This window comes from Nicotiana sylvestris, chromosome 2 (genome assembly GCF_000393655.2).
Source record: "Nicotiana sylvestris chromosome 2, ASM39365v2, whole genome shotgun sequence".
NCBI lineage: Eukaryota > Viridiplantae > Streptophyta > Magnoliopsida > Solanales > Solanaceae > Nicotiana > Nicotiana sylvestris.
The window spans coordinates 56,323,342-56,395,430 of record NC_091058.1 but is presented as its reverse complement, the minus strand read 5'-3'; the positions used below and the strand labels follow the sequence as shown (position 1 = coordinate 56,395,430).

Here is a 72,089-nt window from a genome sequence, read left to right as displayed (position 1 = left end):
TTGTAGCAAAGTGAGTCTCCTTTCTAACCTCGTAAGAGGGAATTGTGCCCATAGGCGAGTTAATTGATTACGTGCTCCTAATTGTGGGAGCTACGTATGCACGAGGTGACGAGAGTCTGTGCGTAGTTACTATTATGTTAATTGTCCGGGTAGTTTAGGACCCGTATCATGCCATATTTGCAAATATTTATATCCTTTCATGCTAATGAGATCACTTAGGCCATGTTAGGGCTTAAAAATAAACATATATGAACGTATGCACTTACTTGAGGACTTGTATTAATTTATTTGACTATGAGTGTGCCTTTATGTGCTTTCTTGATGATAATTGACAAATTGTGGATCAGGCCGATCGCCTCAGTAGAAATAGATGCATCTATGGTTCGTGTCATTCGACCCTCTGGCAGTGCACATTTTCTTTTATGTTGGACTGGGCCGTACGACCTCTACATAATGTGCGCATGATAATTATGTGAAATCTTATTCATGACTTACTCTGTTAAATGCCTTGAAGTGCAATTATTATAAGGCATGGCTGAAACTAATATATTGTTCTTTGTAAACTCTGAGCTTGCTATTATGTCCATGCTATCTATGCTTAGTGAAATCTTTAATCATTATTGGTATTGACCGCAGTAAGTGTCAAGTCGACCCCTCGTCACTACTTCTTCGAGGTTAGACTGGATACTTGCTGGGTAAATGTTGTTTATGTACTCATACTATGCTTATGTACTTAATTGTATAGGATCTGAGGCAGGTACATATGGCTACCAGTCTGGTGTGCATTCTTGATAGTGGGCCGAGATTCCACGGTGAGTTGCTCCCTTCCTATGTTGTTCAACAGCATGATGGAGTCTCTCTTTATTTTTGACTGTCTATTCTATTTCACACAGTAGGATAGAGTTATTCTTTTGTATATTCTACTAGATGGCCATATACTTGTGACATCAGGTCTTGGCACACACAATGGTAGACTATTCTTTTGGGTTGTATAACTATTTTTTTACGTTGTTAATTATCACTTATTTTAAATTTGAACTAAGAAAATGATAGAATTATTTTGGTAAAGTAAAATGAAAACTCACTAATATTTTCGGGTTGTCTTGCCTGACAACGGTGTTGGGAGTCATCACGTCCTGTAATGAAATTGGGTCATGACAACATGGTATCAGGGCACTAGGTTCACGTAGGTCTCAGAAGTAATGAGCAAACCTAATAGAGTCTTGTAGATCGGTACGGAGACGCCTGTATTTATCTTCGGGAGGCTATAGGGTGTTAGGAAACTAATATTTATTCATTTCCTATCGTGCAGTGGTCGACACACTAAATTTCCCTCTTCTATTCTCAAAGATGGTGAGGACGTGTACGACAGATATTCCAGACCTAGGAAGAGCTGCTCCCCTCGTTGCTAGAGATCGAGACAGAGGCCAGGGTAGGACACTGGCCCGATGTAGGGGGCAAAGGCATCTCAGAGCTGTACTAGTAGCACCATCGACAGATCCTTCGGGAGATCCTATCATTGAGGAGCAGGGCGATGTGCCCGCAGCTAAGCCTACCCCGGCGGACTTTATGACAGCCCCGGGTTTCCAGGAGGTCATGGCCATATGTTGCAATTCATGGACACCATGACTTATGCTGGTTTATTTCCAGCGGATCCAGCTACATCCCAAGCAGGAGGGGGAGCACAAACCCTTACTGCTCAGGCTCTTGGTCATGCAACTGCAGTGTATCAGACACCGAGTGCACTACCCGCGAATGAGGCCCAGCCTGTTGCTTTAGTGGCACCCGAGCCCAGACCAGTTGCGGATGGTGATCTGCAGAAGTTATTGGACAGATGGACTAGGCTGCACCATCCTATCTTCGGAGGTGAGCGTCACGAGGATGCCCAGGATTTCATCGATAGGTGCAGGGATAGATTGCGCAACATGAGGATATTGGAGTCTCATGGAGTTGACTTCACTACTTTCCAGTTGGAGGGCAGGGCCCGTAGATGGTGGCAGCCTTATGTTCTTGGCAGGACATCAGGTTCTCCTCCCATCACTTGGGGTCAGTTCACATAGTTATTCCTGGATAGGTATATCCCACCATCTACGAGAGAAGAGCTACAGTATTAGTTTGAGCAGCTTGAGCAGGGTTAGATGTCGGTGACTGACTATGAGGCAAGGATTTTTGAGTTATCCTGCCATACACTGATGATACTTCCTACTGACGCATAGAGGGTGTGGAGGTTCGTTGCAGGGTTGCATTCTGATATTAGGGCCAACATGGCCCGAGAGGTGGAGATGGGGACTTCTTATTAGCTAGTGGTGGAGATTGCTCTGAGGATTGAGGGATACCTTCTGAGAGGTAAGGAGAAGATGCAGCAAGACAAGAGGGATAGATTCTCCGGAGAGTTCAGAGGTGCCTCGGCTAAGGGAAGAGGTCAGTTTGGGAGGGGCCAGCCTAGTAGGACCCCATATTCAGCACCACCACCTCCTCGAGGTGCTCTAGTGCACCACTATTGAAGCACCATACCAGAGAGTTCTTACCGCCCGCCAGCTATTCAGGGTTCCTCCAGTGGGTATTCAGGTCCCCAGGGTTCTTCTGGTTCCTATTTCAGCGCTATGCCGAAGGGTTCATACCGTCCTCTAGCTATCCAGGCTTCTTCCAATGGGTCTACAAGCCATCAAGGTAACAGGTTGCCGCACCGCATGATTGTTTTGAGTGTGGAGACCTTGGTCATATGAAGAGATATTGCCCTAGGCTTTGGGTCAAGGCAGTACAGCAAGGTCAGTAGCCTATTATTACAGCACCGATTGCTCAGCCACCTGGAGGCAGAGGAAAGGCTAGTAGGGGTGGTCTTATTGGTAGAGGCCAGATAGGGAGAGGTCAACTAGCTACTGCTCAAATAGGTGGAGGCCAGCCAGCCGGTGCTCCAACTAGATTCTATGCCATTTTGGCCAGACTAGATGCAATGACCTCGAATGCTGTTATCACATGTATTATTTCTGTCTAAGGTAGGGATGCGTTAGTGTTATTTGATCCAGGGTCTACCTATTCATATGTGTCATCTTTGTTTGGGCATTTCCTGGATATTCCTCGTGAGCCTTTGGGTACTCATGTTCATGTGTCCACTTCTGTAGGCGAATATCTGGTTGTGGATAGGATCTATCGGTCCTATATGCACACATTCTGTGGTTTTGAGACTAGAGCGGATCTCCTGTTGCTTGATATGACCGACTTTGAGGTTATCCTAGGCATGGATTAGTTATCCCCATATCACGCCGTCCTAGATTGTAATGCCAATATAATTACATTAGCAATGCCAGAGTTTTCAAGGTTAGAGTGGAAGGGTTCCTCAGTAAATACACTTAGTCAGGTTATCTCTTTTTTGAAGGCTCGACATATGGTCGAGAAGGGCTGTTTGGCTTATCTAGCTTATGTTCGAGATACCACCGTAGAGTCTTCGACGATTGATTTAGTTCCAGTAGTCTGGGAGTTCGCTGATGAGTTTCCTTCTGACCTTCCTGGCATGCCATCGGATTGTGATATTGATTTCTATATTGATTTGGCTCCAGGTACCCAGCCTATATCTATTCCACCGTACCGTATGGCTCCGAAAGAGTTGAAGGAGTTGAAGTAGCAGCTTGAGGAGTGTTTAGAAAAGAGGTTTGTTAGACCAAATGTGTCATCTTAGGGTGCACCAGTGTTGTTTGTAAAGAAGAAGGATGGGACCATGCAGATGTACATTGATTACCGCCAGTTGAACAAGGCTACCATCAAGAACAAGTACTCGTTGCTGCACATTGATGATTTTTTCGACCAGTTGCAGGGTGCTAGGGTGTTCTCTAATATCAATTTGAGATCAGGGTACCATCAGTAGAAGATTCGGGACTCAGATGTTCTGAAGACTCCCTTCCGTACTAGATATGGTCATTATGCGTTTCTGGTGATGTCATTTGGCTTGACTAATGCCCCAATAGCATTTATAGACTTGACGAATAGGGTGTTTAGACCTTATATTGATTCCTTTGTTATCGTCTTCATTGATGACATCTTGATATACTCATGTAGCTTGGGGGAGCACGAGCAACATTTGAGGGTAGTGCTTTAGACCTTGCGAGAGCAGAAGCTATATGCTAAGTTCACCAAGTGTGAGTTTTGGCTAGAGTCAGTGGTATTCTTGGGGCATATTATGTCAGTAGAGGGTATTAAGGTGGATCCCAAGAAGATTGAGGCAGTTCAAAGTTGGCCACTTCCTACTTCAGTCACCGAGATCAGGAGTTTCTTGGGGTTAGCAGGTTATTATCGTCGATTTGTGCATGACTTTTCATCAATTACATCACCTCTGACTAGATTGACCCAGAATAGTGCTCTTTTCCGTTGGTTTGATGATTGTGAGGCGAGTTTTCAGAAGCTCAAGACGGCCTTGACTACAGCATCAGTCCTAGTGTTACCTTCCGGTTTGAGGATGTATACTGTGTATTGCAACGCTTCACGCGTTGGCTTGGGTTGTGTATTGATGTAAGAGGGGCGAGTTATTGTATATGCTTCATGTCAGCTGAAGATTCATGAGAAGAATTATCATGTGCATGATTTAGAGCTGGCCGCGATTGTTCATGCTCTGAAGATATAGAGGCATTATCAATATGGGGTGTCATGTGAGGTGTATACAGATCATCGCAACTTACAACATTTGTTCAAGCAGAGGGATCTCAATTTGAAGAAGTGTAGATGGCTTAAGTTATTGAAGGATTATGACATCACCATTATTTATCATTTGGGCAAGGCAAATGTGGTCGTGGATGCCTTAAGCAGGAAAGCAGAGGGTATGGGTAGCTTGGCATTCATTCCAGCGGATGAGAGGCCACTAGCTTTGGACATTTAGTCCTTAGCTAACAAACTTGTGAGGTTGGATATTTCAAAGCCCAGTCGAGTCCTTGCATGTGTTGTTGCTCAGTCTTCATTATTAGGGCAGAACAAGGCCCGACAATTCGATGATCCATATTTGGCAGTTCTAAGAGAGACGGTGCTACAGGGTAGTGCCAAGGAGGTTTCTATTGGCGAGGATGGTGTTCTGCGACTCCAGGATCACCTATATGTTCCTAATGTTGATGGCCTGAGGGAGAGGATTCTAGAAGAGGCACACAGTACACGGTATTCCATTCATCCGGGTGCTACGAAGATGTATCGTGACTTGAGGCAGCATTACTGGTGGCGGCGGATGAAGAAAGACATAGTGGAGTATGTGGCTAGGTGTTTGAATTGCTAGCAGGTTAAGTATGAACACCAGAGGCCAGATGGCCTACTTCAGCAGATGCCTATCCCTGAGTGGAAGTGGGAGTGCATTACTATGGACTTCCTAGTTTGGTTGCCCCGAACCTTGCGGAAGTTTGATGCAGTGTGGGTCATTGTTGACAGGTTGACCAAGTCGGTGTTGATACCCAATTTTTTCCTATATATTTGCAATATGCAAAATACTTTCAAAATAGCATATAAATGCATACATAATCATGTTCAAATGTTTTATTATTTTTCCATAATTTTTTAAAAGGTTTTTAAATCAATTTATTTACATTTTCATCCATAAAATACCAATAATTATGTCCAAAATTATTATTTTTGATGATTCATTTATTGGATTTTTATACTTATGCCAAAATATGGCTAAGGTAATTTTTACAATTTTATTTAGTATTTTTTAAAGCTAATTGCATATAATTGCAATATTAGCCTTTTTAAGATTTAATTATGTTTTATATTCATAAAATTAAGCTCTATATTTTTAAATTGTTATTTACATGTTGTGAATCATTTTAGCACTTTCAATTTATTTTTACAAATTTATTTACTATTTTTTATAATTTAAAAGAGTGAAAATTGGCTATTTAAATAATAGCCCATTTGTATTTCAATTCTAGCCTAAATTGAACCCCAATTCCCCAGCTCAATTTTGAATTAAACCCGACCCTAACCAAATTTTTAACTGACCCAAACTCGGATCCCCACCTACCCTATTTAATCTGGACCGTTGATCATTCAGATCAACGGTCCGTATTCACCCTTCCTAAAATAAAGCTAAACGACCCCTTACCCTAACTTATTTCTCACAACCCTCCACCCTTGAATCCCTCTCCTCTCAATTTTCTTTGCAGCCTCACATAAACCCTAGCCGTCGCCACCCAATTCCACCCTAATCCCTTGCAATCCCTACCTAATCCATGGGCTCCCATAGCGATTTGAGGCGTGTACTCGTCCCCTATGTCTGCTGGCTACCTATTTTCGTGGTTCCATGGAAAGATCTCAAAGGGATCTAGTCCAGTCTTGGTTCAACTTCTATATATGGCCTTCTTACGTCCATCCATGGTTGTTCAAGTTAGATCCTTGACTTTTCCGGCTAGATCGGTAACTTTTCAAAGTCTTTCTCACTTTCTCTGGGTTTTTTGAAACCCTAGCTCTAAGATTTTTTCGATTTTCTTTCAGATCTATCTTAAATCTGTGCTTATCATGAACTTCTTAAGTGTTTTTTCGAAGGTTCTTCGATTTTCTTTCAAAAATGACTCTTCATTTTTCAACGATTAGGGGTTTTCTCTTAACCTCTTTTAAAAGATCTCTTTTCTGATTTTTTTTTGTGTTGGTTCATGATTTTTACTATGTTCAAATGACTCGGTTATGCTTTCCTTCTATTTGATTCATCATGTTGAAAACCCTAGGTCATTTTTGGTCTTATCCGAGTTCTGAAACTGTTTATTTGAATGTATACTTGTTCGATTAAGTTCTTTGTTTCTGACTCTTTTTCTTTGTTTGACTTATCTGATTCTGAGTTCTTATCATCTCTTAAACTCGACTATCGTTAAAACCCTAATTTCTTAAAAGGATTTCCTCACTTGTTACTGTGAGACCTTTACTTGTTTCTGACTCTCTTTACCTTTTGGACTGGTTTCTTTATTTTTATCTCTACGTGTGAGCCCTGACTATTTGAATTTGTTGACTACTGAGCCTTAGATTACTCTTGTCATTGCTGCATGTTTGTATGTATCAAGTTATTTCTTTTGCCAATGCGTTTGGCCTTGCATGTCTGATATTTCTGTTCGTTCTATTTATATGTCAAGGTGCATAATTATGTTTCTTTCTTGATTGATCTTGATTTCCTCAATATTACGATTGATTGCAAAAGGTTCCCTTATAAACCCTAATTTTTACTCATTTGTTTAAAAAATTGATTCCCCTCCTTTAATTACTGTGATGTTTTACCTTGCTGAATCCCTTCCCAAAACTAAGCGTATTTTGTACTTAGACTCAATTATTTACTTCATACTTTTACTGCCCCCTTATATGGCAATAATCAATCTATCTCAAACTGATTTCTTTCCTTAATTAATCATGTTAATATCCGTTTGAGCAGTAATCCCTTGATTAAAGGGGAGTACTTGTGTTAATTGATTCTGATTGTGGTTATTTCTATGTTTGGGTGGAAACTTTACTGGTTACCTTATTCTTCACTCGTTTTCAAAACTATAAATACCCTACCCTCTCTTTTTTCAAGGACACAAACAATTTGAGTTGAAAAACACACACTTTCAATCAAAACTCTCTCTTTCTCTACTACTACTTGTGTTATTGCTTTGTCTAGCCAGCTGAAAGCCAAGGCTAGACTGTGGAATCCTTATTCCTCTTCCTTTCTGCACTTTTCTTCTCTATTGGTATGTCCTAGTTAATTTTTTAAGCCCCAACAACAACAACATGCTTCTTTAGTTGTTTCAGTTTCCCTCATTCTTGTCTACTTCTGTTTGTGGTTCTGCAGTCAAGTTACATTACTTGCATGCTGTAATATGTCCCCTTTCCCCTTAGATTAATGCTTCCCCTATGTGTGTTTTGAAGCCAACCCCGGCAGTCACTTGTTGTGCACTTACTGTCTTGTGAATCCTAAACCCCCATATCCTCTCTATGTGTTTGTGTTCTTTTGGATGGTTTGTGACCATGCCAGCATCAAATATTGTTGTGCATGTCCAAACCAGACCCCTACTGGGGTCATGTGCTTACAGACAAGTTTATTTCCAAAATCCCTTGAACCCCCCTCCCTTGTATGACTACTGATTCTATTTGTTTGAGTTTTGAGTTTTATTACTACAATTTATTTCAAATTGCCTCTGTTACTGATTACTTTCAAATCAATTTTAAACAAACTCTTTTTCCAAACTATGTCAAGCACTCTCACCTATTCCTAGAATCTAGGTTTTGCCCCTCTTGTGTGAGCCTTGCCTTGCGACTCTTGAGCTCCCTCTAAACTTGGACACATAAGAGCTGGCCCTTCCACATTGCACTAATTCTATTTGGTTATGCAAATTTGGGTGTGAGCACTGCCAAGGATCCCTTGAGGTCCTTAGGGAACTCTGACACACCCAGATATGAGAAAGGCTTTGAAATATTGGTATTGAAGTGGTTCATTACATAACTCAGAGCTGAAGTCAAGATCAGGCTTCCTTTGGTTGTAATTTCTTATTTATGCACTTCTTTTGTAATTCAATCATTTGGTCTATGATAATTTGTAAACAATTATCGGGGTGACTAGTGAAAAAGGGTGGGTAGTTGTATATTGTTGGTAAATTGGGTAGATAACATGCATATAGGGTCTATTTTTTCAAATGTGGTCTGTTAGATAACATGCATATAGGATCTGCTCTGTTTTCAAATGAATTCTGCATGTTTTACTTTCACACAATTAGAAACCATGTTCATAGGATCTAAATGGCTTTAATAATAGAGATCATGCCTATAGGGTTAAAATTAGCTTTATAATTAGATATCATGCCCATAGGGTATAAAGTAATTGAAGTTCAGATTTCATTGCAGCATGCATCCAGATTCGTTTCCCTTAGAAATCATGCCTATAAGACCAAAGTCCGCTTTTAATACTTAGACACCATGCCTATAGGATCTAAATAGCTCTAATAGAAATCATGCTTTTAGAACTTAAAACCAGTTTAGTTGGAGAAACCGTTTAGTTCACGTGGTCATTCTGAATTGGATTAGTTAATTAATCTGCCGCTTCTCTAATAAGTTTTCAAATACTGCCTTAAGTTAATACCATTAGAAAGCATGTCTATAAGATCTCAGGTTGTCCATTTTAAATTAATCACTGCTCTACTGTATTCCTAATCAATATAGATATCATGCTCATAGGACATCACTAATACACATAGGCAAACCTTAGGTAAATGCTCGAATAAAACTGGAACTGCCTTTGTTTAATTACCAACTTCTACAACCAGCAGGCAGGCATGATTCAGACTTCTTTTCTGAGTTATATAATGAATCTGGTTCTGACTCAAACCCTGCTTTAGGAGTTTTAAAATTCAAACCTTAACTGTATTTAAGTCATGTTATTTATATGTATCGTTTGCGGAGGTATATATGAGTCTTCTAATTGTTTATATGTTCCCCACTCTAAATGCAGTCCTTCGTGTTTTTGTATGTCGCCTTAGCCTTTTTCTTTTAAACCTAAGTGTCAGCCTAAAACCTCCCTCTTATAGGAATAGTAGTCCTAAATTCCGCCGGAACTGATAGGAAGGGACGGGTAACAGCATGTAATAGAGGTCAAAACCAATCCGCGCTTTAATACCTTCACAGGGTGGGAAGGGTAGATATGGATATGATGACCGGTGTGCTAATACCACGTGTATCCCCTCTTTTGAGGAGTGTCATACCGGGTATTGCATTGAGGTGATCCATATTACAAACAAACCTAGGACCCCCCCCCCTTTATTTTTTTACGAGCATGTCTAGCATGGAACTCATTTTAAAACCCTAATAAATCATTTTTTACAAACGTTTGTGTATTTAAACTTAAATCCCCTATTACTTGAGCCTTTATTTGTTTACTTGCTAATTGCACAAATTCACAAAAAACTATTTGGCCGGGAACCACACTAATGGATCCTGAGGGGTGCCTAACACCTTCCCCTTGGGATAATTTCAAGCCGTTACCCTATCTCTGGTTATAAAACATAGTTGTAGTTAAATCTTATAGGTGCCCTAACACACCTTAGAATCGTTAAGTGGCGACTCTTCAAAATACTCAATTCACAAAAGGAAATGAGTCATTACACCCCATGAATGTCGAAACCCGGACTCCTCTCCGACGGAAGGAGGAAAAAATAGGGCGCGACAACATGGCGACTCTACTAGGGATATTTAGGCTTTTACCATTTCAGATTGTTCTTCTGAATTTGTACCCCTCCCTTATGTGCAATTACTAGTTTAAATTCTTTAAGCATTTAATTTCTTCTTCGAAAGCAAAGCTGACATATCTTTTTTGTTTCCTTCCTTTATTGCTGTTTTAAATTATAAAACTGTTGTATTTATCGCTTTCTTAATGTGCAAATACATGTCAACATGTTTTTTTAATTATTGTATCATCATTTTCAACATCATACTCCACTCGTGCCAAACAAATACTATAGCAATACTTTTAATGAGTGGTTGCGCTCTTCCTATATCATTACCGCCTAAATTCGGAAAGGCATATTTGCGGTAAAACTAGTTGATTAGCGGTGCAGTTGATAGTTTCGTTCCTTCCCCCTTGAGTTGTCCGCTCAAGGGTACCCGTCTAAAACCTCATAGAAACCTTACTCTATTCAAATTGTACATGCATCATGGTCAAACCTAGCTGGGTCAGTTATGTTGTCCACATAATGATCATTTAAGATAGCCTTGTCCAAAGTCCACTGGGTTTCCCTGAACCCAAATGGACATCACCATGTTCTGTGCATTTATTTTAAGAACTAAATGCTTCATGCTAATTGTTGGTATTAAATAGTCTAGTCCTGTGGGGGTAAGGGCCTAACCTTATCTTTCTTGCAAAAATATGAGGCATGAAGTCCCCAAATTCGGCATGGTCACCAACATCCACCCAAGATTGCTAAGATGGTGGATAGATTTTCCCTCCAGTGACCAAACTCTCATCCATAAATATCTGGGATCTACCATCCCTCCTGGAGATCCAACCTAACAACATGATCTTAGAAGTTGCCACACTGTTTTGGGATTGTGAAAGGGTTGTGTTCCTCTTTGAGTACATTGAAATAACGCCTTTGCTAGAGGAGATAGGAGGACTGGCCGGTCTAGTGTGGGAAACTTCGGGTTTGCTAATGCCTGAGAACTGCAAAGGTAGGGTTTCCTCAAAACGATGGGTTTGAAGAAGAATACAGAATTGACATGCCTGAAGGAGTCATACATCCCTTTTGACTACTTGTATGAAAGGTACGGTCACAATAAATCCTACCATACCTTCATTGACGAGTTTGCCATCACATCCTTGGGGCACATCCATCGAAGGGTTTTCGTCTTCATGTTTTGTTTCCTGGGGCTGATCGTGTTTCCGATGAAGAAAAGAAGAATCCATACCAGGATGGCTATGGTAACTAAGACCCTAATGGAGGGGATTAGTGGGCAACCATTCAACATCGTGCCCGTGATCATTGCAGACATATACCGAGCCTTAGAGAAGTGTCAACAAGGAGCAAAACACTTTGAAGGCTGCAATTTATTACTTCAACTCTGGCTCATGGAACATCTCTAGAAAGGTGAATACCGATAAGAGATTCAGCGAAGAGACTGAGATGATCACATCGCTTTCCATCATCCAAAGCGAATGAATTACATCCCCGATATGTTCGCTCAGCCTGAGAATGCCAAAGGGTTGGTTGAGCTATTTAACAATCTGACCGAAGAACAGGTCCAGTGGATGTTTGAATGGTTTTCGACCAAGTAATTCATCGCCCGATCTAGAGAGGCACCTGTCCTGATACTAATTGGTCTAAGAATAACCTACTCTTACGTGCCTCTTCGAGTTATGAGGCAAGCTGGTAGAAAGCAAGTTATACCCAGGGTCGATAAGATGAGTCATTTTCGAGCTGACTTCCAAAATGATGATAGTCCCTACAAGTGCCAAGCTCAGCATATATGGCACTGTAAGATCATAATGGGGAGAGATACCATCGAGCCAGACAGGTATCATGCTGGTTGTGCTCCTTTCTACTCAGGTTGGTTAGAAGACAATCATGATGGTCTAGGTCAGCCAGGGTTTGCTCGAGGTTACAGGATTATAGATAAAAAGGTCGAGGCACAGATCAAGTACAACCAACTATGCAAAAGGATCCGTGAGTACGAAAGCGAACATCGTGATATACAAGAGTCCAACCAGAAGTTGATTGAGGAATGGAAGGACATGGCTGTCAGTGCCAACAAGCGGCTAGGATACTTGGAGCGAGCATAGTAGAATTGGAGAGAAAATTTCTCAAGAGGGTCGAAGATTGTCAAAATGCTGAAGGGACCGAAGGAGGACATTTAGCCAGAGCATACCTATTGCTGGGACTTCACGAGTTGGGAAAACTGTTCGACGGAGCCAAAGATGCCGAATCTGGGGAAGGTCCTTCTAGGACCAAGTAGATAGGAGTTTATCTTTTCGCTTTATAAATGTAATAAGGCCAATGGCCATTAGTGACTGTTATTTCCTATTTATTTAGTGTCGATTTAGGATTTATCTATTTTTTATTAACAAAATGAGGCATTTAGCATTCTAAGTTCTCCAAACCAATTTTGTCGCTAGGCCTACCTCGGTCACAAAGAGGTCCCCAAATTAGGACACGATTTACATTCCTGCACGATGTGTTTAAATATTGTAATACTTTTTATGATTCTCTCTAACTTGGTTACCTTTTTGTTTTTGTTCTTTGCTTTTGTTTTTATTATTCCCCTTCCCAAAGGTTAGTTCATGCACTCTGGCATCATCATCTTATTCCACGAGATCCAGGGGCCCTCCACCCACTCCTCCTCTTAGTCCTGTTAAAAGCAAGAACAAAGGCAAGATGGAAGATTTGAACAACGTCAAGAAGGAGAACACGACTGAACGGGTAGAGGCCACTAATAGCCAGGGTATTCGGGTTCCAAACGAGAATGTGTCACAACTTGAGCAGAAACTGCTGAAATTCCAAGAAGAGCTCGATTAGGTTCGGAATCTGGCAAGCCTGTCATTTTCCCTCAGCACCCCAGATATCAATTTCCCCAACATTCAAAACCCTACACCTCTTCAAAATATCCCAAAGCAACAGAATCATCCCACTCCTCACCATCACACTGTTCCACCAAAGACCCAATGCAACACCTGCCATATCCCAAACAATACTCCATTACTCATTCCAGAACCTCAAAACTCTATAAATGATCATTTTCACACTCATACACTAGGCCACCATAACACCCCTATCTACATGGATACCATGCCACACTCCACCCAACCTATCTCACGCACACCTGAGTCTGATGAAAAGGATCTACTTATTAGGAACTTGGCCGAAAAACTTAAGAAATTGACCAGCCGGATTCAGGGCATTGAGGGAAGTAAAGGAATCAATGGGTTGAACTACGAGGACCTTTGCATACAGCCTGATGTTGAACTGCCTGATGGGTACAAACCTCCTAAGTTCAAAATGTTTGATGGTATGGGTGATCCAAAGGTCCATTTGAGGACATATTGCGACAAGCTGGTTGGAGTAGGGAAAGATGAGAGAATCTACACGAAGCTGTTCATGATGAGTTTGAAAGGAGATGTGTTGTTTTGGTATATCAGCCAAGATCCAAAGAAGTGGTCAAACTGGGTAGGCATGGCATCTGACACTATGGACAGGTTCAAGTTTAATACAGAGAATGCACCAGACATGTTCTATATTCAAAATCTAAAGAAGAAGCCCATAGATACATTTCGCGAGTATGGTACTCTCTAAAGGTCTGAAGCTGCTAAGGTCAGACCTGCCTTAGAAGAGGAACAGATGAACAAGTTCTTTGTCCGGGCTCTGGACCCAGTATTATGAACAATTGATGATGATTGAGAACCAAAAATTCTCTGACATTATCAAACTGGGTGAGAGAATTGAAGAAGGTATCAAGAGTGGTATGGTTACAAACTTTGAGGCTTTTCAAGCTAAAAATAATGCCTTACAATCCTGTGGTGTGTCCAAGAAAAGGGACGTAGGGGCCGTGATAGTTGCACAAAGGACCAAATGTCCCCTCAAATACAAAACTTATCCAACACCTCCACTCACATACCAACCAACTCCAAATTACCAAGCACCTTCACCCTCGTACCAAGCTCCGGCACCAACTTATCAGTCATCTCTACCTCCCACATATCGACCTACCTCACCCAAATACTCCCAACCCGCTCATGTTTACCAAACCTATAATGCTCAACCATACCATTACCAGTCCCCCCATGCACACCAAAACTTCCCTAAACCTCGACCAAATTTTGATCGTAGACCTCCAAAACAATATACAGCCATCGCTGAACCCGTCGACCAGCTGTATGAGAGACTCAAAGCTGCTGGTTATGTCACCCCCATCCATGCTGAAACCCCTGAGAATCCCTCTCAGTGGGTTAACCCAAACAAGTTATGTGCATACCTTTCCGGCATGAAAGGGCACACCATCGATGAATGCGGCTCTTTGAAAGACAAGATACAGTCTTTGATTGATAACAAGATCATTGTGGAAAAAGATCCCGCTACAAACATCCGCAACAACCCTCTGCCAAACCATAAGGGTGGAGGTATCAACATGATTGAAATAGAAGATGACTGGGATCCCGAGGGATCGATCGGGTTGATCACGGAAGGTGATGACCCAAAGAAACCAACAATTACTCTCAATCCAATCATAGTCCAGATTTAACCGTCTGAGGACGCTAAGGTGAATATGTCTATACCACTTGAGTTTGAAGCAATGTCATCCGCAAAGACACCAGCACCAATTGAGGTTGAATTCGTGTCTCCGGCAAATACACCTGCACCATTTGAGGTTGTAGTTTTGCCACCCAAGGCACATGCTCTGTTTGGAGTGAGGATATCCACGCCAATCCCAGTGGCAATGTCAGCCATGACACCATTCCATACAAAGGTTGTACCCTGGAGCTATACAAACGAGGCGAGAAGGAAAGGCAAGGTCAGGTTCGAAGAGACTATTGCAGCACAGGGTATGGCAAGAATTGGTAGAGTCTATACCCCTAAATATCTAACTGAGTCAAGCAAGCAGGCCTCCAATTAGCCACCAATCATTGAGACAGGTCCAGATGACCTCTGGAGGAAAATACAGGCCAGGGAGTATTCAGTCATCGACCAACTAAACAAAATGCCGGCACAAATATCCATTCTCTCTTTGCTGTAGAATTATGAGGCACACAAGAATGCTTTGTTAAAGGTGTTGAGTGAAGTATACGTACCAAGCAACATCACAGGCGGGGAAATGGCTAACATGGTAGGACAAGTGTTAGAGAGCCATAAGATCACCTTTCATGAGGACGAGCTGCCACCTAAAGCGTTGGGGCACAACAAAGCACTGCACATCATCGTACAATATGAAGACTATTTCATCACCAAAATCCTGATTGATGGAGGTTCCAGTCTCAACATTTGCTTATTGGTAACACTCAAGAAACTAGGTAAAGGACTGCACGAGATAAAAGATGGAGCAATCAGTGTGAAAGCCTTCGATGGTTCTCAGAAGTCCACCATCGGTGAGATTATTCTATGCTTACAAATGGGACCAACATGGTTCGATGTCGATTTCCAGGTGATAGACATGTCAACATCTTATAACTTACTGCTGGGACGGCCATGGATTCATGCCGCTGGGGACATAGCATCAACACTGCATTAGGTAGTAAAATTCAAATGGAATCACCAGGAAGTGATCATTCACGGCGACGGTAGCAACCCTATATACAGTCGTCAGACCATTCTTGTGATCGAGGGAAGAAGGAAGCTGGGTGGAGAGACTTACCACCACATCAAACGGGTCAATACTATTGACAAAGACAAATGGTGGGATAACAAAATTGAGAGTATACTGAATTGGAGTGGGTACGAACCTGGCACTGGGCTCGGCAAGAACCTCCAAGGAATCGCTAAGCCCATAAAACTCAAGAAACATGGCACCACTTTCGGTCTGGGATATGAATATACCTGGGAAGAATTAAACAATTGGTTTCCACCATGGCATGGTCCTTACTATCCACTGGAGCAGCCAATACCGTATCTGGAGAAAACTTTCCAATAGGCCAACATTCTTTATGGGTCAGATGAAGAAGAAGCACTGGCAACGGTGAAGAACTTGTTCTTAGAGGACAACGACATGGACTGTTATGTTGTTTCTCGAGGAGGAGGGGGAGGAAGGTCCTTCCATACAGGCTGTAAGCAGAGGTGCACATCTCAATAACTGGACCATCAGGACAACCAGAGCCCGACGAGCCTCGGGGTAGCAAGGCTAAAACAAGCATTATCCATTGTTTTTACTAAATGATTTTCTTTTCACATTTTCAATTCCCGCAATAAGATCTTCAATGTTCAAAACAGTTATGCAATTTATCAAATAATTTTGACTTTTCTTATAAATCAACACTCATTATCATTTTCTCTCATTACTTTACTTATACAGCATTACTATTACTTATCTTGACGAACCAATGATTGTAACATGCAATGAGACAACGCATCAAACGGACATTGATTCAGAGGAGGATGCCATACCTGATGAGATTATTAGAGAAGTTGAGAACTTTGAGAATAGACCTAAGTCCAACTTGGACGAGGCCAAAATTGTTAACCTGGAAGACGCAAAAAACGTCAAGGAAACACGAATCAGTGCTCACCTATCACCATCAGAAAAGAAAGAATACACGAAATTTCTAAAGGAATATGAGGACATATTCACCTGGTCGTACGACTACATGACTGGACTGAGTACGTCTATTATGGCTCACAAACTACCAACCGATCCAACATGTCTGCCAGTACAGCAAAAGCTCAAAAAGTTCAAGCCTGATATGAGTCTGAAAATCAAGTAAGAGGTCACCAAGCAGGTCAAATCTAAGGTTCTCAAGGTAGTAGAATACCCGACATGGTTAGCCAACATCGTGCCAGTGCCAAAGAAGGACGGGAAGGTCAAGGTCTGTGTCGACTACCGGGATCCCAACCGGGCCAGTTCGAAAGACGACTTCCCTTTACCGAACATACATATCCTGATTGACAATTGCGCCAAGCATGAGCTACAACCATTTGTAGATTGCTTTGCTGGTTATCATTAGATCTAGATGGATGAAGAAGGTGTTAAGAAAATGTCTTTCATTATGCCGTGGGGAATGTACTGTTACAAGATGATGTCATTCGGCCTGAAGAATGCAGGGGCCACCTACATGAGGGCCATGACTACCATTTTCCATGATATGATACACAATGAGATAGAGGTATATGTAGATTATGTTATCATCAAATCCAAGAAAGCCACTGATCACATGGAAGATCTGAGGATGTTCTTCAATAGATTGAGAAGGTACAACCTAAAACTAAATCCTGCAAAGTGCGCATTTGGGTTTCCTGCTGGGAAATTCCTTGGGTTTATTGTGAGTCACTGAAGAATAGAACTGGATCCATCAAAAGTCAAAGCCATTCAAGAATTGCTACAGCCAAAGAACAAGAAGGATGTGATGAGTTTCTTGGGAAGGCTCAACTACATCAGCCGATTCATAACACAGTCTACAGTTATTTGTGAGCTAATCTTTAAGATGTTGAAGAAGGACCCCACTACCAAATGGACTGATGACTGCCAAAAGGCCTTCAACAGAATCAAGGAATACCTGTCAACACCACCAGTCTTAGTCCCGACCGAGCTAGGTAGACCCTTACTACTCTACCTTGCAGTGTTGGATGGAGCTTTTGGTTGCATTCTGGGGCAGCATGATGAAACGGGGAGGAAGGAACAAGCTATCTATTATCTCAGTAAGAAATTCACCCCGTACGAGGCCCGGTATTCTCTATTGGAGCACACTTGTTGTGATTTGACTTGGGTAGCTCAGAAGCTGAGGCATTACTTCTGTGCCTATACTACATATCTCATATCAAGGATGGATCCTTTGAAGTACATCTTTCAGAATCCCATGCCCAATGGCAAGCTAGCCAAGTTTCAAATCTTGTTGAGTGAGTTTGACATTGTCTACGTAACTCAGAAAGCAGTCAAAGGACAAGCACTGGTAGACCACATCACTGAGAATCCCGTGGATGGAGAATACGAACCCCTGAAAACATACTTTCCTGATGAGGAGGTAGCATTCATAGGAGAAGACATTGTAGAATCCTATGACGGTTGGAGAATGTTTTTTGATGAAGCAGCAAATTTCAAAGGAGTCAGCATAGGAGCAGTCCTAGTATCAGAAACCGATCAGCATTATCCGGTGTGTGCCAAACTCAGGTTCCTATGCACCAACAATATGGCCGAGTACGAAGCCTGCATCTTAGGACTCAAAATGGCCATTGACATGAATGTTGAAGAGCTGCTAGTATCGGAGATTCAGACTTACTTATACATTAGGTACGAGAAGAATGGGCAACCAAGAACTCCAAGATACTCCCGTATATGCATCATGTATGGGAATTGAGAAAGAGGTTCACGAAGACGGAGCTCCAACATGTTCTCAGAGTCCAGAATGAGTTCGCCGATGCATTGGCTACCCTGTCATCTATGATACAGCATCCAGACAAGAATTTCATTGATCCCATTCCAGTAAAGATCCATGATCAGCCGGATTATTGTGCCCATGTTGAAGAAGAAGCAGACAAAAAAGCCTTGGTTTCATGATATCAAGGAATATTTGGCAAAAGGAGAGTACCTAGAGCTTGCAAATCCTACTCAGAAACGCACACTTCGGAGATTGTCCAACAACTTCTTTCACAACGGAGGAATCCTATATAGGAGGACTCCCAATTTGAGACTATTAAGATGTGTTGACACGAAGGAAGCATCCAGACTACTAGAGGAAATTCATGCTGGGACCGGCGGTCCACATATGAACGGCTTTGTCTTAGAAAAGAAGATACTCTGGGCTGGTTATTTTTGGATGACCATGCAAACAGACTACATCCAGTATGTCTGGAAATGCCACCGCTGTCATATATATGCAGACATGATAAAGGTACCTCCAAAGGAGCTTAATGCAACAAGCTCATCATGGTCATTCGCCGCTTGGGGGATGGATGTTATTGGACTAATCGAGCATGCCACTTCCAATGGACACAGGTTTATCTTAGTAGCCATTGACTATTTAACTAAATTGGCCGAAGCAACATCTTACAGAGCAGTTACTAAAAAAGTCGTGGCAGACTTTGTCCGCGACCATATTGTTTGTCGATTCGGGATTCAAGAGTCAATCATTACTGATAATGGCTCCAACCTCAACAATGACTTGATGAAAGATATGTGCAAAACTTTCAAGATCAGACACAAGAATTCCACAACCTACAGGCCTCAAATGAATGGAGTTGTAGAAGCCACGAACAAGAATATCAAGAAGATATTGAGGAAAATGATAGAAAAGCATAAACAATGGCATAAGAAGTTGTCATTTGCTCTATTGGGGTATCGCACCACAGTCCTCACATCAACCAGGACAACCCCATATATGTTGGTTTATGGTATAGGGGTTGTCATTCCTGCTGAGGTAGAAATTCCTTCCCTAAAGATCATACAAGAAGTTGAACTCGACGACACGGAGTGGGTAAAAAGTCGTTATGAGCAACTAGCTCTTATAGACAGAAAGAGAATGAATGCAATTTGCCATGGTTAACTCTATCAGAACAGAATGTCCAGAGCCTTCAACAAAAGAGTCAAGCCAAGACAGTTCACACCAGGGCAGCTGGTATTAAAGAAAATTTTTCTACATTAAGACAAAGCCAAAGGGAAGTTCTCTCCCAACTTGCAGAGTCCATATATGGCTCACCGGGTTCTGACAAGAGGAGCCCTCATACTTGTAGAAATGGACGGAGAAGTTTGGCCAAAGCCAATTAATTCAGATGTAGTTAAGTGTTACTATGTGTAATTTGTATGCTTCCCTTATATGATGTAAATTGAACTACACCTTACCTGATTCCCGTTTAAGAGGGGATACGTAGGCAGCCCTATGGGTTCGGTCATAATTCAATAAAATTTTCATTTTTCCTCCCAAAATGAAACTGGGCAGAATTTTGAGGAGGATCCTCAAAATTCCGAAGTAATTTCAGTCGATCGTTGTGCAACCAACAGTCAGAAACATCAACCCATTAAATTGGGGCAGAATTTTGAGGAGGGCCCTCAAAATTCCGTAGCAAGAGAGGTTGCAATGTCTCAAACCACGTCACAATCATCAGTTCATCTAGAAGCTATTTTTAATTATACATTTATGTCATACTTTTACAAAATCATGCATGTTTATTATCGAAGCTGCTTTGTTTAGCAATGCTACCCCAATGATACAAATAGTATCACCCGATTAAAGCCGAGCAAGTCAAGCAAAGCCAGCGGGGATACGAACTGACCTTCCCCCTTACAAAACTCATGATTTTTCTTTGGATGCAGGCACTAAGATTACAGAAATCATCAAACATACGATACACCCATGGGACAAACATTATTAAGGAATACAACTCTCAGAACCGTTGCACTTACCAACATTTTCTATTCGCATACACCAGTGATGTTCTGTCTGTCACAATGCTCTGAGTAATCACAATATCGCAATCTGCTATCAGCTAAGAAAACTCTACTATCATTCGTTATTTCGTTTTGCATAAGGCTACCATTCTGCCTTCCGAGACTAAACGTTGTCTACATCTGCACTCTTGCATAAGGCTACTATTCCGCCTTCCAATCTGCATAAGGCTATCTTTCTACCTTCCGAGACTAAACGATGTCTCCATCTGCATTCTTGCATAAGGCTACTATTCTACCTTCCAATCTGCATAAGGCTACCTTTCTGCCTTCTGAGACTAAACGATGTCTCTATCTGCATTCTTGCATAAGGCTACTATTATACCCTCCGATCTTCATAAGGCTAACTTTCTGCCTTCCGAGACTAAACGATATCTCTATCTGCATTCTACATAAGGCTACTATTCTGCCTTCCAATCTGCATAAGGCTACTTTTTTGCCTTTCGAGACTAAACGCTGTCTCCATTTGCATTTGCATTGCATAAGGCTACCACTCTGCCTTCCAAGACTAAATGTTGTCTCCATCTGCATCTTGCAAAAGGCTACCATTCTGCCTTCCGAGGTTAAGCTCTACCTCCATCTGCATTCACATCTTTGCATAAGGCTATCATTCTGCCTTCCGAGGCTAAGATCTGCCTCCAATTTCCTTCGACACTAAGCACTATCTCAAGTATCGTTTATTTCACTTTTCTTATGGGCTAAGCTCTGCCATTCGATTTGCAAGACTAAGCTCTGTCTTGTCCGCATCACACCACTGCATCTTTCATGGGCTGAAATATCGCCAACTCATCCAAAGGAATCATCGTTCGGAGTAACCATCTTCATAGCGCGAGAACACCATATCATGTCCTGAGGATCTCTTTTGATCTTTTGCATATTATTATTCAAAGGCATCATGGTTCAGAGGCACCATCCTCATAGCCCGAGAGCGTCATTTCATGGCCTGCGAATCATTCATCATACGCTTTATGGCCCAGGATGTCATAGTCTAAAGACGTCATCCTAACCATCCAAAGACAACATTCATAGTCCAACGGGATTTTGCATCATGTTTAAATTTATGCAGAAAATACGCTTGTATTGTTTCATTGCAGGTAAACTAATGTGCCAGAGAATTTTGGCACATTTGATACTAATTACTTAGATTTTAGCTTGTTTTAAATGCAATTTCCTTTTGTACTTATGTTATTTTAGTGTTTTTGCAGTGTGTAAGGCTTAAAGACCTAAGAGCATGAAAAGGAGTTCAAAAAGCAACAAAAAGACAAGAAAAGAGCCAAAAAGCATCGCAAGTGTGGATATGCTATCGCAAAACTCATATGCGAGCCGCAGATGTCACACTAAGATCGCAAACCAAAACAGTCTTTTGGACAAAGTTCAACGTCAAAAATGCGGTCTACTCTGCGATCGCATAACGTGTTTGCGAGGCGCATAATGGACCGCAGACTAAACATGAGGGCTACTGAAGGAAGCAAATGTGACGCAAAATGCGGTCGCATTCCCACAATGCGGTGGAGGCCTGGAAACTAAGGTTTTGAAGTGCGATGGGCTTGACGAGAATGCGGACTGCATGTCTGTTATGCGACAAAAATGCGGTCGCATATTTGACCTGAAAGGGCATTTATGTCCGTTTTCTGTCCCGAATTTTGGCCTCTATAAATAGATTTATTGGGGTTTTGTGGACTCATCTTGTCTGACTTTGAAGCTACAATATAATATATTAATATTCCTCTCTTTTGGAAGCTTTTGGGTCGAGAATCTTTCACTGTGTAAGCTTTATGGCATTAAATACTCTTTTCCTTTTGTATTTTAGCATGTGTAGCTAACTTTAAATACTAAGGTTGTGGACCCTGAATGGATGTTATGTTAATGGGTATTTAACATTGAATATATATATATATATATATATATATATATATATAATAGTTGGTTGATATTTATTTTCTTCTCATTCTTCATTTATTGTTGGTGGTTGCAAACATTAACAAATGCCATTAAATTCTTGCTTTGCTTGGGAAAGTGGGTTAGAATTTGGTAGAAGTAAATATCAAAGACTCAAGGCTTTAAACCTTGTTTAATAGAATCGCTTATGAATAAGTAGGTTTTATTTGGCATATATTGATTGTTCTTAATTGCAACTCTTTTATGTTTGGAAAAGTCATAAAGAGGAAATACTACCCAACTATTGGAAAATATTGGGTAATCATTTAGACATCATTTGCATATCAAGAGGACCTTCCATTAGAAATATATCATATTAACATCAATAGCATTACACTTCATTAAAGGGGACACAACCTTGGTTCCTTTAATCAAATTATTTACATTCTCAATATTACAATTAGCTATTACTTCAAACCAAACTCAAATTCATACTCTTGTTACCATTAACTGGATAGGATTACGACTTTAGTCGAGCAACACACTATTCGAGCAACCTTTTCACACATATTCCCTATGGGATTCGACCCCAACCTTATTGGGTTATTATATTTGACACTGACCGCCTTACACTATTTATTAAAGTGTAATTTGAGCGTATCAAATTTTGGCGTCGTTGCCGAGGAATACGATTTTGAAATTACTAAGTAATGTGTGCTTTACTTTACGTCTTATTCTGCTGCATCACACTTTGCTTGTTTTGCTTGGTGTTGATAGGAAAACATGTCTGAATATGTTGAAGACTTAGAGGCAGAAATGGAAGAAAATCCTTTTGCGGACATTGAGGAGTACATTGAGGATACAAATTCTATTGTACCTCCGGCCGTTGGCGCTGCAACTTTCAAGGTGGAACATGGTTTAATCCTTATTCTCAAAGCGGAGGGGTTTTTTAGGAATTCCACTGATGATGATCCGACACAACATCTTAGAAACTTCTTGGGTGTGTGTGCAATGCATAAGCAGAACAATGTCTCTGATGATGCCCTAAGGTTGAGATGCTTCAAGTACTCTCTAGCTTGGGATGCAAGGAAATGGCTTCAAAATCTGCCACCAATCTCCATTCATTCTTGGCCCGAACTTGTCCGAGCATTCTTGTCCAAATGGTTCCCGTAAAGTAAGAAGTCTGAGCTCCGAGATAAAATCTTCTTCTTCAAGCAAGTACTGGGAGAACATCTACATGAGGCATGGGATCGTTTCAAATTATATTTGGTGAGGTCTCCCAACCATGGTTTTCTGGATTCTATCTTGTTGAAAAAATTCTATATGGGCTTGGATCGTATGAACCAATCTATAGCCAAGAATGCAGCTGACGGATCTTTCATGGACAAATCATTCGCAAGGGTGACACAAATACTTGACAAAATGGCAAAGCATAATCAAGCATGGCATTCTGAGGACACCACATGTGGGATTACATATGGTTCTCCTTCCTTGAGCAACATGATCAAGGAAAGTCAAGAGAGAGATCAGGTGATTGTAGGGCTTGCTACAAATGTCAATGTGTTGATAAAGATGTTCACCGAAAGCCAAACGAAGAAGGTAAATGTGGTTGAGGATGTGCAACCCATATCAAATGAGGATTTTGAGGAAGCAAATTATGTCAACAACTCTCAAGTAGGCTATCAAAGGCAACAATACCAAGGTCAAGGACAATAAAATCAATGGAGGCCAAACCCGCAAGGCCAAGGCCACCAACAATGGAGAAACGACCAAAGTGGCTCGAACCAAGGAAATTGGAACAACAACAAAAACAACTTCTCAAACCAGAGTTCAAACCCTTGTGCTCCCCCAAAGGGTCAATATTCGAATCAAGGTTCCTCAAGTGAGTCTAAGTTGGAAAGTATGCTTGAACGGGTATTGCAAAATTAAGAAAAATTTGACACTTCTGTAAAGAACATGACCGAGCTTGTTGGCACTCATACTGAATCCATTCAAAAATTGGAGATGCAAAAGAGAGACCTCTCTAGGGAACAAAAACCAAAACAAAAGGGAACACTCCCTAGTGACACAATTGTGAACCCAAAGGGTAGTGGGAGTGGACCAACTTCTCATGTCATAGCAATTACTACTCGGAGTGGGAAGGTACTACAAGGAGAGGGTGAACAAGTGGTTGAGGTAGAAGAGTTCGAGGAAGGGGTTGAGGTTGAAGAGCCAAGTGTTATCAAAATTGAGAAGATTTCAGAAGATGTGCAAGTGCAAAAAGAGAACCGGGAAAAGGTAAAGGAAAAGGTAAAACAGACACCAAAAACTCTTCCACCTATTCCTAGACCTCCTCCTCAATTCCCTTAAAGACTTGCTAGGAAGGTTGATGATATCAAACTCGAAAAGTTCTACGACATTCTCAAGAAATTATCGGTGAATATTCCATTTGTGGAAGCATTTCAAGAGATGCCGGGTTTTGCTAAGTATTTGAAAGATTTGATCACCAAGAAGAAAACCACCAAAAATGAAGTGGTGAATGTGACTCACCGGGTTAGTTCCATCATTGCAACATCCACCGTACAAAAAAAGAAGACCCGAGAGCTTTCACCATTCCTTATACTATTGGGGCACATGATTTTGCAAGAGCCCTTTGTGATAATGGAGCTAGCATCAATTTGATGCCTCTTTCCATTTACAAGAAAGCAAGATTAGGTATGCCAAGGCCCACAAGTATGAGATTGCAAATGGTCAATCGTTCCATCAAACGACCGGTGGGAATTGTTGATGATGTACTTATGAAGGTGGGAAAATTTCATTTACCTGCCAACTTCATAATCCTTGATTGCACGGTTGAGAAAGAGATCTCGATCATCTTGGGGAGACCATTCCTTGCCACTGGAAGAGCACTAATGGATTCGGAACGGAATGAGATCAAATTTCGGGTGAATGATGAAGAGGTTACATTCCAAGCAAGCAAGGGTATGAAACTTCCGCATTAGTATGAAAGCATTTTGGTGATCGATTTTGTCGATAAAGTAGGGGATACGATTGAAATGAAAATGGAAGAATAATGCCTCGGTGAGGCATTGGTGGCTATTTTTGTGAACTTTGATGGTGAAGATACAAAGGGGTAAATGGAATCGGTAAATTCATTGGAGGGGCTTAGGTCCTACACTTATGCTCTGTCAAAGCTTTCTCTCGACTTGGAGAATAGAGTCACTCCACCCGCAAAGCCTTCTATTATTGAACCTCCAGAACTAGAGCTCAAACCACTTCCACCACACTTGAGGTATAAATTTCTTGGATCAAATGATACTTTACCAGTAATTATTTCTTCTTTGTTAGGTAGAACAATTGTTGGAAGTCTTTAAGGAGCATAAGCAAGACACTGGATGTACAATTGAGGACATCCGTGGGATTCCCGCGGGAATTTGTGAGCACAAAATTCAATTGGAAAGTGAAACAAAACCAAGTGTGGAACATCAACGACGGTTGAACCCGTCAATGCAAGAGGTGGTAAAGAAAGAAATCATCAAATGGTTGGATGTCGGGGTAGTCTACCCTATTGCTGATAATTCTTGGGTGAGCTCGGTGCAATGTGTGTAGGGAGGCATGACCGTAATCGAAAATGAGAAAAATGAGCTCATCCCAACAAGAACGGTGACCGGTTGGAGGGTGTGTATGGATTATCGGAAGCTCAACAGTGCCACATGCAAAGACCATTTCCCTATGCCTTTTATTTATCAAATGCTTGATCGGCTAGCGGGAAGGTCATTTTATTGTTTCCTTGATGGATATTCCGGCTACAACCAAATAAACATAGAACTGGAGGATCAAGAGAAGACGACATTCACTTGCCCATATGGAACTTTTGCTTTTATCCGGATGCCATTTGGTTTATGCAATGCTCCGGCTACTTTTCAATGATTCATGATGTCTATTTTCTCTGACATGGTAGAGGATTTTCTAGAAGTCTTCATGGATGACTTCTCGGTGGTAGGCGATTCTTTTAAGCATTGTCTTAACAATCTTAGACAAGTGCTTAAGAGATGTGAAGAGACCAACCTTGTGCTCAATTGGGAGAAATGTCACTTCATGGTGGATTAAAGCATCGTGTTGGGACATAAAATTTCGAAGCGTGGCATAGAGGTTGACCGAGCAAAGATCAAGATTATTTCTAAGCTTCCTTCACCTACTTTCGTTAAAGGTGTTCGAAGTTTCTTGGGGCATGTCGGGCTCGATAGGCGCTTCATCAAGGACTTCTCCAAGATTGCAAATCCTATGTGCAAACTCCTTGAGAAATTTGCCAAATTTGAGTTTGACGAGAAATGCCTCAAAGCCTTTGATAAATTGAAACAAAGGCTCACCACGGCACCTATTATTGTCACACCCGATTGGTCTCTTCCTTTCGAACTCATGAGTGACGCCAGTGGTGTAGCTATTAGAACAATGCTTGGCCAACATCACCACAAATTTCTCTACCAGTCTATTATGCAAGCAAGAATCTCAATGGGGTATAAATGAACTACATGGTTACTGAGCAAGAACTTCTTGCCATTGTTTATGCCTTTGAGAAGTTCCGGGCTTATTTGTTGGGATCATGCTGCTCTCATCTATATCATGGAAAAGAAGGATGCAAAACCTCGGTTGATTTGATGGGTCTTGTTGTTGCAAGAATTTGACTTCGAAGTCAAGGATCGTAAGGGAACTCAAAATCAAGTGGCGGATCATTTATCAAGGCTTGAGGAGGCAGGGAGACCAAAGGTAGATCTTGAGATCAATGATGCATTCCCAGATGAACACATATTGGCACTACCAAGCACTTTTGCTCCTTGGTATGCCGATATTGCTAACTATTTAGTTAGTGGCCTTATCCTGGACGGATTGGAATCCTATCAAAAGAAGAAGTTTTTGAGAGACTGATGGCAATACTATTGGGAGGATCCATTCTTGTCTGTGTTTGTGCTGACAATATTTATCAAAAGGTGTGTTCCGGAAGAAGAGATTATGCCTATTCTAAAGGCATGCCACGACTCACCGGTTGGGGTTCATCATGGAGGAAATCGAACGGCGGCTAAGGTTCTTGAATGTGGTTACTATCGGACTTCAATCTATCATGATTCCAATCAAATGGTCAAGGTTTGTGACCAATGCCAAAGACAAGGTTCAATCTCCAAGAGGCATGAAATGCCAATGCACTTTGTGATGGAGACAGAAATCTTCAACGTATGGGGAATTGATTTCATGGGCCCCTTTGTAAGCTCTTGCAGGATGAAATATATTTTGGTGGTTGTGGACTATGTGTCCAAATGGGTTGAAGCGATTGCCCTACCAAACAACGACGCAAGGAGTGTGACACGTTCTTGAAGAAAAACATATTCACTCGGTTTGGCACTCCTAGAGCCATTCTTAGTGATGGGGGGTCTCATTTCTGTAACAAGGCTTTCACGGGGCTACTTGAGAAATATGGAATCAAGCACAAGGTCGCCACACCTTATCATCCGCAATCAAGTGGTCAAGTTGAGGTTTCTAACCGGGAGATCAAAAGCATTCTAGCAAAGAATGTCAATGCAAACAGGACCGACTGGTCAAGGAAACTAGATGACACATTGTGGGCATACCGAACGACGTACAAGACTCCTATTGGTACTTCTCCTTATCGGTTAGTCTTCGAAAAATCTTGTCATCTACCCGGGGAACTGGAGCACAAGGCCATGTGGGCGTTAAAGAGGTTGAACTTGGACTGGGCTGAGGCTTCAAATTTGAGGTTAACACAACTAAAGGAAATGGAGGAATCCGTTTCCATGCTTATGAAAGCGCATCCGTGTACAAAGAAAGGATGAAGTTCGTCCATGACAAGAAGATCATGAAAAGAGAGTTCAAGTCGGGTGACTTGGTTTTGCTCTTTAACTCAAGGCTCAAATTGTTTCCGGGCAAGATCAAATCAAAATGGTCTGATCCATTCAAAGTGGTCAATGTGAGCACATGATTTTTTCCCTAAGCAAATTATTCTCAAAATTCAAATAAAACAATTTCCTTGTTATTTTACAATTTTTGTTGAATTTTGTGTCATTTTCCGGTAAGTGTTGCATTTTATTTGTGCATGATAATTCATATGAAAAGAAAAAAATACATTTGCATTTGCATTAAATTTCCCATTTTAGTATTAATTTAGAATAAGATATGAAGAAAATGAGAAAAATAGTTCACTTCAGCATTTTTATTGTTTTAATTGTGAAATTGTCACAAAATAGTTTTAAAGTAATTTTAGGCATCAATTAGTTTAGTTTAATTTTTTATTTTTGCAATCTTTATAAATCAGAAAATTAGTAACAAAAATGAGGTGGAAAACAAGGAGGAATTAATTGGGAGAAATCAAAATAAAGAGAGAAAATAATTGAATGAGGAAAATAAAACAAATTACAAGGGAAAGGAGGGTCTTGGGCAAATAACCAGAACTGGGCTGTTCTTGGTCAAAATTGTTTGGCCTAATTCATTACTCTCCATAGACCAAAAAAAATCCGGACCAGTTCGAGCCCAAAAATGCTAACCCGGTCCGTTTCCCCTTCTAATCGAAACGACATCGTTTCGTGGTCTCCAATCAGGACCGTCGGATCTCATCAATCCAACGGTTCGGAACTAACGAGGTTCTTGATTTAAAATGGTCGGAGAAGCCCAACCCAGTCCCTCGTCTTCCTCACCCTACCTCTCTTCTCAAACACTAATCCAAGCCGCCACCAAACCCCTCGCCGGCGGGAAACACAACATACGCCATTCACCCCCAAACTTACACCACAGATTCCCCATGAACTCCTCTTTACAACCATACCGTTGGTTTCCCTCGAATCACAACCAAGGCCGTCGAATATTGATTTTAAATTTACCGTCCAAGTCGTTACTTTGTCCAAACTGGCCCAAAATCACACCCCACCGTCCCCAGACTTCCCTTAACCCAAATCCATGACCATCTTCCTTCGAATCTCGGTGAAGCGGCTCGAATTTCAAATCTAAGATTTTCTAGCCAAAACCCTAACCCCAAATCTTTGTGATTTTTAACCGTAATATCCTTAACCATGTGTTCTCTTGTGAAAAACACATGGTTAGGGATGTAGCGTGTCAAAAATTTTGAAAGATTCGGACGACAGTGGCTGACCGGAGTTTTCTCTCCATCGGTGAGTTTCTCCCCAACTTTCTAAGCTCGATTTCCATCAGTGTAGCCTAATTTCCGTATTGATTTTAAGTAACATTAATCCATCCTTGCATTTCGCTTAAATGTTAGAGTAATTCTTTGTTAGTGTTGAGTTCTGTCTCTTTAATTTTGATTCGATTTTTCTGTCTTGGTTAACTCTTGTTATATTGGAATTAGTCGTGATTCAGTTCACAATTATGTTCTATTTTTAGTCTCAATCTTGTGTTTAATCCGTGTTTACCAGTTCATGATGTTAGTTTTATAATTTCAGTGTTGTTTGTCAATCGTTAGTTCATTTCTTTTGTTTAATCGATGTTTACTTCAGTCTAATGATAGTACTAATTGAAGCATTTAGGTGAGTTAGGATTAGATTTTAGTTGTGTTGATTGGTTATAGCTGGTTTAGACTCATTAGGATTAACTTCAGTTGTTTTTTTAACAGGAGTAAGGGGTTGTTGTTCTTAGCATTGGGCTGTAAATTTCAGACTAGTAGAAGGGCATTTTAGGGATAGAAAAGGGTAGGTTCTTTAGGAATAGTAATTTCAAAGTAAGGGTAAGGGTAGTATAGGTATTTGGTGGGTAGAAGAGCATCCTAGGGCCTTCTAGAATGGTACTTTAATGTAGATGTTGGCATAATAGAGGGACTTGCTTGTTTGGCAAGTCACAAATAAAGGGACCAAACTGAAATAAAAGAGGGACTGAAGATGTAAAGTAAAAAATCTGAAAGAACCCTAATTTCTGCCTATAAAAGGTAGTCTCTACTGCCTTGTTTCGGGGGTTTTTTTGAAAAAAAAAAAGCTGGAAAACTCAAAAGAAAAAAAACAAAAGTTTGAAATCTGAGAGGGTGAGAGTTCCTTCTAGATCTTAAATCTTCTAAAAACCAAAAACAACACAAAAAACTCCAAAAATATTGTTCCATTGAAGTTTTCCTTAGATTAGTTTCGAGTTTCAGTTGTTAATTCAAATTTCTAGTTCAGATAAGGATGTGTTTCTGGCTGTTGAGGTTTCAGAAGTTTTTTTGGGTTTAATTTTGAGTCAGTTTGGGTTCAATCAAGTCTGTTTTGATTATTTTGTTAGTTCTGTTCCTCTGTCATTCATTCCTGGGCTGTTGTGATGCTGTTTTAAGTCCAAAATTGATCCTATGCTATTGGTTTCAACTGCTGATTGTTTGCTTGCCACTGCTGACTCCTTCTTCCTTTAATTTTGCTTCATTTCCAGGTACATGTTCGAACTCTCCCTGTTGTAATGACAAAATTGGAGTGAAATCAATGCTCATTTTAGATTCAAATACGATGGAACCTTTATAGTTGCAGCCAATTGATGTAGTTTTAATTTGTTGGTTTGAGTTCCGACTTGTTTAATTAAGTAATGTTGCCAACTAATACGGACGTGATAGTCTGTAATGTAAACTGTTGAACTCCTTTTGAACTAGTGATTGTCTATTTGGTGTAGTTTAGTGGATTGTTAGCTTAGTTTGTGTTTCAAGTAGGTGTAATTGGGAAATGTGTCAAGCTATTGCATTACCTGGAAATTTCATCTTGAGCATCTGAACTGGACAATCATTAATATTGTTTAATTTGGTTGAATAGCAGTAGAAGTTGAATCCCTGAATTGGAATGGCAGTATTCATATCAGCTGTTAGTAATTCTGATCATAATTATTAATTAGTCTTCTAGTTTGAGTAACATTTTCCCATAACGCCCCTTCGTGGCTGCGATTTGAGCTCGACGTTGGCTTCATAGCCAGTTGTTGTAGTCAGTCAGGTTGGGATTTGATCCCAGACTTTTGCATCACAGTTTCTTGAGTTTCCCTCTACGTCCACTGGGCTGTCGGTTTCCATTTGGGCCTGGATGCATTATTAGGCAGCCCAGGTCTGTCGCGGTCGAGTGATGACTTGAATTGGGCCTGGGGAATTAATAGCTTGAAGCAACTAGTTAAACATAATGGCGCCCTGAGGACTCGATCCGTGGACTTCACAGATATCTGTCGTTGGGTTCGGATTTTGGGACAGCATCAGTCCCAATGCCTGTAGCTGTGGGAGTTTGAGCTCACAGCATATTTATTTGATGTTTGAACTTGGTCTTGAAAGTCAGAGCCTTAACCAATGAGGATTCTTAGAGACGAATGAAGTAGATAATGGTAATGGCCTTTAGTTTGATTTTAAAACAAATGAGACGAGTCTCGCCGAACAAAATAAAATAAATTGTGGGGACCTCCATAAGTGGTTATTAAAATACTTAGAATTTGGGAGGGCCGTCTAGTAAACTTCACGGCCTTCCCCAAATAATAATACGTTAGACTCTTTAGGCGCGATTTAATTAACATTACCTCCCTAAACTAGGGTGCACATTTATGTGACCCAAATCCAAATCTCAACGGAGTGGAGATGTGTCAACAACCATGGGTGCATTTATTGCGACATGGTTCGAGACACATTTTCACGACGTTGCAACTCTTTTAAGAAAAAATATAAATAATAAATAAAATAAAATAAAAATAAAAAAAATATAATTATAATAAAAGCGATTCAAAATTCAATAAAGGCATATAAGCTAGCACGCATTAAAGTCAGATAAAATCAAATACAACAGTTAAGCGACTGTGCTAGAACCACGGAACCCGGGAATGCCTAACACCTTCTCCCGGATTAACAGAATTCCTTACACGGATTTCTGGTGCGCGGAATGTAATACAGAGTCAAATCTTCCTCGGTTCGGAATTCAAAACCGGTGACTTGGGACACTATTAATTTCCCAAGTGGCGACTCTGAAATTTTAATAACCAAATCCCGTTCTGATTGTCCTTTAATTGGAAAAACTCCTTACACTCTTGCAGGGTGTAGTAAAAAGGAGGTGTGACAGCTCTGGCGACTTTGCTGGGGAACGAACCAAGAATCTCTTATTCGGGGTTTAGAGTTCGAGCTTAGATAAATTGTTGTATTTGGTTGTATCTGATTTTCCTACATGTTTTGTGCTGAATGTGCTAAATGTTACCGCTTTGATGTTATCTGAACTGTATATAAACTGTGCCGACACCCTTCTCTCTTCACCTCCAGGGATGTGCTTACTGGTTGAGACTCCCTATTCTGTTAGTGTCATACCTTGAAATAAGAAAGAGGCCGGACAAGTTACTAAGGCGGATGGCCTTTTGGTTCCCGGAAAGTTGCCCCCTCCTCGACTCGAATCGTCCGCTCGGGTACACAGTCTAGAACACCGACCCAGGTTTTAAATATAGAATAACGTGACTTCATTCCGGATCCCTAGTAGGAACGATTATTTGCATCATGCTGCATTTGACTTAGGGGACTCAACACAGGGGTTGGGTCCGTCTAGGGCTAGCAACCTGAAATGAAAGGACCATCCTGATGCATCCTACTTGCTCTGTACATATATTTGTTTCAAACCTGCATGTTGACCGGTTTCTGAATCTCGGGAAAGTTGAAAAATCGAGGAAAAAAATAAAAAAGAGAGAAATAACAGAAAAACCAAGTACTGTCGAAACTCTGCCGAAATTTTGAGAAAACGAAAAAAAGGAAAATAGGAAAAAGAGTCTTTTATTTTCGGACAGTTGTTTGTTGAAAAAGAAAATGGAAAAGAGTCTTTATTTTAGTTTGGAAAAATAGGTCGTTTTATTGTTTGCTGAAAATGAAAAAAAAGGTCGTCGTTATTTTGTCTTGTTTTCAAAAATAGAAAAGGAAAATAGTTTGTCTTGCCATGAAAAATGAAAATCAAAAAGAGTCTTGTTTTAAAATGGTTCGGTTAATTCGCTCGAACTACGCCAGTTTGATTCTCACAGGGTGTGGGATACGTAGGCAACCCTCATCGGGTCCAACCTTTCCTTTGCAAAAATAACCAAAAAATGTCAAAATTTTTATTTTCGTCGTAAATAAGTTGGGTGATGTCGTTTTGTCAAAAATAGTCAAATGTTCCCAAACGGAACGTCGGAAGGCTGACCTTGCATAAATAGCCACCTTTGGTCATGTTTTTATTTTTTGACCCTTACAGCCTTAAGTTTTCGTCCTCGAGGCGTTGAAAGGCCGTGTTGCAATACCAGGTCTTTTATCTTAATTTAAAAAAAAGAGTAAAGAGTTGTAAATAAGTCAAGTAGGGTCGTCTTGTCATAAATAGCCGAATGTCCCTAAAAGGAACGCTGGAAGGCTGACTTTGCAAAACGGCCATCTTGGTCAATTTTTGATTTTTGACCGGTTGACTTTCGCAGCCTTAAAATCTTTGTTCCCGAAGTACTGAAAGGTCGCGTTTGAGAATCGAGTTCTTCATTTTTAAAATCTGAAAATATATAGGTAATTTTATTTTGAGTCGAAAATATAGATAGTTTTTTTGAGTCGAATAACAGTTTTTCTTTTGCTTAATCGCCTTAATAAATGTGTAGGATGAGCACGATGCTAAATGAACCCTTTTCAATAATGACCAAAATCCCTTTTGAGTTGCGATTATGGTGGAATGACTTAGGCAAAGAAGGGCAAGACGAAGTGAAAAAGTATTTGAAAGATCTCCCGGATTTATTAAACATCCAGCCTCTGGGGGATATTATTAGGGCATTGGTCGCTTGTTGGGATTCGACACATAATGTATTTCATTTCTCGGACTTTGAGCTCACCCCGACATTGGAAGAAATAGCGGGGTACATCAGAAGTGATCAAGCTCCGTTGAGGTTCAAATACTTAATTGCTTCTAGGGCCGTTACCATACACCGGTTTTTGGATTCCTTGAAAATACCCCGAATAGTTCATCATCCAGATTTTGCAAAGGGTTTCTGCAATTTCCGCTTCATATATGATAGATATGGCCACGTGGGCGGGTTCAATAATCCAGACTTTAAGCTATGCAGTAGAAGTAACCGACAAAAATAGGAGGAACACAGACGGGTGGCTTTTATGATAGCCTTTTTGGGCCTCATAGTATTCCCAAGGAAAGATGGAAATATTGATTTGAAAGTAGCTGGTGTCGTCAGTACCTTGCAAACCATGGAAAAAAGCACTTTAGCACCTATGATCGTGGATGACATCTTCCGGGCTCTCACTACTTGCAAAGCTGGGGGCAAATTTTTTGAGGGATGTAACTTGTTGTTACAAATGTGGATGACTGAGCATTTATGCCACCGCTCTCAGCTCTTGAGTTATGGTTCGTTTGAGAAAACTTGTATAGGAGAATTTTACACAAGAATAAAAGGGGCTAGTCTACCTGAAGGAGTCACGGCTTGGACATCATTATTTCGGACCCTCACTTCCAGCCAGATATAGTGGGTGCTCGGATGGTTGCCTGTCGAAGAAGTCATATATATGCCAGCGGCCAGGCCGCATTTTCTGTTGATGGGACTCAAAAGCATCCAGCCCTATGCGCCATATCGGGTTCTGAGGCAACTCGGGAGGTATCAAGTAGTACCGAAAGATGAAGATCTGAGTACCCAAGTGGTCGAAATTAGTCCTGACGGTCGGTTCCCCGAAGAAGAAGTTCGCAAAATCTGGAGTGAGTGTCAACATTTGATGGCGAACACTTGTGTGTCAGATAGGGCTAAAGGGGAAGTTTCCCCGGGGTATCATGATTGGTTCAGAGGTGACGTGGCATGCGGGAGACCGGCTAAAAGACCTCATCTCGAAGATTTTGCTGAGTCATCCCAAGAGCAGTGGGACTGGTTAGCAAAGGAAGAAGGCTATCAAGTTGAGATTGGCAAGCTGAAGCAGCAAGTTGAGAGTCTGAAATTCGAGAACAATGTACAGGTTGTCGCGGGTCAAAGTGAGAAGAACAGACTGGCTCGAGAAAACGAGGCGCTTAGGGCCCAAATCCGGCAATTGAGGATAACCGTTGACAAGTAACCAAGGAGCCGATCAGATAAGCAGTTGATAAAAAGGCTGGAAAATGAAGTTAGGGAATGGCGGGACAAATTAGAAAAATCTGAGAATATCATGGCAGAACTCAAAGCGTAGTGGGATACAAGAACAGAGGAGCGTTGCCAATACTTGAATCAGTCGAAAAGGGACCATGAGAAAATTGTTGCCAATTTAAAGAGAAAAGTGGGTGCCCTTGAGGGTAAAGCAGTTAGGCAGACTAGAGATTTTGGAATTGAAAGTGGACATTGTTACGACTTGTTGGCCCAAATGGAGGTAGAAGTGCAGCAGTTGCAAGATCAACACCTGCAGGACTCTCGAGCTTTAAAAATGTGCAGCGATCAGATAAGACGCTTGCTTATAGAAAAGAAGCAAACAAAAGACAGGATTAGAGCCATTGCTCATGCCATTTTCAGGAGATGCCAGGTTTGTGAATGCATGACCTATACTACTTTTGTCTCAGCAGTAATGATCTATGTGAAGCGAACCATTAATGAATTAGAGCAGCTTGAAAGGGATTTGGATCCTAGGCACGCGGCGAGGCCGAACGACGCCCCGCGGACACCTAAGTTTGAAGCACTAAAGTATGCATAGTCTGTGTCTGTAGTTTTCTACCTTTTGAGTCTGTCTTTTGTCTGTCCGTTGTCTTTTCAGGTCAAGTATGTTTGCAGTCTTAGAGTCTGTGTTTGCTTTTAATTTACGTCTGTTAGTTTCATTCCAAAAAGTGTTTAGTTTGTAATAGTTTTTTTTAGTAATGAAAATTGAAAATTTCAAAAAAAAATAAATATTTACACCCTTTATTTTTGCAATTATTTTCACGAACTATGCTTGGTCTGATTCGTGCGGGGTCACGATACGTAGGCAATCTCCATAGGATTCGGCCGTAATCGTAAAACGGGAAAAGAAAAAAGAAGAAACAAAGAAAGAGAGAGAGATAAAAAGAAGGGATCGAAAATAAAGAAAAAGAAAGAAAATAGCGGAAAAAAAACAAAGAGAAAGAGAAAAAAGAAAAGAGTGGGAAACAAAAGAGAAAGAAATATAAGAAAGAAAAGGACACAAGAAAGGGGTAGAGTGAGAAAATTGAAAGAAAGGTAAAAAGAAACAAAGAATGAAATGCCGGGATGACGCATGCAATCGAGCAAACGCATAATAGAAAGGATTAACTGTATAAGTGCATTCATGCCAACGTGCGGTTGTCAAATCTGTTAAGACTTAATCGTTAACAAAGTGGTTGTCTAAATGTGTGAGTCCAGGCAGGTGGTTAGTTGATTGGCAGTTCTGGCAACTCACCCGTACAACACCCGGTCGAAAGATAAAGTAAACATGACAGGACAGGACTGGGAAATCAGCCTCGTGGACCCTTCAAATGAAGTTGAGGTAACAGATGTGGGTGCTATGAAAGAAGAGGTGAGGAAACTAATAGCGCAAATGGCCGAAATGCATCGGGCATGGTCTCAGGGATATCTGACACCACTACACCCCGCTAATCCATCTTACATCCCACCTCTGGCTCAGGCTCAGGAGCCCACCACTCCCCACGCATCTTCAGCCTTCCCCTATCACACCCAGGGCTATGGTACTACTTCATATGCTCCTCCAGCTCCACCACCTAAACAGAACCCTCCCCCACCTGTGGTTCCAGTCTTTGTGGAACCTCCCCCAGCCCCATTACATAGATCGTCCAGTGAGCCGCTATGAAAAATTCACGACACCCAATATTACCCTCCCGAACCCACTTTCAAAGCGCCTGAGCCATATACCTATACTCCCCATTTTGAAATCCCGGGAGAAGATGAGAAACCGGTTAAGAACGCAGAACAGGAGGAAGTGATTCATAAAGTCAAAAGCCTGGAGCAATCCTTCAGGAACATGCATGGTTTAGGAAACCAAGTCAGCGTTGCATACAAAGATTTGTGCCCTTTCCCCGATGTCCAGTTGCCCGCAGGTTTCAAAATGCCCAAGTTTGATTTGTACGAGGGACATGGCGACCCGGTGGCCCACCTCCAGGGTTTTTGCAGTAAAATGAGAGGAGCTGGGGGGAAGGATGAATTGTTGATAGCCTATTTTGGTCAAAGTCTGAGCGGGTCCGCATTGGAATGGTACACGAGACAGGACCCTGGCTGATGGTATACATGGGATGATTTGGCACAAGCATTCATTGGTCATTTTCAGTATAACCTTGAGATAGTCCCCGATCGTCTGTCATTGTTGAAGCTAGAAAAGAAGCCCGGGGAAAGTTTTAGAGAGTTTGGTTTCCGCTGGAGGGAACAAGCAACAAGGGTTGATCCTTCGATGAGGGAGAGTGAGATGGTAGATTACTTCTTGCAAACATTGGAGCCTACCTATTTTGGTCATCTAGTGACATCTGTCGGAAAGTCGTTTAATGAAGTGGTAAAGATGGGAGCCATGATTGAAGAGGGATTGAAGTCTAACAAGATCTTGAGATACTCGGCATTGAAAGCAACCACCCAGGCCATCCAAAGCGGTACTGGTGGTGTGCTTGGAAAGAAGAAGAAGGAAGAAGTTGCTACGGTTGAAACTAGTACTTGGTCCAGGACCAATAACCTACCAACCCAGACCCCACCACCTAAATTACCAATATACCCCATATGGCCCACCACAACATTACTATCTACCACCAGAACCACACTTTTCTATCCACCACACCCAGGCATACACTCAGCCTCCGGTGCACTCGCAATGGCATGCACCGACGCCCAAAACCACACATCCACACCCATAAAACACCTATCCACCCCCCAGGACAAACAGACCAGGAACCGACTTTTTCCCAAATCAAGCTTTTAGAAGTGAGAAGGCCCTAAACAGAAAAACATTTACTCTACTGGGAGAATCTTACACCACTCTCTTCCATAGATTGAAACAGTTGGGAATGTTGACCCCAATTGAGTCCAAAGCACCAAACCCCCTTCCCAGAAACCTTGACCATTCTGTTAGCTGCAAGTATTGCTCAGGGATGCCGGGGCATGATACTGAAAAATGTTGGAAATTGAAAAATGCGGTACAAGAACTCATTGATAATCACCGTATTGAAGTACAGGCTCCAGAGGCTCCAAACATCAATCAAAACCCGTTACTGGTACATTATGAAGCCAACGTGATCGAACTGATACATAAGGGGACAGAGCCTAAAAAACCCTCGCAGGCGGTCATGATGATCCGTTCTACGGAAGCCAAGGTCAAAGAAAAGACAGTTAGCGTGAGGCCAGCAGTTCAGCTAAAAGCGATAAAAGATAAGCCAGTGTTGGTAATGGGAAAAGGACCATTTGTTGCTGCAAAGAAGCCAGAGCCAGTCAAGTTAGTGGTACCAGGGTCATCATCTGTACCTGTGGTTGTTGTGAAAGGGGCCTACATAGAACCAGTTGTCATAAAGCCGGTAGTCCAATTACCCGTGGCTGATAGCAAAGTCGTGCCGTAGAAATATGACAAGGTAGTGGTGACATACAAAGGAAAGGAAATTGAGTAAGAGAGTTGTGAAGCACAAGGATTAACTCGGTCGGGACGTTGTTTTGCTCCCGAAGAGTTGAGAAAGGCTAGGGGCGCTAAGGACAATCCAGTGCTAGTCAAGAAGGCTGTGACGGAAGAAGAGGCAGAGGAATTTTTGAAAAAGATGAAAGTGCAAGATTATTCCATTGTTGAACAATTGAGAAAAACACCAGCCCAAATCTTGTTGTTGTCATTATTGATCCATTCTGATGAGCATTGCCGAGCATTGATGAAGATATTGAATGAAGCTCATGTGCCCGACGAAATTTCAGTGAACCATCTGGAGACAATTGCCAACAAAATCTTTGAGGTAAACAGGGTAATATTTTCTGATGATGAATTGCTTGTGGAAGGCACAGAACACAATAAAGCTCTCTACTTGACGGTCAAGTGTGAAGATTCAATAGTTACTCGGGTGTTGATTGATAACGGGTCAAGTGCTAATATTTTTACGTTGTCCACATTGAACAAGTTGAAGATTGATGATGATAGAATCCGCAAAAATAGTATTTGTGTTCGAGGGTTCGACGGAGGGGTAACAAACACAGTGGGGGATATTATACTCGAATTGACTATTGGCCCAGTCGAGTTCACTATGGAATTTTAGGTGTTGGATGCTGCAGTGTCCTACAATCTTTTGTTGGGTCGACCATGGATCCACGCGGCCAAAGCAGTGCCTTCCACACTACACCAAATGGTCAAGTTCGAGTGGGAAAGATAAGAAATCGTGTTATATGGGGAAGATCCCACATGCGCCATGAATTATGCCATTGTGCCCTTTATAGAAAATGAAGATGATAAGGGACCATGGGTTTATCAGGTCTTTGACACGGTCCCGGTGAATAGAGTGCCCGAGGATAAAAGCATTCCATGTCCCAGGTGGCAGCTGCGACCGTCATGGTAGTATCAAAAATACTGAGTAATGGGTTCGTGTCAGGAAAAGGTGTGGGGGCTGAGTTTCAGGGCATTGTTCAACCTGTTTCTCTGCCAAAAAATATGGACACCTTCAGACTAGGGTTCAAACCAACAGCGGCAGATGTTAGAAGAGCTCGTAAATTTAAAAAGAAAGCTTGGGTTCTTCCCAAACCGATTCCATGCTTGTCCAGGTCCTTCGTCAGACCGGGTGGCAAGAAGCAGTCATTGGCAAAGGTGTCGGGTCCACTGATTGGTGTAGAGGGGGACTTGGATAAGGTGTTCGAGAGGGTATTTGCTTAAGTGAACATGGTTGAGGTCGGGGAAGGGTCAAGCAAAGCAGATATACAGTACATCGGACCACATGCTAACATCAACAATTGGGAAGCTACTCCTCTTCCAATTCGGAGGGAGTCGTGGTAGTGGGTTTTGTTTCCTTTTGTCACCTGGATTATTCCAGGGTTTGTAATTCAGTTGCTATGTTCCGTTCGTTTGGATGAGTTAAAACCCTGTTATTTTTACATTCAATGAAATGCAATTTTCTTCTTTCTTCATTCCTAATTTTGTTTCCATTTTTTCTTTTCTTTTTTGTACAGTTCTTTTTATGCTGATATCAATGATATGACATGCATGAGGAATCTTCGACCTAGTTTTAAAAGCCAATCTAGCTCATAAATAATAATACAAGAAATCGAGTGTGATGATGGGGTGGATTGTAACAACGATGAGGCTTATGAAGAAATTAGTAAAGAATTAAGTCACTTTGAAGAAAAACCCAAACCTAACCTAAATGACACAGAAGCAGTTAATCTAGGGGACCAAAACAATGTGCGGGAAACTAAAGTAAGTGTTCATCTGGAGCCACAACTCAAGGAGGAGATAATTAAAGTATTGCATGAGTACAAAGATGTTTTTGCATGGTCGTATGATGATACGCCAGGTCTAAGCACTGATTTGGTGGTTCACAAATTCCCCACTAATCCGGCATTCCCTCCTGTCAAGCAGAAGTTGAGAAAGTTCAAAATGGGCATAAGTGTAAAGATCAAAGAAGAAATTACCAAGCAATTTGATCCAAAGGTCATTCGGGTTACACGGTATCCCACTTGGTTAGCTAATGTTGTGCCTGTGCCAAAGAAAGATGGCAAGACCAGGGTGTGTGTCGATTATCGAGATCTTAACAAGGCGAGTCCAAAAGACAATTTCTCATTGCCCAACATCCATATACTGATTGACAATTGTGCCAAACATGATATTGGTTCTTTTGTGGATTGTTATGCGGGTTATCATCAAATTCTAATAGACGAGGAAGATGCAGAAAAGACGGCATTCATCACGCCGTGGGGAACGTACTGTTATTGGGTCATGCCGTTCGGTTTGAAAAATGCTGGGGAAACTTATATGAGGGCCATGACAACAATATTCCATGATATGATATATAAGGAAATCGAGGTGTACGTGGATGATGTGATCGTGAAGTCTAGACAGCAGTCTGACCATGTCAGAAATTTGAGAAAGTTCTTTCAAAGGCTTCGCAGGTACAATCTTAAGCTCAATCCTGCAAAGTGTGCTTTCGGGGTGCCATCTGGGAAGTTGTTTGGGTTTATAGTCAGCCGGCGGGGTATTGAATTAGACCCGTCAAAGATCAAAGCTATTCAGGAATTGCCACCTCCAAGAAACAAAACTGAGGTGATGAGTTGTTAGGAAGATTGAATTATATCAGTAGGTTCATTGCTCAGCTCACGACAAATTGTGAGCCGATTTTCAAGCTGTTAAAGAAAGATACTGCAGTCAAATGGACTGATGAATGTCAAGAGGCTTTTGATAAGATAAAGGGGTATTTGTCAAACCCACCCGTGTTGGTCCCGCCAGAACCAGGGAGGCCTTTGATTCTATATCTAACCGTTTTGGATAATTCATTCGGCTGTATACTGGGGCAACATGATGTTACGGGTAGAAAGGAGCAGGCTATCTACTATCTCAGCAAGAAGTTCACATCTTACGAGGTTAAGTATACTCATCTAGAGAGGACATGTTGCTCCCTAACTTGGGTGGCGCAGAAGTTGAAACATTATTTGTCATCCTACAACACTTACCTCATATCTTGCTTGGACCCATTAAAGTATATTTTTTAGAAGCCTATGCCTACAGGGAGGCTTGCAAAGTGGCAGATCCTGCTTACAGAGTTTGACATTATCTATGTGACATGAACTGCGATGAAAGCACAGGCACTAGCCGATCATTTGGTTGAGAACCCCGTCGATGAAGATTACGAACCTTTGAAAACTTATTTCCCTGATGAAGAAGTGATGCACATTGATGAATTGGAACAAGTTGAGAAGCCAGGATGGAAACTTTTCTTTGATGGGGCTGCAAATATGAAAGGGATGGGAATAGGAGCGGTACTTATTTCAGAAACAGGTCAGCATTACCCTGTTACAGCTCGGCTTCGTTTCTACTGTACGAACAACATGGCAGAATATGAGGCGTGTATATTGGGATTGAGATTAGCTGTAGATATGGGTGTACGGGAAGTCTTGGTCATGGGTGACTCGGACCTACTAGTACACCAAATTCAAGGAGAATGGGAAACACGGGATTTGAAACTTATACCGTACCGGCAATGTCTTCATGAGCTTTGTCAGCGGTTTCAGGCTATAGAGTTCAGGCACATTCCAAGGATTCATAATGAGGTTGCTAACGCTTTGGCTACTTTGGCGTCGATGTTGCATCATCCAGATAAGGCTTATGTTGACCCATTGCAGATTCAGGTCTGTGACCAACATGCTTACTGTAATGTGATAGAAGAGGAACTCGACGGCGAGCCGTGGTTCCATGATATCAAAGAGTACATCAGGACGGGAGTATATTTGGTACAGGCCACCAGTGATCAGAAAAGAACGATTCGGCGATGGCAAGCGGGTTTTTCTTTAGTGGAGGAGTGTTTTACAAAAGAACTCCAGACGTCGGGTTGTTGAGATGCATGGACGCAAGACAGGCCACATCTATCATGACTGAGGTACATTCCGGAGTTTGTGGACCGCATATGAGTGGGTACGTTCTGGCGAAAAAGATTCTCCGAGCAGGTTATTATTGGCTCACTATGGAGCGGGATTGTATCAGTTTTGTGCATAAATGTCATCAGTGCCAAGTGCATGGAGATTTAATTCATTCTTCACCATCAGAACTACATACGATGTCCGCACCATGGCCTTTTGTTGCATGGGGCATGGATGTTATTGGGCCAATTGATCCAGCAGCATCAAATGGACACAAGTTTATTCTGGTAGCTATAGACTATTTTACCAAATGGGTGGAAGCTAAGACGTTCAAGTCTGTGACTAAGAAAGTTGTGGTCGATTTTGTGCACTCAAATATCATATGTCGGTTTGGGATTCCAAAGGTAATCATCACGGATAATGGGGCTAATCTTAATAGTCATTTGATGAAGGAGACATGTGAGCAGTTTAAGATTACCCATAGGCATTCTACTCCATACCGTCCCAAGGCAAATGGTGCGGTTGAAGCAGCCAATACGAATATAAAGAAAATACTCTGGAAGATGGTTGATGGGTCTAGACAGTGGCATGAGAAGTTACCTTTTGCATTGTTAGGGTACCGCACCACCGTTCGTACCTCGGTGGGGGCGACTCCTTATTCATTGGTGTATGGCATCGAGGCAGTAATACCTGCAGAGGTGGAAATCCCGTCTCTGCGAATCATCACAGAGGTTGAGATTGATGATGATGAATGGGTGAAAAGCCGCCTCGAGCAGTTGAGTTTGATTGACGAGAAGAGATTGGCATCAGTGTGTTATGGTCAACTGTACCAGCAAAGAATGGCAAGAGCATACAACAAGAAAGTGCGTCCGAGGAAGTTTGAAGTCGGACAATTAGTGCTGAGACGTATTCTGCCTCATTGGGCTGAAGCAAAAGGAAAAATTGCCCCAAACTGGCAGGGACCATTTGTAGTAACCAGAGTGTTGTCTAAAGGTGCACTGTAATTGACAGATGTAGAAGGAAAATGTATAGAAATGGCCATCAATTCCGATGCGGTCAAGAGATATTATGTATGATTTCTTTATTTCTGAATGTATCTGTTTGTATTTGGCATATCTTAAAGATTGAAATGACGAAGGTATTTTGTCCTGCTATCCAAACACTTTTATCCCTTGTCATCCCCTTTGAGACTTACTTATTTTTCATACCCCTCTTTCGGAATCAATGGCACTATCAAGGAACACAGGTGCCGAACATAAAAGAAAGAAAAGAGGAGCAAGGGGGAAAGGAAAGAAAAGGAAAAAAAACAAGAAGGAAAAAAGAAGAGAAAAGAAAAAATGAAAAGTGAAGGAAAAGAGAAAGAAACGAAAAGAAAAAGAAGAAAAGAAAAGGAGGAAAAGAGGAGAAAAGATAGGAAAAGAAGAAGAAAAGAAAGAAAAGGAAGGAAAAAAACACAACAACAAAGGTAATTATGATACCGTGAACTACGTTTGACTTGATCCCGAAAGGGTACGTAGGCAGCCTTACTCCGAGGTTCAGTCATACCCAAAATAAAAATCCAAAAGTCTCCAAGCAAGAAACTGGGGCAGAAGTTGTGATTGTAGTGAGCAGTTGGATTCCGAAAGTTGTAATTTGAACCCATTTGAATTGTTTTGAGCCTTTTTATACCTTTCTTTCTAACTCAATCCAAAAGCCTACATTACGGTCCAAAGAAAGACCTTCTGATCAGTTTTTGAGAAATGCCAAGTTGAGCAGGTAGGAGTAACTCACGATAGGGGCAACACTCTGGTTCAAGCAAGAAACAACAAAGTAAAAATGAGAGAGTCTTATTGGTGAAAACCTTCACAGGCACCATAAGGCGACGGGAGCTGAGAGAAAAATAAATGAGAGAGTCTTATTGGTGAAAACCCTCGCGGGCACCTTGAGGCGAAAGTGAGTTGAAAAATGGTTAATTGGCAAAAGGTCTGTGGGTGGAAAACTGTTTCGAGGCACCGCAGGATGAACAAAGTTAAGGTTTGGGTCAAGTAATCAAGTGATGGAAATTTTGGGGCAACAAAGTATGGCAATTGAAAGTTGTTTAGTTGGATAGATTGAGCCGATTAATCCAAAATGCATGTCATGACCATTGGTATCGGTTGTTCCGCTCAGATAAGTTTCTTTTCCTTCTCTTTTAAACAGCCATCTGGTTTTGGATTCTTCTTATCCTTAACTCAAAAATCATTGCATCTCATTCTCTTTTAAGGGTTTTATCTAGCTAAGATGTTTCAGTGCCAGTTTTGTTCAATGCAAGCAAAAAGGACTTCGAAGCTCACTACCATCTTCCGAAATGGTAAAGCTTAATGTTGTTAGAGTATGGCAACAACAACATGATGTAAAATGGAATATGGGATGTCGCAGGAGGTTTCATCGGTGGAAGAATTGGGAAATGTTTCAGGAAATGTAAAGGTTCCGACAAAGGGGTCGAGGGTATGGAACAATAGCACGGGTACAAAACATTCGGGTTGTCAGAGGTTGGGGAATTCGAAAGTCAGTCAGAAAGTCAAGCAGTTCAGGTTCAGTTCAAGGAAGTCAGTCAACACAAAGCAAGGCAGTGGAAGGATTTTTCAGCAAGAATGCCATCAACTAACCACCGTTTTAAACTAACGAAATTTTCTTTGATTGAAACAGGGGCAGAAAAGTTAGTTGTTGAGGAGGAATTCTTCAGGAGGGAAAAACAAGCAGTAATCAGGTTTGACCGCAAAGTGTGGTTTGATTAAATACAAGATAATCATGAATAGCATAGGGGAATATAATTTGGTTTCAAAGTTTGCATGTTTAGGATAAAATTCAAGTTGTCAGGACCTTCCTGGATAATAGGATGTAATTCAAATATACGGGTAAGATAACATGGTTTAGTGAGAAGTAACACCTTAGGTTCATAATTGTTTGGAGTTGTCAGGATCTTCCTGGATAAAAGGATGTAGTTTAAACCCTTGTAGATAACATGATGTAGTGACAGTAATACCTTAGGTTTGTAATTATGAGGAGTTGTCAGGACCTCCCTAGATAATAGGATTTAGCTTTCAATTCTTAGTAATATGTGATAATATGATTCAGTTTAACACTCACCCATACACCCAGCTTCAAACTGGGGTAGAAAATTTTCGTCGGTTGATTATTTTGTTGAAGTCAGGAGTCCGCCTGGAGAACAGAGACATACTTTTCAAGTTTGATGTTAGAATTCCGCCTGAAGAACGGAGACATACAGTTTAAATTTTAAAAGTCAGGAGTCCGCCTGGAGAATAGAGACATTCAATTTCAAAATTCAGAAGTCAGGAGTCCGCCTGGAGAATAGAGACATACCATTCAAATTTTAAGCAATCAGGGGCCCGCCTGAAGAATAGAGGTGGTACAATTCGAATTTTAGTTATCAATCAATTTCTTGTCTAATTTGAAATCAGGAGTCCGGCTGGAGAATGGAGGTATTAAATTTTAAGTAGTCAAAATTAGGAGCCCGCCTGGAGAATGGAGGTATCAAATTTGTAAGTAGTCGAAGTCAGGAGCCCGCCTGGAGAATGGAGGAGTTAAAATTTTAAGCGGTCGAAATCAGGAGCCCGCCTGGAAAATGGAGGTATTAAATTTTAAGTAGTCGAAATCAGGAGCCCGCCTGGAGAATGGAGGTATTAAATTTTTAAGTAGTCGAAGTCAGGAGCCCGCCTGGAGAATGGAGGTATTAAAATTTTTAAGTAGTTGAAGTCAGGAGCCCACCTGGAGAATTGAGGTTGTTATATTTTAAGTTGTAGTTGAAGTCAGGAGTCCGCCTGGAGAATAGAGATATTACAATTCAAGTTTAGTTTTAAATTCTCATCCAGTAACATGTACCCAGTTTTCAAACTGGGGCAGAAAGTTTTCGTTGTTGTGTTTGTGTTGTGAAGTCAGGAGCCCGCCTGGATAACAGAGGAATACATACAGTTCAAGTTTCAGAAGTTGGGGGCCCGCCCAGATAACAGAGGAATACATTCAAGTTCAAGTTTGTTCAAGTCCCGCAAGTTGAATAGAAGGAACGACATCTTAGTTAGCAATCTGGAGTAGCAACGATGGATCTCATCAGAGGAACGCAAGACGATAAGGAAGTATAAGAACAAGTTTGAAGATTTTAGATAGGATCTTGTAATTCATAGTTCATAGCTTAGTCTAACTTCTTCTTTTTTACACGGTGTAATAAGGGAAGTCAGCAAGCAGTAGCAGCAGCAGTCGCAGTAAAATCACAGCTCCTGGTAGCCCCAGCTACCAGACATTCCTGAACTACACTGACCTGATTCCTGTTTAGCCCAGGATATGTAGGCAACCACTGAAGCAGGGTGCGGTCAAACTTTTCAAAACTGCTTCACACAGAATTTTCAAACGGGCAAAATCGCTCATATTTGCTCACTTGTCTTTGCACGAAAACTCTTCGTGTTTCCGAGCAAAGAGGGGCAGCTGTGAGCACGTGATTTTTGCCCTAAGCAAATTATTCTCAAAATTAAAATAAAACAATTTCCTTGTTATTTTACAATTTTTGTTGAATTTTGTGTCATTTTCCGGTAAGTGTTGCATTTTATTTGTGCATGATAATTCATATGAAAAGAAAAAAATACATTTGCATTTGCATTAAATTTCCCATTTTAGTATTAATTTAGAATAAGATATGAAGAAAATGACAAAAATAGTTCACTTCAGCATTTTTATTGTTTTAATTGTAAAATTGTCACAAAATAGTTTTAAAGTAATTTTAGGCATCAATTAGTTTAGTTTAATTTTTTATTTTTGCAATCTTTATAAATCAGAAAATTAGTAACAAAAATGAGGTGGAAAATAAGAAGGAATTAATTGGGAAAAATCAAAATAAAGAGAGAAAATAATTGAAGGAGGAAAATAAAAGAAATTACAAGGGAAAGAAGGGTCTTGGGCAAATAACCAGAACTGGGCTATTCTTGGTCAAAATTGCTTGGCCCAATTCATTAGTATCCATAGCCCAAAACAAATCCGGACCAGTTCGAGCCCAAAAATGCTAACCCGGTCTGTTCCCCCTTCTAATCGAAACGACGTCATTTCGTGGTCTCCGAATCAGGACTGTTGGATCCCATCAATCCAACGGTCCGGAACTAACGAGGTTCTTGATTTAAAATGGGCGGAGAAGCCCACCCCAGTCCCTCGCCTTCCTCACCCTACCTCTCCTCTCAAACCCTAATCCAAGCCACCACCAAACCCTTCGCCGGCAGGAAACGCAACATACGTCGTTCACCCCCAAACTTACACCACAGATTCCCCATGAACTCCTCTTTACAACCATACCGTTAGTTTCCCTCGAATCACAACCAAGGCCATCGAATATTGATTTTAAATTTTTTGGCCAAGTCGTTACTTTGTCCAAACTGGCCCAAAATCACACCCCACCGTCCCCAGACTTCCCTCAACCCAAATCCATGACCATCTTTCTTCGAATCTCGGTGAAGCGGCTCGAATTTTAAATCTAAGAGTTTTCGGTCAAAACCCTAACCCCAAATCTTTGTGATTTTTAACCGTAATATCCTTATGGTTAGGGATGTTGCGTGTCAAAAATTTTAAAAGATTCGGACAGCAGTGGCTGACCGGAGTTTTCTCTCCATCGGTGAGTTTCTCCCCAACTTTCTAAGCTCGATTTCCATCAGTGTAGCCTAATTTTCGTATTGATTTTAAGTAACATTAATCCATCCTTGCGTTTCGCTTAAATGTTAGAGTAATTCTTTGTTAGTGTTGAGTTCTGTCTCTTTAATTTTGATTCGATTTTTCCGTCTTGGTTTAACTCTTGTTATATTGGAATTAGTCGTGATTCAGTTCATAATTATGTTCTATTTATAGTCTCAATCTTGTGTTTAATCCGTGTTTACCAGTTCATGATGTTAGTTTTATAATTTCAGTGTTGTTTGTCAATTGTTAGTTCATTTCTTTCGTTTAATCGCTGTTTACTTCAGTCTAATGATAGTACTAATTGAAACATTTAGGTGAGTTAGGATTATATTTTAGTTATGTTGATTGGTTATTACTGGTTTAGACTCATTAGGATTAACTTCAGTTGTTTTTTTTAACAGGGGTAAGGGGTTGTTGTAGTTAGCATTGGGCTGTAAATTTCAGACTAGTAGAAGGGCATTTTAGGGATAGAAAAGGTAGGTTCTTTAGGAATAGTAATTTCAAAGTAAGGGTAAGGGTAGTATAGGTATTTGGTTGGTAGAAGAGCATCCTAGGGCCTTCTAGAATGGTACTTTAGTGTAGATGTTGGCATAATAGAGGGACTTGCTTGTTTGGCACAAATAAAGGGACCAAACTGAAATAAAAGAGGGACTGAAGATGTAAAGTAAAAAATTTGAAAGAACCCTAATTTCTGCCTACAAAAGGTAGTCTCTACTGCCTTGTTTCGGGGGTTTTTTTGGAAAAAAAAAGGCTGGAAAACTCAAAAGAAAAAAAACAAAAGTTTGAAATCTGAGAGGGTGAGAGTTCCTTCTAGAGCTTAAATCTTCTAAAAACCAAAAACAACACAAAAAACTCCAAAAATACTATTCCATTGAAGTTTTCCTTAGATTAGTTTTGAGTTTCAGTTGTTAATTCAAATTTCTAGCTCAGATGGCTGCTGAAGTTTCAAAAGTTTTCCTGGGTTTAATTTCGAGTCAGTTTGGGTTCAATCAAGTCTGTTTTGATTATTTTGTTGGTGTTGTTCCTCTGTCATTCATTCCTGGGCTGTTGTGATGCTGTTTTAAGTCCAAAATCGATCATGTGCTGTTGGTTTCAACTGCTGATTGTTTGCTTTCCACTGTTGACTCCTTCTTCCTTTAATTTTGCTTCATTTCCAGGTACATGTTCGAACTCTCCCTGTTGTAATGACAAAATTGGAGTGAAATCAATGCTCATTTTAGATTCAAATTTGATGGAACCTTTATAGTTGAAGCCAATTGATGTAGTTTTAATTTGTTGGTTTGAGTTCTGACTTGTTTAATTAAGTAATGTTGCCAACTAATACGGACGTGATAGTCTGTAATGTGAACTATTGAACTCCTTTTGAACTGGTGATTGTCTATTTGGTGTTGTTTAGTGGATTGTTAGCTTAGTTTGTGTTTCAAGTAGGTGTAATTGGGAAATGTGTCAAGCTATTGCATTACCTGGAAATTTCATCTTGAGCATCTGAACTGGACAATTATTAATATTGTTTAATTTGGTTGAATAGCAGTAGAAGTTGAATCCCTGAATTGGAATGGCAGTATTCATATCAGCTGTTAGTAATTCTGATCATAATTATTAATTAGTCTTCTAGTTTGAGTAACATTTTCCCATCACGCCCCTTCGTGGCTGTGATTTGAGCTCGACGTCGGCTTCATAGCCAGTTGTTGTAGTCATTCAGGTTGGGATTTGATCCCAGACTTTTGCATCACAGTTGCTTGAGTTGCCCTCTACGTCCACTGGGTTGTCGGTTTCCATTTGGGCCTGGATGCGTTATTAGGCAGCCCAGGTCTGTCGCGGTCGAGTGATGACTTGAATTGGGCCTGGGGCATTAATAGCTTGAAGCAACTAGTTAAATAGAATGGCGCCCCGAGGACTCGATCCCTGGACTTCACAGATATCTGTCGTTGGGTTCGAATTTTGGGACGCATCAGGCCCAATGCCTGTAACTACGGGAGTTTGAGCTCACAGCATATGCGTTATATGGTTTGGGCCCTTTGGTCTCAAGATCAATTTTCTCCGTATTTTTATTTGATGTTTGAACTCGGGCTTGAAAGTCATAGCCTTAACCAATGAGGATTCTTAGAGACGAATGAAGTAGATAATGGTAATGGCCTTTAGTTTGATTTTAAAACAAATGAGACGAGTCTCGCCGAACAAAATAAAATAAATTGTGGGGACCTCCACAAGTGGTTATTAAAATACTTAGAATTTGGGAGGGCCGTCTAGTAAACTTCACGGCCTTCCCCAAATAATAATACGTTAGACTCTTTAGGCACGATTTAATTAACATTACCTCCCTAAACTCGAGTGCACATTTATGTGACCCAAATCCAAATCTCAACAGAGTCGAGATGTGTCAACAACCATGGGTGCATTGATTGCGACATGGTTCGAGACACATTTTCACAACGTTGCAATTCTTTTAAGAAAAAATATAAATAATAACTAAAATAAAATAAAAATAAAAAAATATAATTATAATAAAAGCGGTTCAAAATTCAATAAAGGCATATAAGCTAGCATGCATTAAAGTCAGATAAAATCAAATACAACAGTTAAGCGACCGTGCTAGAACCACGGAACCCGGGAATGCCTAACACCTTCTCCCGGGTTAACAAAATTCCTTACCCAGATTTCTGGTGCGCGGAATGTAATACAGAGTCAAATCTTCCTCAGTTCAGGATTCAAAACCGGTGGCTTGGGACACCATTAATTTCCCAAGTGGCGACTCTGAAATTTTAATAACTAAATCCCGAACCGAGGAAGATTTGACTTTGTATTACATCGGAAGATTTTTCCGATTGTTCTTTAATTGGAAAAACTCCTTTACACCCTTGCAGGGTGTAGTAAAAAGGAGGTGTGACAGTCAATGTCTCTCCTTTTGGAGCTATGGAATTAGCATCGGAAGATGGGCTTCTAACATTCAAAGTAAATGGTCAACGAATCAAGCACTACTGGGCACAGATGGAGAAAAATATTTGGTGGAGCAGCTGGCTCTCAAAGATGGTCTGTGCCCGACCAATGAGTGAATCCAAAGGAACACCAACTTCGTCGTACCGCGACGTTAAATCAAGCGCTTCATGGGAGGAAACCCATGTGTAGTAAAACCTTTTTGTTCTTTAAATTTTTAATTTTTGTTAGATAGATTTGCTTAAGCAATTTAAAGTGTGTGTTAGAGTGTAGGGAATTCAAAAGATCATAACACTGGGTAGGATTGCATAAGGAAGGGAAGAAAAATCACTGTGTGAAGTTTGCTACACATATGCGATCGCATATTCGCTATGCGGACCGCATTTTGGTCGCAAACCAACACAGTGTGTTTGGCTAAAATTGAGGAGACAATGCGACAAATGAGTGCACTTTGCGGATAGCATCTTTACTATGCGATCGCATAGTGCACCACATTTCTGGCCCTTCAGTATGTCACTCGACCCCACCGCATAACACTTATGCGGTCACATAGTATGTTATGCGGTGACTTGTCCATCGCAATTCTTGCAGGTGTCACCCTCGTCTCTTTCTATTCAAAACAAACAAAAGGAAACTTTTTTTTTACTTTATCAGAAACAAAACAAAAACGAAAAAAAAAAAACAAAAACGAAGAGAAAAGGAAAGGAGAAGAAACAAAAATGACTAAGGCTTGATCTAATACTCCAAGTGTGCTCAGAAACATCATCATTGGTACATTTTCCTTGGGACAATTCCATCATTTCAAGCTTTGGTTGTGCATTTATTCGTAGTCTTGTTTCCCTAATTTTTGCTTCATGTTTCCCTTGTTATTTTTTTCCTTGTTTTCTGTGTTTAGAGACATGTTCATAATGAGCATGTAGTTGAGTAGAGTGTTTTGGGGGTGCTGGGTAGAAAGAAATAGGACCGCCATTGTTGAGGGATGAATTGAATCATTGAGAACGATGATATTTGCGGCTCGCAAAATCAAAATGTGGTCCGCATTTCGGCCGCAAAATTAAACCCTAGTTGTCTGAGGACGATGGTGAAATGCGGTGACATTTGCGATCGCATAATTGATATGAGGACCGCAAAGTCACTGCAAACTGAAACAGACCACCCAGTTAAAACCTTGTTTTTTGTGGCTGTTTTGCGATCGCATTTTCCACTTTGCGGTGGAGTCTGCGATCGCATTTTGTTATTTTGTTTTGTGAGAAAATCAGTTTTGCGATGGTTATACGGTCCGCATAGTGGTTATGTGATCGCATAACCCATCGCATACTGAGATCCAGTAGTGCACAATCAAGTTTGCGACAAGTTTGCGGTCCACATAGTGGTTATGCGACCACAAAACATGTCGCATTTTCAATTTTTTTTTAAAATTTTTCTGTTTTCTTTTTACTATTTCTTACAATGTCACTCACATTTCACTTTTGTGCAGACATGGCTCCAAAGAAGCATGCATCCTCTGCCCAGAAAAGGGCATCCACCATTTGTCAAGCATCACAAGCAAAACAATCCAGAACGGACCCTAATGTTCTGATCCCTCCCAGTCTGATGAGGAGGATCTCTTGCCCTCAGTTGACGAACAAGCTTAGGCAAGAAGGAAGCAAGTAGATGATTTCCAACTCCGATTTGTGGTTGAGGGTTCCAGGGCATTGTATAGAGAAGGGATCACCAAACAAAAAATCCTGGTCGAGAAATAATTGAGCTTGAACGGGCTACAAGAACAGTACCCCCACAGCTTGGAGAACATAAAAGCAAGAAAATGGGAGTGCTTCACTGAGCCACCTGCAGAGTATAACGAGACCCTCGTCCGGTAATTCTATGCATCATATGGGGCCTAACGGACTACACACCACAAATGCAACAGGATCTTTATTGACACTATGCTTGTTCGGGGGAAGAGCGTGTTTTGTAGCAGTGAGACCATAAATGAGCTGTATTTCCCTAGCTGGAGATCGGGGGCTGCTGAATATGCTGCCAAATGGGCGAATAGGGAGAATGAACGTGGTTGGATTGCTTCGGTGATAGCAAAGGGAACCCCTGCTTGGATCAACCCTGTGCATAAGATATACAAGGAGGATCTCACAAGAGAGGGTAGATTCTGGCTCAGCTTTATTACCTCTCAATTGATACCGTCTCGGAACGAGACTGACATAGGCATTGAGAAGGCTATTCTCATTGCATGTATCATGGCGGGCATCAAGATTGATGTGGGAGCTTTGATCTTCCAAGAAATAGGGATCCGAGCAAAGCAACATGCCACTTCGCTTCCGTTTCCTTGTTTAATCACAGCCCTCTGTAAAGCTGTGAAGGTTCCTATCATGCCAAAATTTGATAGGACAGGGAAGGAGATGAGGGACATTGATATAACACGTATTAGTGATGTTGTTGCCCCACCAGAGGTTTAGATTCAAACTCCAATTGATATAGAGCCTTCCGACTCCCAGACTCTTATGACTCTTCAGGTTCCATTGGCATCCACTTCTACTTTAGAGCCTGCATCTCAATCCACCACTGCTCAGCCTTCTGCTGTACTGTCAGCCATCTTGAGGCTTGGTCTCATTGCTCAGCATGCCAATGCCAAGGTAGACCAGCTTTTAAAGACCTTGCCAACCTCATCAAACAAGCCCTGACTCCAATACAATCCTCAATGATAGCCCTCTAACAACTAACAAACAATGTATGAGGATCGCCTGCAGTAGCTTGAGTTGAGGGTTGAGAAGATTGAGCGAGGTGAGGTTGGTGACCTGCCTAAGCTCCGGGAGGAGGTTTCCACTATGAAGACCGGGTTTCATAAGATGAAGACTTTGGAGTTCGACATATCAGCCCTCCTGCCCAAGGAAGGTGAGCAGGGAGCAGACATAGAAGCACCAGATTTGGACCTAGACTTCTCCACGTTGATAACTGATATTACCCCTCCGACTGTCGGAGCTTCCCAGCCTCCAGCTCCTCCTGTACGTATTGATGTTACTGATGAGGAGGTTTCCGGACGCTCTACTGAGTCCGAGGGTAAGGAGGCAGATGAGGGCGAGGACGAAGAGAGTTCATGGTCCTCAGAGGATGATGGCCCTCTGGATAAGGGCAAGAAGATTGCCGCTCCTACAGTTGAGGATGAGGAGCAAGCAGACATTTAGATGGCGATAGAATATTTGCTAGTAGATTTGGCCGCCCCTACAGATCCATCGGCCACTCAGCCATCAACGGGCAAGGCTAGCAGCTCCCACTCAGCCCCAGCTCCAGTTCTGGACCAGCCAGAGATCCCTCCTCTATCAGTGGAGGTCACTCCTCAAGCCGAGCCCTCATCGGTCCCAGCTTCAGCATCAGAGGATGACCCCACTATCACTCAGCCAACTGTCAACTCCCATAGCGCTTAGTGTGCCTCAGGGAGCCCCTTAAACTCTACTCTATGTTCTTATGCATTGGGGACAATGCATGTTTTTAGTTGGGGGTAGTGGTAGCATTGTATATACTTTTGTGACATTGGCAACTGCTGTACATATTTATATTTTTGTGTTATAAAAAAACTTATGTACTCATGTGTATTTTTTATTCTGTATATGTTAGTGCTTTGTGATTTCCGTACATAAGTTATGTTATGTAGTTCGTGATTATGTATACATTAGTATTTTGTGATTTCCGTACATAAGTTATGATATCTTTGTGCATATATATAAATAACAACAAAAACAAGTAGATAGTGTCCATCTTTAGTAATTAGCAATGAATTCCCCTTGGTTTTTCTTCGCTAGGTTCTTTTCCAAGGGTGTAATAGTAGAACCAGGATAGTAGAATGAAGCATGTTGACTGGTTTGGTGTACTTGTTTAGTTGCAAGCATGTGTGTCTGTATATAGCATATACCCTTCCATATATAAAAAACAAAAAAAAGATATCAACTTTGTGAACTTGAGGCTCGCTCTGTGACTCTATGTCTACCTAGAGTTATACATGTATATATGATGAAAGCTTTGAGTTTCCAAGTGTTGACTTGAGGGCTTCAAACTATGTGAGCCAAACAGTTCGTGTGCCACGTGTGTGAGTTCTTCATGTAAATATTTCTTGTGTTTGTTTCTGCCATCTAGAACTTGCTCATTTGGTTTTTCGATGCTTATAATAATTACATTTGGTTGGAGAAATGACCTTAGCTAGTCTTTGTGATTTTTGGAAAACCAGTTAGTCTTTCAAGCCACCCATTGTACAGATAGTATCACTAGTCACCCCATTTGAGCTTTTAACCTTTTCTTTGGCTACCTAATTACAAACCTTCCTTTTTTTTGTGAAATAATTCTTTCTTTTGAACCCTTACCTCCTTGAGCATTAAGAATGAGGCTAAAAGCCTAAGTTGGGTGTGTGTGTCAAGTCGAAAATTGGCAAGGTGGTGCAATGAGTGTAGAAAAGTGTACCTCAAAATATGGAACTACTCAAGCTCCTAAAGCAAAGTAAAAAAATAAAAAAGATTATAAGAGTGTAAGTGTTTATACATAAGGAGCCTTGAAGAGAATAAAAGAGGTAGTTGAGGTGGCTAAATGGTGGAAAAGTTGATACGAATAAAGGCTTTGTGGTTTGAAAAGAAGCAAAGAGCACAAGAAAGAAAAATATGATTAGTGTTCATGGAGGGTATAGTCACTTGTACCGAAATGCTTATCCGACCCTTCCCTAAACCTACATTACAAGCTTAAGAAGTCCTTATGGGATCTCCAACCGAGCGTTCTTAGAATAAATCGATGAATTAAAATAAGGGCAAACCTATGGTATGGTATATTGTAACACTTGAAACTCTTTCTGAGAGTGAGTGTATTTGTGAATTCGTCCCTTTTTGTTATCACTGTAAATATTGTGATTTCGGGACTTTCTTTCTAGTGAGGGCACATGAACTGTGAGGTTGAAGAAAGTTGAGTTTTTAAGTCAAATGCAAGTGCACTCGGCTGAGGGTAGCATTTTGTCACATTGTATGAGGCTCAAAGTTCACAAGTTGATTAGTTTTCCTTGTATATATTGATGGTTTAGGAAGGGTAAAACACTCGAAGATGCATGCTTGAAATACTAACAACAAACACCGTCCATGGTCACTACTGTTTCATGTCTTGTAGATGGAGTCTAGAATAGGATAGTGTTGTCTTAGTTGCTTGAGGACAAGTAAGAGTTTAAGTTGGAGGTATTGATGTGCCAGAGAATTTCGGCACATTTGATACTAATTGCTTAGATTTTAGCTTGTTTTAAATGCAATTTCCTTGTGTACTTATGTTATTTTAGTGTTTTTGCAGTGTGTAAGGCTTAAAGGCCAAAGAGCATGAAAATGAGTCCAAAAACCCACAAAAAGACAAGAAAAGAGCAAAAAGGCATCGCAAGTGTGGATATGCTATCGCAAAACCCATATGCGAGCCACAGATGTCACACTAAGATCGCAAACCAAAACAGTCTTCTGGGCAAAGTTCAACGTCAAAAATGTGGTCCAGTCTGCGCTCGCATGACATGTTTGTGAGTCACGTAATGGACCGCAGACTAAACATGAAGGCTGCTGAAGGAAGCAAATGCGACCCAAAATCCGTTCGCATTCCCACAATGCGGACCGCAAACCATAAATGCGGTGGAGGCTTGGAAACTAGGGTTCTGAAGTGCGATGGGCTTGTCCGCATATTTGACCTGAAAGGGCATTTTTGTCCATTTTCTGTCCCGAATTTTGGCCTTTATAAATAGATTTATTGGGGTTTTGTGGGCTCATCTTGTCTGACTTTGAAGCTACAATACAAGGCATTAATATTTCTCTCTTTTGGAAGCTTTTGGGTCAAGAATCTTTCACTTTGTAATCTTTATGGCATTAAATACTCTTTTCTTTTTGTATTTTAGCATGTGTGGCTAACTTGAAATACTAAGGTTGTGGACCCTAAGTGGGTGTTATGTTAATGGGTGTTTATATATATATATATATATATATATATATATATATATATATATATATATATATATATATATATATATATATATAATGGTTGGTCTTCATTTATTATTGGTGGTTGCAAACATTAACAAATGCCATTAAATTCTTGCTTTGCTTGGAAAAGTGGGTTAGAATTTGGTAGAAGTAAATATCAAAGACTCAAGGTTTTAAACCTTGTTTAATGAATTGCTTAGGAATAAATGGGTTTTATTTGTCATATATTGATTGTTCTTAATTGAAACTCTTTCGAAAAATCATAAAGAGGAAATACTACCCAACTATTGGAAATATTGGGTAATCATTTAGACATCATTTGCATATCAAGAGGACCTTCCATTAGAAATATATCATATCAACACCGATAGCATTACACTTCATTAAAGGGGACACAACCTTGGTTCGTTTAATCAAATTATTTACATTCTCAACATTACAATTAGCTATTACTTCAAACCAAACTCAAATTCATACTCTTGTTACCATTAACTGGATAGGATTACGACTTTAGTCAAGCAACACACTATTCGAGTAACCTTTTCACACATATTCCCTGTGGAATTCGACCCCAACCTTGTTAGGTTGTTATATTTGACACCGAACGCGTTACACTATTTATTAAAGTGTAATTTGAGCATATCATAAACCAGCGAGCAACGGCCATCCCGGCAGGAGCGATCCTGCTCTAGTCCCCGCAGCAATATCAAGCCTTAATCATCCCCGAAAAGTCTCCATCGGCATACTCCGTCGACGGATCCTGAACTACATACGACCTGATTTCTGTAAAACCAGGGATATGTAGGCAGCTCAGAAGCCAGAGTGCGGCCTAAATCTTCTTCAAACCATTTTGCTCGGTCAAAATTGGCCATTATATCTTTACCCGACAACTTTTTCATCATTCCCGGGTAAAGAGGGGCAGTTGTTAATACCCAATTTTTACCTATATATTTGCAATATGCAAAATACTTTTAAAATAACATATAAATGCATACACAAGCATGTCCAAATATTTTATTATTTTTCCATAATTTTTATAAAGGTTTTTAAATCGATTTATTTCCTTTTTTCATCCATAAAATCCCAATAATTATGTCCAAAATTATTATTTTTGATGATTCATATATTGAATTTTTATATTTATGCCAAAATATGGCTAATATGATTTTTAAATATTTTTATAATTTTATTTAGTATTTTTTAAAGCTAATTGCTTATAATTGCAATATTAGCCTTTTTAAGATTTAATTATGTTTTATATTCATAGAATTAGCCCTTTATTTTTAAATTATTTTTTACATGTTGTGAATCATTTTAGCACTTTTCATTTATTTCCAGAAATTTATTTACTATTCTTATAATTTAAAAGGGGGGAAATTGGCTATTTAAATAATAGCCCATTTGTATTTCAATTCTAGCTTAAATTGAACCCCAATTCCCCAGCCCAATTTTAAATAATACCCGACCCTAGCCCAATTTTTAACCGACCCAAACGCGGATACCCACCTACCCCGTTTAATCTGGATCGTTGATTAGTCAGATCAACGGTCCTCATTCACCCTTCCTAAAATAAACCTAAACGACCCCTTACCCTAACTCATTTCTCGCCACCCGCCGCTAGGGGTGGGCATTCGGTATTTTGGTTCGGTATTTAAGAATTTCGGTTCGGTATTTCGGTATTTGGTTTATCAATTGTGTATACCAAATACCATACCAAATTATTTCGGTACGGTTCGGTATTTCTTATTTTAGTTCGGTATGGTTTCGGTACGGTTTCGGTTTAACCAAGACCCATTCAGATTGTTGCAATTCAGTGTCAGAACCAATTGAGGCTGGTGAATTTACACTAGTAATATTTCGCATGCTGCTAAAAAATAGTAAAAAAGAATATATTTTGCATGTTGCTCAAAAACAGGCGATGATAAAATGACAGCCACTCGTCAAGAATAGATCTGTCATAAGACGGAAGTTGTACATGAGCACTGAGCAGAATATAACTCGAAAAAATATTATTACAAGCATCTCAAGAACATGACAAAGGCCTGAATTCGCATGCAACAAGACATGCATGGTCTTACGAGCATGGAACTGGTACTTGCCAACCAATAAGGCAATAACAAAGATAACTCCAAACATAGGCATAAAACAAACCAAGCTTAGATACTCTTTTCACCAAACAATCTCAAATGATTAGGAAAGCAACACCATTAAGAACTAAGAATCAAGTGCTAAAAGCTAACCAAAATACTGAAAACAAACTGCATTTTAGTAAGATAGTGTACTTATCAAACAAACAAAAGAAGATATGTTAATCAGTTCATTCCTGTTGCTTGTGGCTAAGGGTGACTTGTTATTCATGTGAAGCAAACATTAATCCTGATATGCCAGTGCTACTGCAGTTGTCTTACTGGATTTTCAGATTGGTCATGCCCCTGCTCTTCTTTTTTCCCTTTAAGAATCATAAAATCCCAGTTCGTATGTTTATGCCTGAGTAATTAGATAGAATGTGTATAGATCATCACATCATACTTCTGAGCTAATGATTATACTGGTCAATCATGTCTGATGGTAAGTTTTTAGTCTATCATATATCAGTACAACCAAAAAAACGAAACATACCTTTGAAAATTGAAATCGAATCGAGCTCGGAACAGCTGCAGTAGCGTCTTCGACTCTTCGTTTGCCCGGAATTTGTGAGGAGTGAGGAATTGAATAGAACTCGGAAATCGCCTAATGCCCTAATCGCCTACTCACAGTACTCAGTCTGAGTTTGACTATCGTCGTCTATCAGTACTCCTAAGTCCTAACCTAATGAATTAGCCCTAATTCAAATTATTTTAGAGTGGGCAGGGGAGATGGGGGCGATGGGTGTCACACCTCCTTTTGTGCCTGCGCCCGCAAAGGCGCAGAAGGAGTTTTTTCAATCAAAGGACAATCGAAACGGGATTTATTTATTTATTTCAGAGTCGCCACTTGGGAGATTTATGGTGTCCCAAGTCACCGGTTGAATCTCGAATCGAGGAAAATAATGACTCTGTATTACAGTCCGCGAACCAAAAATCCGAGTAAGGAATTCTGTTAACCCGGGAAAAGGTGTTAGATATTCCCGAGTTCTATGGTTCTAGCACGGTCGCTCAACACTCATATTCAGCTTGATTATCTGATTTTATACAATTATGAACCTATGTGCAAATTTTAACTTTTAACCGCTTTTATTATTATCACTATTATTTAACAGAGAATTGCAACGTTGTAAAAAACGTATCTCGAACCACATCACATCAATGTACCCGTGATTAATGACACATTTCGACTTCGTTGAGATTTGGATTTGGGTCACATAAATGTGCACCCGAGTTTAAGAAAGTAAATTATTAAAAGTACGCTCCTAACAGTGACTAACGCGTTATTACTTTGGGAAAAAGGCCGTGAATATCGCTAAGAGGCCGATCCCGAGTTCTAAGTAATTAATATATATACAATCATGAGGGCCCTGCAATCGGTGAGTTTTACTAGGCGAGGCTCATCTCGTTTATTTTGAAAGGACAATCCTAAAGTGACTACATTTTTCTATTAAGTTCGTCTCTAAAATAAAAGAGAAGAGGTCCTAATTAGTTACATGTTTGTAAGCTCGTGCCTCTTATTATTTATTAGATTAAGACAAATGCAAACGGAAAATTGCAACAGAGCTTACTCAAGGGAGATTGTATCGTTCCTTATTCTATTAGCTAATAACACTAAAGTTGAGATTATGAATAGATCACGAGATTGACACCCAGTAATATCAAAACAAACAAACTATTCTTTGATTAATTTAAACTAACATTATTAGATGAATTGAACTATTGGAATTAACTATGTGTAATACAAAGCCATTTTTTTTACTCTTTTTACGACTTGTCGAAGAAATGCGTCAATGCTTAAAAACTGACATCAGGCTAACATCAATCACTAATATTTGAGAATATTAGTTACTAACATTATTCACATTGCTATTTAAAATGATGTTACTTACTCAAGTGAACTCGCAATTTCATAACTAATCCTATTAAACCAACATGCTGGTTTCCATGAACTATGTGAACCTGTTTTGTGGCATAACCTATTTGAAACTATTACACGACTATTGAAAAAGAAATAACTACACTATATTTCATAACTAGTAATCACAAACTAAGATTAATTACAATTGATATTCACATGTTTGTAGAAATAGATTCAACAGTTCAGTTTATGCATTCCAAAGTCATTCTAATACATACTATGCGATATCAAGTGAACTACTACTTATACATTAAATTAAACACAAAGAAACAGGAGAAATTCAGAAATCCATTCCAACAACTCTTTACTTCCTTTCCATTAAATTTGAGAGCTTTAGAACATGTACCTGGATAATGGAAATACAAGAAGATGAAGGAGCAGTCAGCAATAGTAGTAACACAGCAAAACAACAGCAACCCAACAGCAGCAATTCGAACCAAATTCGAGGCTCAGAAAAATTTGAAGAAAACCAAACAAGCTCGATAGAAAAGCCCCAAAAGTTTGTAAAAGACTAAACAACAACAACCAACATCACCACAAACAGACTCAACCACGTGTGTATTAAACCCCAAAACTGAACTCGTAGACCACTGAACCAATTAAGCATTCAAAAGGGAATCAGGTTCACTGTCCCGAATTTGAGTTACTCCTACCGATGCAATGAAAAATCCTCTCTTTATTTTTGTTTTCCTCCTTTTAAAATCTCCAACACTCTTTTAAGATTTTCAGAATCTTTTTCCTCCAAAAACAAGTCCCCTTTTCTGTCTTGAAATGACCCTATTTATAACCCAAAACAGGTATGGGCAACATATTTTAATCAATCATTTTTAAGCTTTTCATACCATTATGTTTTGTTCTCCACACTTGCATGTCTCGTTCCCCACTCTGACTTGTTCCCCACTAGCAAATGTCTTGTCCCCCACTATATTAAACAAATGTATTAGTTCCCACTACCATATGTCTTGTCCCCCACTATATTAAACAAATGTATTAGTTCCCACTACTATATGTCTTGTCCCCCGCTATATATTAAACAATGTATTATTTTAATATTATTAGTGCTTAGTGGACGAAGCACTCAAACTAATCATTTTTTAAGACTTTAAATCCCAAAAATACCCCCTGAAACTACTGAAATTACCATTCTACCCCATCAGCTATATCCAATCCTCCTAATCAATTAACCAAACTATAGCAGCTATAACCAATCTTAATTGATAAATCCTAACATTTGACTAATTTAAACACATGAAACTAACTCCCAATCAATGACATTAAGATTCATCAAACTCAAATCACAATTTAAGTTTGAAACTCTATTCAGACCAAATATCATCAAAATAAAGATTCACTGATTAAACTAACACACTTCTAGATTAAACCTAAATAAGAACAAATGAACACTGTCAACATACTGAATGAAAACAAATTGACTTCATATGCAAGAAATGATGAACAAAGACAAGAAAATAAACAACATAACATAACCAAGAAAAGACGAAAACTAGAACGAGGCAAGATAATTAAAACAAGCAAGAAGAACGACACATTCATGAACTTGTACTGCTGCTCACTACGTTCGATCATGAAAACACGCAACACATTGATATCAGTTTAACCAAAAGACAAGATGAAGAAGAAAAAAGGAAATTGACCTTTATTGTGGCAAAAAAAATGGATTTCCCAGTTTTCTAGGAAGTAAGATTTCCCAATTCTTTCAGCTACACTATGTCCTTCAAATTATCAACACCTTCCGTCTCAGGTGCGACTTCTTCTGGTTCAGCAAATTGTCCAGACATGTTGTCACCCTGCTCCCCCTGCTGCAGTTCCATATTGCTAGCGTGAATTTTGTTACCTTCAACTGCTTCAGAACTTGCAGCATCCTCCTCTTTCTGCCTATACTGCTCATTTGGTGTTTCCACTTGCGGTGGTACGTCGACAGGCACAACCTCCACATGCTCTTCTGTGATCAGACTTCGAAAGCCATAGCTTAGCATGCTCAGTACATTTTTGAAGGGTGTGCTTGTGTGACAAGGGAGAGTTAACAGGACGTGAAACAAGCAAACCGCTAAGTATCAAAATCAAATCCAAATCCTTTTCGCCAAACAGATCCATCACGTCGTCAGTCGATTCATCCTCCGGGCATACAGTCGTAGCTCAAACAATACGCCCTCCCCATAGTCCTCATCAGCATCGTCGCTGTTAAATCACTTTGCTGCAACGACTCCATGTCAAACATGCTACTATCATCGGTAGTCGCTGGGTGTTTCGACAGCGTGGTCGACGAACTGATGGAGTCGATGGTGGTTGTTTGCTTGATGAGAGGAGGAGGGCAGCCATGTACATGGGAGCTGGAACTGGAGCGGCAGGGGGGTCGTGGGTTGAAGAAGAAGAAGAAACCTTAGGAGGGTCGTTTTGGTCGAGGGGTGAAGTAGCAGCAGCTGCTTGCCGCCAGGTCTGCTGTTCGTCGCTTGGTTGCTGCTGGACGTGAGAGACGATGGGGACGGGGGCTGACTATGGTCATTCGCTGGTGAAGATGAAGAAGAAAAGCAGCCATGGATGTGGGAGCTTGAGGGGTTGATTGGAGAAGGAGAAGAAGTGGGGGCGGGTGTTTAGGGTTTTCTTTTGGTTAGGGGATGAAAAAATGAAAAATAGAAAAGGGGGTTGGGGTTCATTTGGGTTATGGGGCGGACCTGGTCGGGTTGACCCGGTGGAGGTTTGGTTCTTTGGTCCTGTGGTTTAAAATTGAAGAAAAGGCCCAATCCGATTTTCTTCTTCTTTTATTTCCATTGCTTCTTTTTTTCTTTTTTCTTTTTTTTCTTAAAATAAAACTAAAATTCTAAATTAACCAATAGAACTAAATTAATTTATAAAAGTACTTATTAACTTTTTTAATAATAATTAACACACACAATCAAATAAAAATCACATAACTTGGACATGAAATGCTAAAAATGCAGAAAATACATTATTTTGCGATTTTCTTTCTCTTAAAAACAAAACATGGTTCGATTAATTCCTAAGTGCACAATTAAATCTTAAATGTGCATGCAACACATATTTTTGTATTTTTCTTAATTAAAGTAGAAATAAACATGCACAGACAAAAATACAAATAAATAACAAACAACACCAAACCATTTTATTTTGAATTTTTTGGGAGTAATTCTCATAAGGCAAAAATCACGTGCTCACAATGGGCTGTTGTTGGAATTAAAATTATTTTAAGTGGGTAGGGCGATGGGTTGGGGCAGACCGCAGACGGGCAGTGGACTACTGGATTGGGGCAATATATAAGAAAATGTCATTTAAAAATCGAATTTTCGGTATTTCGGTATACCGAAATTTCAATACCGAATTAGACCAAAATACCGAAATAACCGAAACCGAAATTCCGAATTAATTCGGTCCGGTTCGGAATTCGATTTTTCAGATTTTATGCCCACCCCTACTTGCCGCCCTTGAATCCCTCTCCTCTCAATTCTCTCTACAACCTCACATAAACCCTAGCCGCCGCCACCCAATTCCACCCTAATCCCTTGCAATCCCTACCTAATTCATGGGATCCCATGGCGATTTGAGGCATGTACTCGTCTCATATGTCTGCTGGCTACCTATTTTTGTGGTTCCATGGACAGATCTCAAAGGGATCTAGTCTAGCCCATGGCGATTTGGTGTTGTTTCATGATTTTTACTATGTTCAAATGACTTGGTTATGCTTTCCTTCTATTTGATTCATCATGTTGAAAACCCTAGGTCTTTTTTGGTCTTATCCGAGTTATGAAACTGTTTGTTTGAATGTATACTTGTGCGATTAAGTTCTTTGTTTCTGACTCTCTTTTCTTTGTTTGACTTATCTGATTCTGAGTTCTTATCATCTCTTAAACTCGACTATAGTTAAAACCCTAATTTCCTAAAAGGATATCCTCACTTGTTACTGTGAGACCTTTACTTGTTTCTGACTCTCTTTACCTGTTGGACTGGTTTCTTCATTTTTGTCTCTACGTGTGAGCCCTGACTGTCGCACCTCCTGATTACATACCCGAGAGGGTGCAAGGGAGTTTTCTCCAATTAAAGGACAGTCGAAACGGGATTTGTTTGTTTGTTTCAGAGTCGCCACCTGGGAATTTTAAGGCGTCCCAAGTCACCAATTTTAATCCCTGAATCGAGGAGAATATGACTCTGTTTATTATTCTGCGAACCAGAAATCCGGATAAGGAATTCTGTTAACCCGGGAGAAGGTGTTAGGCATTCCCGAGTTCCGTGGTTCTAGCACGGTCGCTCAACTGTTATATTTGGCTTGATTATTTTGATTTGTTAAATACATTTTTATTGCATGATTTTATTGTTACCGCTTCTATTTAGATTGTTTATAATTAAAGACCCTTCTTCGAATCGAATCACGCGTACGTGTATTCGTTTTATATATTAATATTTTTTAACGTGAAAATTGTGTCACGCGTACGTATACACAATGATAATATAATAATTATTATTTTTTTTTCGAAATTTTTTATTATATAAAGAAAAAAAAAGACTTAAGTTCGAAATTGTGCTAAAAATAAAATTAAGAACGTTCGTCGCTCTTGTATAATTAAATATTGAACCGCACATCTCGAGTTATATGAAATTAATATTGATATTCTCCGAAGAGCCCCCTTTTTATTAAATGTTCGTTCGAAGTTGCGCGAACGCATAATCCGAATTGCTTTTAGAAATATAATCAGGTTACGCGAACGCATCCCTAATCACGCAAAAGATTCTTAATAGTAGTATAGATTTTCCATAAATGTTTATTGCATCCATCTATTTTTAAATGTAAGAATCGTGGAGAATTACCGATTGGGATGCCACCAAATTTCTTGACAAAGAATTCAAAATTTATTAGGCGTTGCTACAAGTCTTATTTTACGCGTATGAATTATATACCTCAAAACTATTCAAATTTTAAAGAATTAATGATATGAAAAAGAAACAAACAACATGTAACTAAAAATACTACCATTTTTATCGTGGATACAACATTAACATATCCAAAAATCGAATCGCATATAAAACTGGAAAAAGAATTAATTTGATAAACAAATTAATAGTTTCTGAAGAATTTTTATTGTTATATTTAATGCGAATTCTATTTCTACATATCCTTGACATAAAATGTTGCAATTCGTGCTTGTAAATCCCATATCCTTCTCATATACTTGTTTTTAGTCCAAAGTTATAATTGTTTGGTTAATTTGTTTACAAAGATTGAGTTTGAGATAAATAAACCAATTCTTATTCTCTGCCTATGCGACTATTTGCAAACACTTAACTCTATATTTTGTAAAAAAAATTCATTGACATTATTTCATATATTAAAAGAAATGAGTTGATCGCGTTCCTAAAATAACTAAGCCATTAGTTATTAAGAAAGAGAACTAATCTACTAATTGATTTAATACTATATTAACCAACTAAAACAAAACTGAAATTTAAACTAATAAAATTTAAATGAGTAGAAGACATCCTTATAATTCCAAACTTCATTTACTTGCCATGTTGAAGCTCTTCACAACATGAGTTTAAAAGATATGTACCTGATATTGGAAGCAAAAGAAAATGAAGATGAAAATCAGCAACAGTAATAACAGTGCAACAGCAACAACTGCCCAGCAACAGTAACAAACCGGTAGCAGACCGGTGGAGTAGTAATCCCAAAAACAAAAGCTTTAAGCTTTAAATGAAACAACAACCATTAATACTAATTTCAAACAAAGAAAGAAAGCAGTAGATTTTTTAGCTTTTATTTTTATTTTGAAAGCTTAAATATTTTTTTCGGAATTTTTCTCTCTTCTATTCTCTGTCCGTTTTTTCTCTCTATCTGTGTGTGTATTTTTTCTCGTCTTTATGTGTTCTCTCTCTGTCTTTCTTGTTATCTTCCCATTTGTCTTCAAGACTTCACATATATAACACATCCCATAAACCTTTTAATTAATTAAAATCAATACTTTTTCTCTACGCAACCCATTATCTTTCCACTCATCCCCATTACATTAAATAAACATATCACACCACCCCATTATATTTTGTCCCCCATGCTTTATTTAAAATAATGCAAGATTCCCCTTTAATTTAAATCTTGTCCCCCCTTTATATTAAATAATCATATCACAACCCACCCCATTTCATTTTGTCCCCCATGCTTCAAATAAACAATTTCAAAATGTACAATTCCTAAACTACCCCTTCCGACCTTACTGAAATTACCAAACTACCCCTGAACGTATTACAAATTTACCAAACTACCCATCAGCTATAACACATCAATTAATCAAACTTAACCAAAATATAGACAATATGATCAATTTCTAACAATGTTCAAACAACAATATGAACATGGATGAACATCATAACAACAATATCACATGAACACGATTTTAACAACATTTCAACAACAAATCACATGAACACAAATTGAACAACAAAGAACAACTAAAATTTGATTGAACAATATTTTAGCAACAAACCTATTTTCGGATTTAAACAACAACAACAAACAAGTATATTTAGATTTCTAACTTCAATCATATTGAACTTAAAATCAACTACTAACAACATTACAACAAACAATTCTTATATTAAACTTTAAACAAGATTATGAGACCAATTCAAGAAATAATCATAAATGGTAAACAAGAAATCAAACTATACAAATTTCGGATTCAAGATCAACCAAACAAAGTATGAACATGAATGAAAATATTCAATAACAATAACAAACAAACTTTGTTCAAACTTCGAATTAAACTTAAACAAAACAAATAAACATATTCAAATCACTAATCTTCAAATAATCAACTAATCTTTCTTAAATTAAATCCAACGAAACTTATAACAAAGATGCATGATCCAAAAATTAAAACCAAAACATAACTTCACATTAAATCACTAAATTAAAACCAACTTCAAAAATGAATACGAATTAAATCTATATTAACAACAAACAACGGATTTAAACGATTTAAACTAACACCTTTCTACATTAAAACTAAATCCTCTTAAAATTAATAAAACAAACTGAAAATAATTAAATTAAATCTTCAACTTAAATCTAACAACAATATAATTAAACTAACAATTTTTATCTAAAACAAAATAAGAAAAATAAAGCAAACTTATGCTAATTCAAAATCTGAAAATATCAAACAAATTATGGACGTAATAGAACTTAGAATAACTAACCGTGAATGTCCAACGACGAACATCGAACGAACTCTAAACGAAACCAACGAACTTGGGCATAAACGGACTTGAAGACGACAAAGAAACAAGCATCATTTGAGGTGAAAGATGAAGAAAAACGCAGCAAGAAGCAGCTGGAACGGAGCAGCAGTAGCGCGATGGAGTTGGGCTTCGATGAAGAAGAAACAGCGGCGTCCATGGATGTCGAGCTCAAGCTTGAGCTCGACGAAGAGGACGAAGGCAGACCCGGCGAGAAGCAGCTGGAGCAGAAACGTGAGCAGCAGCAGCAATGGTGAAGCTGAAGACGCAGCGACGCAGCAACACGACGGAGCGACAATGGAGCTCGTTTTTGGGCTGGTTTCGAGCAGCTCTCATTGCTGCGTTTTGGAGAACGGAGCAGCTTGGTCGTTTGGACTTGAGGTTGAGAAGATGGAAGCAGAAGGACCTCCATGGATGACGAAGGAACAGCAGTAGCAGCTGCAACGACTGGAAGAAAACGCAGCAACAATGGCGGACGTGAAGCTACTCCAATGGTCGTTTGGTTTCGACAACGGGAAATGGGGGGGGGGGAAGCAGCCATGGCTGCTCGTGTTGGGGTCGATGGGACGATGGAGAATGTCATGTGTGTGTGTGTGTGTGTTGAGGTGGTGGAGGCGTGAGGAAGGGCTGCCATGGATGTGTGCTTGAGAAAGCTTGAGGAAGAAGAAGAAGATAGGAGGGGTGGGGGCGGATTGGTTTAGTGTTAGGGTTTCTTGTCTTTTAATTTTTGTTTTGTTTTGTAAAATGTAAGACAAAGGGGTTTGGGTCTTTTGGGTTATGGACTGGGTCGACCCAGTTCGAAATGGACTGGGTCGTAGGGAAGATTGGGCCATTTTTTGGGCCTATGGCTTGAAATCGAAGACGAGGCCCAATTCCGACTTTCTTTATATTTTCGCTCTCTTTTCTTCTTTTATTTCTCTAAAACTAAATTATAAAAATACTTAAACTATTATTAAGAACTAAATTAAGTTATAAAAGTGCAAATTAACTCCAAATAATAATTAACGCACAATTAAGTAATAATTAAGCATAAAATTGTATATTTGGACATTAAATGCTAAAAATGCAAAAGATGCCTATTTTTGTAATTTTCATTTTTTGTAAACAAATTTAATTAGTAACAATTATAGAATTAAATCCTACATGCAAATGCGACATATTTTTGTATTTTTTATTAATTTATCAAATAAACACGCACAGACAAATACAAATAATTATTCAAAATATCACAAAATTGCACACCAAAGAAAAATCATTTTATTTTTGGATTTTTTGGGAGTAATTCTCATATTGGGCAAAAATCACGTGCTTACAGCTGTCCCTCTTTGCCCGAAGACACGAAGGGTTTTCGTGCAAAGATAAAGCGAGCGATTTTTGCCCATTCGCGTACTCCGTTGAAGCATTTTTTTTGAAAAAGATTTGACCGAACCTTTGCTTCAAAGGTTTCCTACATATCCTGGGCTAAACAGGAATCAGGTCAATGTAGTTCGGGAAATTTTGGTAGCTGGGACTACCGTTGGACTGCAATGTTACTGTTGTTGCATGCTATTACTACTGCTTACTGATCTCCTTGTTACACCGTGCTTAAAAGAAAACAAGAAGCCAAGCTATACTGCAATTTTTCTTGTTGCCTTGCTTTCTTGTCTGCTTGCATTTTTTCCGGTGCTTTTCTTCTTGTGACACATGCACTTGAGTTTGTGCTGTGACCTCTTGTTGCAACCTTCTGCTTCCCGGTGCCGGGGAATTTTATTGTTTCCTGCTGGGGATTCCTATTGTAACCCTCTGTTTTATTGTTCTTTGACTTGATCTTGAAATGTATGCCTCTGTTATCTGGGCGGGCTCCCAACTTCAATACTTGAAAATTAAAGACTTGAAATGTATGCCTCTGTTATCGGGGCGGCCTCCCAAGTTCAATGCTTGAAAATTAAAGACTGAAATGTATGCCTCTGTTCTATGGGCGGGCTCCCAACTTTAACAACAAAATGAATGTCATTCCTCTCTTCAGGCGGGCTCCTGACAACAACTTGGAAAATAATCGCCATTCCTCTCTTCAGGCGGGCTCCTGACTTCAAACCATACATCGCCATTCCTTTCTTTAGGCGGGCTCCTGACTTCAACAATAACTTTGAAAATAATTCGCCATTCCTCTCTTCAGGCGGGCTCCTGACTTCAAACCATACATCGCCATTCCTTTCTTTAGGTTGGCAAGATTTCAACAACTTTTGACAACGCCTTTCCTCTCTTCAGGCGGGCTCCTGACAACAACTTTGAAAATAATCGCCATTCCTCTCTTCAGGCGGGCTCCTGACTTCAAATCATACATCGCCATTCCTTTCTTTAGGTTGGCAAGATTTCAACAACTTTTGAAAACGCCTTTCCTCTCTTCAGGCGGGCTCCTGACAACAACTTTGAAAATAATCGCCATTCCTCTCTTCAGGCGGGCTCCTGACTTCAAACAATACATCGCCATTCCTTTCTTTAGGCTGGCAAGATTTCAACAAATTTTTTTACTTTTTAAAAACGCCTTTCCTCTCTTCAGGCGGGCTCCTGACAACAACTTTGAAAATAATCGCCATTCCTCTCTTCAGGCGGGCTCCTGACTTCAAACCATACATCGCCATTCCTTTCTTTAGGTTGGCAAGATTTCAACAACTTTTGAAAACGCCTTTCCTCTCTTCAGGCGGGCTCCTGACAACAACTTTGAAAATAATCGCCATTCCTCTCTTCAGGCGGGCTCCTGACTTCAAATCATACATCGCCATTCCTTTCTTTAGGTTGTCAAGATTTCAACAACTTTTGAAAACGCCTTTCCTCTCTTCAGGCGGGCTCCTGACAACAACTTTGAAAATAATCGCCATTCCTCTCTTCAGGCGGGCTCCTGACTTCAAACAATACATCGCCATTCCTTTCTTTAGGCTGGCAAGATTTCAACAAATTTTTTTTTTTAAAAACGCCTTTCCTCTCTTCAGGCGGGCTCCTGACAACAACTTTGAAAATAATCGCCATTCCTCTCTTCAGGCGGGCTCCTGACTTCAAAAAATACATCGCCATTCCTTTCTTTAGGTTGGCAAGATTTTAACAACTTTTAAAAATGCCTTTCCTCTCTTCAGGCGGGCTCCTGACAACAACTTTGAAAATAATCGTCATTCCTCTCTTCAGGCGGGCTCCTGACTTCAACCAATATATCGTCATTCTGTTCTTCAGGTGGGCTCCTGACTTCTTCTTAAATTCTTCATCCTCATTCTCCAGGTGGACGCCTGACTTCTTCTTAAATTCTTCATCCTCATTCTCCAGGTGGATGCCTGACTTCTTCTTCAATTTTTCCTTCGC

At 40.1% G+C, this 72,089-nt stretch overlaps 2 protein-coding genes across 2 annotated transcripts; both read left to right on the top strand.

Annotated features, from left to right (window-relative positions):
* The first annotated feature begins 19,336 nt into the window (after window positions 1–19,336).
* LOC138884938 (uncharacterized) lies at window positions 19,337–19,651 on the top strand. The gene has a single exon (XM_070165812.1). It carries the CDS (start codon window positions 19,337–19,339, stop codon window positions 19,649–19,651), a length of 315 nt encoding a protein of 104 aa, XP_070021913.1.
* Window positions 19,652–24,384: 4,733 nt separating this feature from the next.
* On the top strand, window positions 24,385–28,253 carry LOC138884937 (uncharacterized). Its single transcript, XM_070165811.1, has 6 exons — window positions 24,385–24,717; window positions 24,817–24,960; window positions 25,756–25,992; window positions 27,106–27,245; window positions 27,396–27,666; window positions 27,852–28,253. The coding sequence occupies exons 1-6, from the start codon at window positions 24,385–24,387 to the stop codon at window positions 28,251–28,253; spliced, it is 1,527 nt and encodes a 508-aa protein (XP_070021912.1).
* Window positions 28,254–72,089: the final 43,836 nt, after the last annotated feature.

Excerpts from the sequence above, each read along its gene's own strand:
- LOC138884938 (XM_070165812.1), top strand. The coding sequence starts at position 19,337 with ATGAATGGAGTTGTAGAAGCCACGAACAAGAATATCAAGAAGATATTG.
- LOC138884937 (XM_070165811.1), top strand. The coding sequence starts at position 24,385 with ATGACCGAGCTTGTTGGCACTCATACTGAATCCATTCAAAAATTGGAG. Across the intron at positions 24,961-25,755 it reads TGGTGAATGTGACTCACCGG|GTAGAACAATTGTTGGAAGT; the intron begins GTTAGTTCCATC and ends CTTCTTTGTTAG. Across the intron at positions 27,667-27,851 it reads TTGATTTCATGGGCCCCTTT|GCTTTCACGGGGCTACTTGA; the intron begins GTAAGCTCTTGC and ends TTCTGTAACAAG.